The 71,554-nt window shown below is 46.0% G+C and overlaps 2 protein-coding genes across 13 annotated transcripts; one reads left to right on the top strand and one right to left on the bottom strand.

Annotated features, from left to right (window-relative positions):
* Nucleotides 1-12,316: 12,316 nt before the first annotated feature.
* On the top strand, nt 12,317-40,654 carry HVCN1 (hydrogen voltage gated channel 1; the record flags this gene model as incomplete). Of its 7 annotated transcripts, XM_081252666.1 has the most annotated exons (8): nt 12,317-12,383; nt 13,010-13,091; nt 17,314-17,353; nt 31,243-31,518; nt 36,094-36,198; nt 37,771-38,002; nt 40,050-40,162; nt 40,525-40,654. In XM_081252666.1, exons 1-8 carry the CDS (start codon nt 12,320-12,322, stop codon nt 40,588-40,590), a joined length of 978 nt encoding a protein of 325 aa, XP_081108792.1. In that variant the 5' UTR covers nt 12,317-12,319. The 7 variants fall into 7 exon arrangements, with proteins under 7 accessions (XP_081108792.1, XP_081108791.1, XP_081108794.1 ...); XM_081252665.1 differs by lacking the exon at nt 40,525-40,654 and having other exon boundaries at nt 40,050-40,264; XM_081252668.1 differs by lacking the exons at nt 12,317-12,383; nt 40,525-40,654 and adding an exon at nt 12,429-12,518 and having other exon boundaries at nt 40,050-40,264.
* Nucleotides 36,223-69,530, bottom strand: TCTN1 (tectonic family member 1; the record flags this gene model as incomplete). Of its 6 annotated transcripts, none has more annotated exons than XM_081252654.1 (15): nt 69,240-69,530; nt 65,482-65,602; nt 60,143-60,273; nt 58,886-59,037; nt 57,257-57,344; nt 55,037-55,146; nt 53,576-53,596; nt 48,703-48,846; nt 47,776-47,901; nt 47,293-47,378; nt 46,620-46,760; nt 44,625-44,787; nt 42,444-42,569; nt 41,863-42,007; nt 36,223-37,228 (listed from the first exon to the last, which is right to left on the bottom strand). In XM_081252654.1, exons 1-14 carry the CDS (start codon nt 69,457-69,459, stop codon nt 41,864-41,866), a joined length of 1,773 nt encoding a protein of 590 aa, XP_081108780.1. In that variant the 5' UTR covers nt 69,460-69,530. The 6 variants fall into 6 exon arrangements, with proteins under 6 accessions (XP_081108780.1, XP_081108781.1, XP_081108782.1 ...); XM_081252655.1 differs by lacking the exon at nt 36,223-37,228 and adding an exon at nt 38,006-38,098; XM_081252656.1 differs by lacking the exon at nt 36,223-37,228 and adding an exon at nt 40,395-40,470.
* Between the last annotated feature and the right edge of the window lie 2,024 nt (nt 69,531-71,554).

The raw sequence follows: 71,554 nt of genomic DNA, 5'->3' as shown, positions 1-71,554 counted from the left end.
TCTGAGGACAAAAACCAACCTAAGGAGAATAGAAAGGCCAAGGAACAGCAGAGAAACAGAGCCAGAGCCTTGATCAGACCATACCTGAAGCCTGTACAACCACTGGACTAGTTCAGTTATGTGACACATTTCCTGTTTGAATTGAATTTTCTGTTATTTGCAGCAAGAATGGGCTTCTGGATTTTCCATCAACTTATTTCGTGCAATGATAGGAAACAAAGCAGCTTCTCCACAGAATGGTTTTAAAATGCTACCAAATATCAACAGCTGTATCATTCAAATACTTATATATTTGGGTTTCCCAAAAGAAACCTTCATAAATTTTTGTGCTCTGACCCAGTCCATACTTTCCGGTGGCAGACTGGATGGAATTGTATGAGAAGATGGTTTTAATGTGCTTGTTTCCCCCTCTACTTCCTTCTCCAACGGCTAGACTTAACAACCAGTGGAGGAGTGAATCCCCCCACATTGATAGAAAGACAGCACCTTCCAGAGAAGTTGCTTTTGTAATCCTGCCAGATGAATAGCCAAGCCTAAAGTTGGGGAGCGCAGAGAAGAAGTAGTGTTGCCAGCACAAACTGGTGCAGCTTAGGAAACTGGACATTCTATCCATGGCCCAGGAAAAGACCCAGCAAGTGTTGGGTGATACCCATGTTTTGTTTGGTATAAAACCCAGTGCCTGTCCTGATATTGGCCCTCATAGCCCCTGCTACTGTGTGTGCCAGGCACCACATTGAGCCCTGTCCCTGAATTAGCTCATTCTGTCTTTCCATGCCCAAGGTAGGTACTCAGAGCCCCATATTATTAATGAATAAGGAAACTGAAGCACAGATTGTTATTAAGGCAAATGATGTGGGTTTTTTTTTTTAATATTTATTTTATTTATTTATTTTCCTTATTTTTTTGGCTGCGTCGGGTCTTAGTTGAGACATGCGGGATCTTTTCGTTACAGCATGTGGTCTGCTTGGGTTTCTCTCTAGTTGTGGTGTGCGGGCTTCTCTCCAGTTGTGGTGTGTGGGTTTTCTCTGTCTAGTTGTGGCACGCGAGCTCCAGGGCTCGTAGGCTCTAATTGTGGCGTGCGAGCTCAGTAGTTGTGGCGCGCGGGCTTAGTTTCCCCACAGCACATGGGATCTTAGTTCCCCGACCAGGGACCAAACCCGCATACCCTGCATTGGAAGGCGGATTCTTTACCACTGGACCACCAGGGAAGTCCCTGGGTTTTTTTTTTTAATGAAATAAAGATCAGCCAAATACATAGTAGGCCCTCAGTAAATGTTTGTCAGGTGAATACGTGTTACATATTTTACTGGGGTTACAAAAGGCTGACACTTCATTAATACCTTTCTTCATCCAGGTACTATAGCAGTTACTCTGTAATAAGCCCTGGGAAGGCAGGAGTCCTGCCCTCACGGAACTCAGTCTGGTACAAGAGACAGGCATTAAGCTGAGAACTAAATAGTATGGATCCGTGTGAGCGGGGGAATGACCAGGGACAGCCTGCTTTGGGGTGTTGGGGGTGCGTTCCTGAGGAAGTGCCATTGCAACAGACTTGAGCGTGAGAAGGCACTGCCGGCTGCACCCACATGGCAGGCCGGCGTTTCTACAGGAGGAATAACAGGCATGCCAGCCCTGAGTGAGGAGCCTGGTGCAGGAGAGGAAATCAAGACAGGGCAGCAGGAGCAGAGTAGAGGGGTGCGGACGAAGCTCAGTGGAGCAGGGCCCAGGCCAGGCAGGGAAGGCCTCCTTGGCCACAGGATTTTAATCTCAAGAGCAAGGGAGGGCTTCCCTGGTGGCGCAGTGGTTGAGAGTCCGCCTGCCAATGCAGGGGACGCGGGTTCGTGCCCCGGTCCGGGAGGATCCCGCATGCCGCGGAGCGGCTGGGCCCGTGAGCCATGGCCGCTGGGCTTGCACGTCCGGAGCCTGTGCTCCGCAACGGGAGAGGCACAGCAGTGAGAGGCCCGCGTACCGCAAAAAAAAAAAAAAAAGAGCAAGGGAAAACCAGTGAAGGTTTCTGAGCTTTGTGACTCAAGAAAAATACTTTATTCCTTAACCTGGTGGTGAGGACATGGCTGTTTTTATAGTATTCTGTATAATTTTTGAATGTATGTCATATTTTTTTAAGAGATATGATTTTGTGAAAGTCCCTCTCAGTACTGGGTGGGGAGCGCAGGTCTGAGGTAGACAAGAGTGAAAGTAGAAAGACTGCTGGAAGCAGCAGGTGGTGGTGACATGGCCCAGGATGGTTACAGTGAGGACAGAAAGAAGACAGACACCAGGGGGGCGGAAATGGGCTTCGGGGGAGTTATCAGGTTGGGGCAGCGGGGGGTGGAGCAAGGAGGAATCAAAACTCCTTTTCTAACATGAGTAAAAAGGCCACGTGCCCAGCATGTAAAAAGTTCTATTTTCATTCTAAAGATAGAGCAGGTAGCATTGGCAAGGTGCTTACTAGTGGGGATTTTGGGACAGACAGAAACTGGTTTTAAATTCACCAACAGAGTGACATTAGGCAAGTCAATAAGCCTCTCTGAACCTCCATTACTTTCCTTAAAATAAAGATTTTCAGTGGTTGTGAGGATTACATGGGGGGTGCACACGTAAAGCATTTCCACAGCACTGTGCTGGGCACCCGTGAAACAACGAGTCAAGGGAAGGACTCTGTTTGGCTGTTACTGGAAATCTAAAGAGACTTGTTGTAACCTCCAACTTGGTGGCAGGATCTTTGTTGGATCCCAGGTCACCTGTTTCAGCCATTGCTTCTCAGATTGGGTGACACGAGAACCTCCTGGAGTGCTTGACAAAATGCAGAGTCCTGGGCCTCACCTCCAGAGATTCTGATTTGGAAATTGGGACCCAGGAAAGTGCATTCATCAAGTTCAGTATCAGAGTGATGCAGATACTGGGGGTTCATGGACCACTCTTGCAGAAACTCTGCTGTAAGCCCCACTACTTTCATAAAATACACAGATACTCCCCACCTCCTCCTAGGTGGTGATAAAAAGAGGGCTGACATTTCTACCTCTGTTAGTTGGCAGTGACAGGAATACCAATCAGACTGGCTGTAGCAAAAAGGGAATTTGTTGGCTTGTACAACTGACAGGACCAGGGCTCTGAGCACAGCTGGATGCAGGGCCTCAAATGAGATCAGCAGGATGCAGCCTCCATTTTTCCATCAGATACCTCTGCTGTCCTCTGTGTTGGCCTAACTCCCAGGCACGCCTTCTCCACATGATGCCCCACAGGTCCAGGCTTACCCATCCTTGCAAATAGCAGTCCCAGCAGAGGACTTCTCAGTGAAGAGTTCCAGCCAGAGTCCTCTATGGAACCCCACTGGCCTGGTTGGGTCAGCTTCTCTCAAACCACCTGGATTGAAATTAGGGGATGGCTGACATTACCAGAAGGAGGGGGACAATGCCGAGCAGGGAAACACTAAAGATAGCCACCACGCTTTCTAAGGGAGAAGTCTGACTAGAAATACGCCCAAATACAATGAGCTGTCTCACAGGTAATGAGCTCCCCATTGCTGGACATAGTCTAGCTGTGACCAGGGTGCACTTTATAAGATGCTACCCCGAGAAATGATTTTCTTTCCTCTAGACCTCGGCTCTTAACAATGTCCTTCTTTCCCCTTTTCCCAACCGAGAAGACCCAGCTTAAACACCACTTCCCCTGAGAGGCCTCCTCCCTGCAGCTGCCCTGTGACTCTGCTTTCCTCTGTGTGACTATAACCACAGCTCCCGTGGACAGTGAGTTCACGTCCTGCCTTGCCACTTCATGGCTGGGTGACCTTCGACAAGTGACTTCACCTGTCTGAGCCTTGTTGTTTTTCCTCATCTGTAGAATTACTGGCCGTTTCCCAAAGATCTCTCTCCACTTCTTCAACAACCGTAGACTTTTTACCGGGCACAAGGTGCCCTGAATAAAGACTGCAGTTCCCATGTTCCCTTGCAGCTGGGTGTCCTGGGACCAAGGGCTCCCCATGGGGTGGGAGCAGTGCTGTGAAGCCGCTCTGAAGAGGTGGCTGGCGTACACCCATCTAGTGTCCTTTTCTTGTTTATCCTCCATCCTCCTGCCTGAAGCGCAGGTGCTGCCATCTTTGACCATGACGATGAAGGCCCTAGGAAGGTGGAGCAGTGAGCTGGAAGGTGCTTTGTGGAACGGAGGCACCTCCAGCCTTTGGCACAAGAAATAACTTCTGACTTGTTTAAGCCACTGATACTTCGGACTTTGTCTGACAGCAGGACCTAATGCTAACTCATCAGAGTTCCTGCCTCACGGGGTTGTTGCAGAGATTAAACACGGAGATGTGTTGGATGTACCCGCACAGTGCCTGACGTGCAGTAGGCATGCACTCCATGCAGGTGGCTGTTATTTTCTCCCAGTTGCCATGCTCCCTGCCCTTGTTGTTCTGCCACACATTCCAGTGGGATGTTTACAGCTCCACCTCCCACACTGAGGACGCTGTACCTTAACAGCAGGAACTTCCCCTATCTCTCTCTCCCTCCCTCAGCTCCTGGCCTGGGTTCCTTGGATGCAAATGAGAGAAACCAGCTCAGGCAGACAGAAACAAACAGGGAGTTTATTGGAAGGCAGTGAGACACCCACATGGTGGAAGGGAAGGCTGGAGACCCAGGCTTGGCACAGACAGGCACCAACAACCCCAGAGCTTCTCCACTGCAGACCCTGCCCTGATGTGAGCTGTCTGTCTCTTTCCCATTGGCTCCATTTGGGTCTCAGCTAGAAGAGGGGGACACCTTGAACAGTTCCATCAGACTGTACCCAACAGGTGAGTCAGTTCCCTGAACAGGAATGGGTGCTAAGCAGCAGCCCAAACCCAGCAAGTGTCCAAGTGTGGACAAGCGCTGGATGTTCTTGGCAATAAGTAACAGAAATCCTCACCCAAACAATAGTGAAATGTGTCATCTCTCAAAAGCAGAATTATGCAGGTGGCTGTGGGCTGAGTAGATTGGTGACTCGGCAGCGTCATCAGGGGCCTGGGTGCTTTCTGCCCCTCGCACTGCCCTCCTCAAGCAGGGAGCAGGAGTGCACTCCAGGCATTAGGTCCAGACCTGGACCAGAGGAAGGAGAAAGGCAGCAGGCTCCTGCGATGCTCCTGGAAAGAGCAAGCTTCCCCTCAGGTCTCACTGGCCAGAGCATTGGGTCATATGCCCTTTCCTGAAACAGATACTGGCAAGGAGGGATGGCATCACCCAGATTGGTCTAGACTGATCTCCTGGGTGGAGAGAAGTTGGGGAGTCAGTCTACCTGCAGACTAACATGGGACCCATCCATCTGGTTGGACCTTCTCCAGCTGGTCAGGAGGACCGAACCACATGGGCGAGAGTAGTTTCCATGAGTAACCAGCAGGTGGAACAAAGCGATGCTGCTAAATCTTTTAATTTGAGGTTCTGCTCACCACAGTGAGAGTCAGAAAGTATTTATAGTTCCTTCTGTCCTCTTCTTCCCAGTGTAAGAGTCTCACCCACTTCGACAGGAAAGGTTCCAGAGAACTGGAGAACCTGACCCCTGAACGCTGGCACCCACTGCTCCTGGCACAGGTGGAGAAGTCCACTGAGAATCCTGTGTTTGGGGCACGGTTCGTGCTCCACCTCTGCCTCTTACCAGCTGTGTGGCCTTGTAACTCACAGTCTTCTCTGTGAAGATGCTTAGCACATCTTTGCCTGACATACAGTAAGAGCTGAATAAACGCAGCTTCCTACATTCCAAGTTCCGTGCTAGGCCAGGGGGACTCCGGCGTGGGCCCTACCAGCCCTCCCACTTCTGCCCTGTTTCTCTGCTCCGTTTCATGGGCGCTCATTCTTCCTTGAGTGGTTTCTGTGCCCTCCCTCCACTTCCCTCCCTCTCTGCACTCTTCAGCCCACCCCTCTCTGCATCTGACACCATTCACTCTTCCGTCCTCCACATACTCTCCTCTTGGTCCCCAGGACCCTGCATGCTCTGGGTTTTTCCTTCCACCTCCCGGTTACTCTGTCTCCCTTGCAGCCTCTTCCTCACCTGATCCATCTCTAGCTCAGTCCTGGGCCACTTTGTCTACACTCGGGAGGGGAAATCTCAGCCTGGTCCATGGTTTTCAACACCAGCTGTGTGCCCATGACCTCCTAAAAGGAAAACTCCATGTTTTTCTCTCTGCTCAGTACTTTCATTTCAACAAATGTGTGGGGTTTGCACACCAAGCAATTCTGACACTAACTGCCTGGAGTTAGCACAGACCCCACAGGTTAAGGGCCCAGCCCCATACGCCTTCCCCTCTCTCGCCCTCCACCCTTCAGGCGACAGTTGCAAGTCCAGGTTGTCACCTGTGCTTCTTATTGAGCACCTATAAATCAGAGGTTCCTCTGGTCCCCTCCTCAATCAATTATTTGCTGGAATGGCTCATAGGACTCTAGAAAATGGTTTACTCCAAATTAGGGTTTACCATAAATGGATACAACTCAGGAACAGCCAGGTGGCAGAGATGCATAGGGCAAGGTATTGGATGATGGAACACACAGCTTCCATGCCCTCTCCAGGCACACCACCCTCCCAGCACCTCCACAGGTTCACCAACCTTGGAGCTCTTCGAACCTCTTCAGTTAGGATTTTTAACTGAGGCTTCATTAGGTAGGGTGTAATTGACTAAATCATTGGTCTCCTTGCCAGTATCTAGACCAATCTGGGTGATGCCATCCTTCCTTGCCAGTGATTAACTCAGCCTCCAGCCCCTCTCCCCTCCCCAGGAGAGGTGGGGGACTAAAAGTTCCAACCGTCTAACCCCTTAGTTGGTTCCCCTGGCAACCAGCCCCCCATCCTTGGGGGCTTTCCAAAGTCACTTCATTAATATAAACTCAGGTGTGGTTCAAAGGGGCTCATTTTGAATAGCAAGAGATGCTCCTTTTTTTTTTTTTTTTTTTTTTGCGGTACGCAGGCCTCTCATCGTTGTGGCCTCTCCCGCTGCGGAGCACAGTCTCCGGACGCGCAGGCTCAACGGCCACGGCTCATGGGCCCAGCCGTTCCGCGGCATATGGGATCTTCCCGGACCGGGGCACGAACCCGTGTCCCCTGCACCGGCAGGCGGACTCCCAACCACTGTGCCACCAGGGAAGCCCAAGAGGTGCTCCTTTAACCTTAATTACTAGAGCATCTCATGAGCTGGGGACAAAACCAAATAAAAGATGCTCCTGGGACTTCCCTGGTGATCCAGTGGTTGACTCCGCGCTTCCACTGCAGGGGGCACGGGTTGAATCCCTGGTCGGGGAAGTTCCATGTGCCACACAGTGTGGCCAAGAAGAAAAAAAAATTTTTTTTAAAGAAAAGATGCTCCTATTACTCTCATCACTTAGGAAATTACAAGAGTTTTAGGAGCTCTGGCCAGGAGCCCAGAGACAAAAATCGGAATATATAGTTTTTCTATCACAAAATCACACCCTAAATCTCTGACTCAAATCCTACTGCCCTCATGACACTGCCACTTTAACAATTCAAACCAAACATTATCAAAACCAACTAGGACGTTCCTCTACCTGTTCCCCTGCCAGCCTTCTCCATCTCAGTGATGGCACCACTGTGCACTCAGGGGCTCCAGCCTCTTCTTCACCCTCCATGTCCAATCCCTCAGTTTCTCATCTGTTCAATATATCCCAAATGGATCCCGAACCCATGCCCTTTTTCCTTCCCTCTTCTCAACATTCTAGTTCAAGCCATCATTATCTCTTACCTCTACTTCCTTTTTTTGCCTTCTCTATAATCCAGTCCCCACCCAGCAAGCAGAGTTACCTTTGTAAAATCAAACTATGTCAGTGGATGAAAGGGTAAACAAAGTGTGGTCTGTCCATACAGTGGAATAGTCAGCCATAAAAAGGAAGGAAGTAGTGACACATGCTACAACATGGATGAACCTCAAAAACATGCTGAGTGAAATAAGCCAGACACAAAAGACCACATATTATATGATTCCATTTATATGAAATGTCTGAAATAGGCAAATCCATAGAGACAGAAAGCAGATCAGTGGGTACTTTAGGGCTGGAGGTAGGCAGGAATTGGAGTAACTGCTTAATGGGTACAGGGTTTCTTTTTGAGATGATGGAAAAGTTCTTAAATTGAATAGTGGTGAAGCTTGCACAACATTATAAATATACTAAATGCCACTGACTGTACACTTTCTAATGGTTAAAATGTTACATAGGGGTCAGAGATAGTCATGACCTTTTAATGTAGCTACATTATCTTATGTAGGTACCCACACCTATCATACATAGGTATCCTTGTGTGGCTGTCACTGGTATAGATGAATCATACCTGCTGGAAAAGGGATCTCTTGACCCAGGCAGTAGATGTAACTCTGGGAAATCCACACATCTCTTGCCCCCGGCCCTGGCTGAGATCGCATCGACTTCTCTCTCCTTTCCATTTTTGTACATCCTCCTGGAGCCTGGCTTTTCCCCAAGGAAGGGAAGTGGTCAACTGCAACAGCTGAAACACTGTCTTGAAGGAACCAAAACCAGCAGAGATAGCCCTCTCTTCCTACTGGGTAAAACTAGAACTGTCACTGTCTTGGCTCTTCAGGGGCACAAGCAGCCTAGACCCAAAGCTTAGAGCTTCCCAAAATGGTCCATGAACATTAAAAGGCAGGACACCCAGAAAGCTCCTGGGACAATGACTGACACATACTTGAGCAAGCTGGGCTTACTGCTTGATAAGAAATGTGAAGGATGGGGGGTGCGGCAGGGACTCCCTTGTGAAAGAGAACTGTGTCAGCATCGCCCAAAACAGAAAACAAGGCCTTCATTTAAAGTAGGAGTTTCGGGCTTCCCTGGTGGCGCAGTGGTTGAGAGTCCGCCTGCCGATGCAGGCGACATGGGTTCGTGCCCCGGTCTGGGAAGATCCCACATGCCGCAAAGCGGCTAGGCCTGTGAGCCATGGCCGCTGAGCCTGTGCGTCTGGAGCCTGTGCTCCGCAACGAGAGAGGCCACAACAGTGAGAGGCCCGCGTACTGCCAAAAAAAAAAAGTGGGAGTTTCTAATCTCTTTTGTAACATGGGTCCTCCTCTCGGTAATGTTTTCAAATGCATAAAAGAAAACGCATCATTTTACAAAGGACCCCAGTTATCTTGAAATGCAGTTATTTTTCTAATTGTGATAAAGTAATATATGAAATTCTTTGTTAACACATTAAACTATAAGAACTAAGAACTAGTTTAATAACTACTGTAATTTTGAAGTAGTGAGTGTAAGTTATATTTTGAGATATCTATAAATACTATATTGTAACATGGAAACATCTGTGATTTTGACTGACTACAAAATCATGGGTGCTGCTAATACAACTGTGGTTTGTTACCTACATTCATAACTGAAGGAAGTACTAAATTTAAGTTAGAGGTTAATGCAAATTAAGATGTAATTTTTTTCCCATCCAAGTTTATGGACCTCTTGGATTCTTTCTGTGGACCGCAGGTGACTCTGCCGTAAGGACTGTTCACCTCACCTCCTCAACTACTAAAGTAGGAGCTCTCTGAGAACAGAGGTGCTCCTTCCTCTCATATTAAGTATCTAGTAAAGGCCTGCCCCACAGTTGGTATCCAGTGCCAGTCTGTTGAGTCCCTTGGATTTTCTAGGTAGACAATCACATTGATTGCAAATATTAGCTTTTCTCTTTTCAATCTTTGTACCTCATGTTGCTTGTCCTATTGCATTAGCTGGGATCTTCAGTACAGTGCTGAAGAGAAGCAGTGATGGTGGGCACCCTTACTGTATTATGCTCAGTACTCATTTGTTAATTTATGCTGTTGCATAATTACATAATGGAATGTAAAGCACCTGCTGTGCCAGACTCTCTGCTAAAGATGTTAACACAACTGAGATGTTTTCCTGTCCACTGAGAAGACTAAGTAGCACAGGGGATTCCAGTGAAGATAGCAGTACTGAGAACATTACCAAATTCTCCAGACTTCCTGACCAGCTCCCTCAGGATCCTGATTCCTAAAAAAGTATGGAAATAGGGCTTCCCTGGTGGTGCAGTGGTTGAGAGTCCGCCTGCCGATGCAGGAGACACGGGTTCGTGCCCCAGTCCGGGAAGATCCCACATGCCGCGGAGCGGCTGGGCCCGTGAGCCATGGCCGCTGAGCCTGCGGTCCGGAGCCTGTGCTGCACAACAGGAGAGGCCACAACAGTGAGAGGCCCGCATACCCCCCCCACCCACACACACAGTATGGAAATAGGTCCCTGCTGGTGGCCCCAGCCTCCAGGGCATAGGTAAGGTTGGCAGCTTCAGGCTTTCCTGGGAACACTGCAGTGTAGGTCAACGATGAAGCGCATGGGGAGAATAATGATTGGTGCCTCCAGCAGGGGTCAGCCAGAAGGTCAGGCCGGGGGCAGTGTTTGAGCCTTTCCTTGCTAGGGCCTGTTGAGATCACCGGCTGTCTGTACTAAGCTTAAAACTACAGGCAGGACTAGTTGTTAAAACCAACAGAAAGAGGATTGCAGCTTTGAGGTGGGAGTTAGGTGAAGGAATACCTGAACCTGTTCCCTCACTCTCTTCCCTTCCCCAGCCCTCAGGGAGTGAACGCAGGGGAGGGCTGGGAAGAACAGTCCACATTCCTCTCCTCAGTGTAGCTGGCCCTGGGGGCGGGAAGGGAGTTTCTAATAAAATGTAAAGTGGAAGTTTAGAATGGACCAGACTACTACTCCTTAGGGACCAGAATGGGACTGTTGTAATAACAAAACGTGACTGGGGAGTTGGATCAGACATGTTTTAAGAAAGCCCCCTACCCAGCAGGAGGCAGCAGGCAGGACGGGGAGGAGCAGGCTCAACAGAAGCCAATGGAGACAGTGTCTCTGGGACAGGCAGAGTGCTGGGCCCCCCGGAGATACTCAAGTCCGACTCCTCAGAACCTATGAATATGCCACCGTACATGGCAAAAGGACATTGTACATGTGATTAGGTCAAGGATCTTGAGATGGGGAGATTATCCTGGATTGTTCAGGTGGGCCCAATATAATCACAAGGGTCCTTTTAAAAGAGGGAGGGAGGGGCTTCCCTTGTGGTGCAGTGGTTAAGCATCCACCTGTCAATGCTGGGGACATGGGTTCGAGCCCTGGTCCAGGAAGTTCCCACATGCCGTGGAGCAACTAAGCCCGTGCATCACAACTACTGAGCCTGTGCTCTAGAGTCCGCGAGCTACACCTGCTGAGCCCGTGTGCCACAACTACGGAAGCCCACGCACCTACAGCCCGTGCTCCACAACAAGAGAAGCCACTGCAATGAAGAGTGACCCCCGCTCACGGCAACTAGAGAAAGCCCGTGCACAGCAACAAAGACCCAATGCAACCAAATATACATAATAAATAAAAATTTTTAAAAATCATATAAAAGAGGGAGGGAAAAGGGTCAGATCTAGAGAAGGAGACTAACGATGAAAGCAGAGGTCAGAATGGTTAGCCAGGAGCCAAGGGATGCAAACAACCTCTCGAAGCTGGAAAAGGCAAGGAATGGATTCCCCCCTCGAGTCTCCAGAAGGGACACAGCCAAGCCAACACCTTGATTTTAGCCCTTTGAGATCCGCCTGGACTTCTGACCTCCAGTGCTTTGTTGTCTTAAGTGTTATTTTTGTGCTGTGTTAGGCGACTAGGTTTGTGGTAACTTGGTACAGCAGCCACAGAAAACTAGTACAGCTCCCCCTCCGCCCCGCCTCCGCCCCCGCCCGCCAGCCTAACCAGAAGAAGCAGGGAGGTGTGTAGAAGATAGATGGCTTCTGCCCTTGGAAGTTTGGGACAAGTGTCTTTTGGAGAAGATGGAAGCTAACGGAAGAACTGAGACCAGTGCGAACAGTGCCAAAAATAAGGTATGGACAGAGCGCTGGGGAAGCCTGGGTGAGGGAGGGCCTGCAGGGAGGGACGGTAAAGCTGGGGAAGGGGAGCACTAGTCGGCCTGAGCAAGGGTGTGCTCTGCCTCGAGGCTGGAAGGCTCCTCCCTCGTGCCAATACCAGCCCAGCTGCAGGGCACCTCCTCTTCACCTCCAGCCTCACCTCCCCCGCCCCCCCCCCAGGGGCGTCCTGACAGCTTCGAGGCTGGCCACCCGCTTAGGGCATTCTGCCCACCCTCCACCCCCTGCCTGCAGATACTGTGCAGGGGACAGTCAGGGCCCCCCTTAAATAACCAGGAGTTGGCAGGGGGTAGGGGGAGCGAGCAGGAGCCAGCCCTGCTTCCCTGAGTGTGTGTGGTGGGGAGGCGGGTGGACCCGCTGCCAATACATCCCGTTGGAGGAAGGAAGTGGTTCCCTCCTCCCACCCCTTCCCTTAGGGTCGCCTGGGCCAGGATTCTCATGATTCGTGATTGGCTCCCACGGGCGGGACCTTTGTCCGTCTGCGGGATTGCAGGAGGCCCAGGTCAGGCTCGGGCCTGCGGAGCGGGAGGGGGCCGGTTGGGGGGAAGCCAGAGAGCAACAGGGAGACCGACAGACAGACAAGAACGACGGCAACGGGACAGACGCGGGCCAGAGCCCGAGACCAGCAGCTGACTGAGTTAGAGGGCGGGCGGCGGGAGGGGGCGGGAGGAAGGGGCGGGCGGCGGGAGAGGGCGGGACGGCTGGGCAGGCGCCGAGCTCGCAGTTGCTGCGGTGGCCGCCGGCGGGCCGGGCGCAGGGTAAGTGCTCCAGGGCCGGCCCGGGGCGCGCTGCCCTTCTCCGAGCTCTCCCAGCCCGAGCCTGCCAGGGACCCCCGCGGGATCCCAGGAGGCCCCGGTTTGCCCTGGGTTCTAGCGTTTCCCATCTTGGGGGAACGCGGGCAGGCAGTGATAACTCAGGGATCCCTGCCTGGCCCACGGATTCTAGAATCCAGTGGAGAGGAGGACAGGAGACAGCACGCACATCTCCCCTTGCAAACGGAAGTGTTGAAGAACTACCCTTTTGTATGGAGTGCTTACGTGGGCCAGGTGCCTTCACTTCATCACTTGCCTCGTAGCAGCAGCAGCAGCAACAGGTGAGGTAGGTACCATCCTCGTCTCCCTCTTCCAGGTGAAGACACCAAGACTCAAAGAGGCCAAGCCACTCGCCGGGGGTCACACAGCCAAAAGAGGCAGAGCCAGAGCTCACCCAGGTCGGTGTGAACCCCTAAGTCCTCTTACTCATCATGCCTGCCCCACCCTGTCCTGCACCCCTACGGAGACGGCAGGGAGAAGCCAGTGCTGGGAATAGGGGAGGAGGCCGAGATGAGCCAGCCTGCTCATCCCTGCAGGAGGAACCTCCATGGCAACAAATCCTTCGCCTGGGTAGGGGGTGCCAAGGAGCAAGAACAGTGGCTTGGGGCCAGGTTAAACTCCAGGACAGAGAGGAGAGGGCGGTGCAGCCCCTGTCCAGGAACTCCGGGGCCTGTACCAGCACTCCCGCTGGGCACAGGGGGGCTCTTGCAGGCTTAGCCATGGGACTTCAGTTCTCCGTGCCTCAATTTCCTTGTCTGTTTCCTTTGCTTATCCTAACCTCGGGGTTAAGCATGCTTCGTGCCTCAGAGGATTGCCGAGAAGATTAAATGATATGGTTGGTGTGAAGGCCTAGCCTAGTGTGTGACTCAAGCTGTGCCCCCTCCATCATCCCCACCATCTGAAAGCACTTCTCTGTCCTTCACCCTCAAGTCAGAGCTATCTGAGATCGGCAGTATTTCCTACAGCCCTGCCAGCAGCTGGAAGCTTCTTGAGTAAGGCCAAGGCTGGGGCCTGCAACTCCTCCCTCTCTGACTCCGAGGGAAAGGCTGGTAGAGGCGGGTTTTGAAAATCTTTGAGGTGAGGCTTGCACAATTCCAGGACTGCCCTGTAACCCCCAAGCCCTCCCCCACCACCAGTTTTGCAAGAAGGAGGAAGCCTAACATATTCTTGCTCCAAAACCTGCTCCTCTCTTTGTCCCCAACATCTAGGACAGCAGCAAGTGCTACTCCTCAGTATATTCTGCATCTGGTCACTCCTCTGCATCCCCACCGCGACCCCCAGATCCTCAGCACTGTCTACTGAACTCTCTGCACAGTCAGGCCCTGATTGATTCCTGGCTCTTCTCATGCCCCCATCCTCACTCCACTGCCTGCTCACTGCAGCCATACTGGCCTCCTCCTTCTTTCTTGGACATACTAAATTCTCTGCTCTCTCGGGGTCTGTGCACATGCCCTTCCTCCTCCCAGGGATTCTCTTTCTTGCCATCTTCTTGTGATGCACCTCCTTGCAATTCAGAGACGACCATAAAAGTCACCTACTCAGAAGCCTTATCTCACCACCCCAAGCCGCAGGAGCCACTCTTGCCTGCCCTTTATTGCATTACTGTTTTTCTTTCTAGAGCTTAGCCCTGGGTGATGTTACCTTGCTTATGTGTTTCCTGGCTAAAATGTCAGCCTACCAGGGCCCAGACCTTTTTCTTGTCTCTACACGTTGGATTCCCCAGAACCCAGTGCCATGCCCTTGCACAGAGTAAAAGTTCCGATAACTTTGTACAATTGCAGGCAGTGTGTACAACCATCAGAGTTCTACTTCTCATTACTTAATAGCCTTCTTTCTACATTTCTGCGTAGACCTCAGAATTGTCATTCCTCCCACTGCCTTCCTCAGCTTTTCCCTACAGTGGGGCTTATAGGCTGTTTCCAGGTTCTAACCCTAATGTCCAACTTTGCTTTAAACATCGTGGTACAAATTGCACTTTTTTTTTTTTTTTTTGCTTTCAAATGATTTTTGAGTTAACAGTTTCCAAACTGATGTGTTCAAGTCAAGGGTATGGTCATCCTGATGGCATATACCACTTATTACCAGGTGACTGTTTAGAAAAATTATCCCCAGCAATGTGTGCAAGTTTTCCTACAGCCCCGCAAGCATTGGGTTTTTTCATTTTTGTTTTGTCTAGTTTAATGGGGAGGTTATGGCAGGTTTAAATTTTCCGTTGCTTGAATTAGTGAATCTGGGTGTTTTTCTATGCACGCGCTAGTTCCGTTTCCTGTCCTGTGGAGGAAGGAAATCTCCAGGGCACCTTAATTTTTCCCTTCACCTTCACTTTTGGTGGTGGTTCCACTTGAGCCCACCTCGTGAGAGCAGGGTGAGGGCCCCCAGGGGCTGGAACAGGAACACACCCAGGTGAACTCTGCTGGTTGCAGAAGCTGCTCTGCCAGTCAACCAGAAAGAAACTGAGTCCCTTGTGCCCTAAGCATGGTACTGTGGGGAGAAAAAGGACTCTTTTTTTCTTTAGGTCTTCGTGATTTTTTTTCAAAATGGTAGTATTTTTTAAATTTCAAAAATAACACATGATATATAAGGTTATTCATTGGAACTTTGGGAAGCTAATGTTGGGAACTACACCCCCCCTCCTCAGGGGAATCCTGTGTGGTCATCCAAAGAGTGCACTTGCTCTAGAGCACATGGCGTAGAATGATCTCTGGGACACTGTGTTAGTCTCCTATGGCCGCTGTAACAAATGACCACACATCTGATGGCTTAAAACAACATAAATTTATTATCTTACAGTTCTAGGGGTCACACGCCCAAAATCAGTCTTGGTACGCCAAGATCAAGGTGTTGGCAGGGCTATATTGCTTCTGGAGTCTCTAGGGGAGACTCTGTTTCCTTGCCTTTACCAGCTTCCAGAGGCTTCCCTTATATTTTGCATCATGACCCCATCCCTCCATCTTCAAGACAGCATAACATCTTCAAATCTCACTCTGACTCCAATCCCTGCTTCTGTAGTCACATCTCCTATTCTTCTGATTCTCTTGCTGTACTTGTAAAGATGCTTCTGATTACACTGGGCCCACCTGGATAATCCCCCCATCTTGGAGTCCTTAATTTCATCACACCTGCGAAGTCCCTTTTGCCGTGTAAATTGACCTATTCACAGGTTCTGGGGATTAGGACTGATGGGGCTATCTTTCAGCCTCCCACACCCTAAAGGGAAATAAGCAAGGTTCAGAGCAGCGTGAGAGGTCACATTTGTTTAAGGGGAAAAAAAAGAATAAGTATGGCTGTGCTTGGAAAGACATAGAATACCTCCAAGGGCTATGTGGGAAACTGGTAGGAGAGGCCTTCTGGGAAGAACAGGAGTAGAACGAAGACTTATGTGTCTTAGTATCTTTTTGTATTTAAATTTTTTACTACACATGTCACCTATGTAAAAATAGGTTTTAAGAAGTAACACATAATCATTGTAAAAGTTCAGACCTTCCAGAAACCAAGAGAAAGAAAATACCCACCCCACCCTCAAATCACTCCCATTTTCTCCAGCAATAACCACTGTAAAGAGTCTGGCTGTATCCTTACAGACTTTTTAAAAAATACATATATCATTTTCTCACATAGATGGAATCATACTGTACACACTATGCTGTAATGTGATGGGGGGCACCTGTTATATTACATCTTTCCTCATCCACATATGGAAATGTAACAGCACTGGAGTCTCCCACTCCCAGATGTACTGTAACTGACTCAACCAGACCCTCCCTTGTTGGTGGACATTTAGATTCTTTGCTGCTTTCCAGAGCAATCTCAACACTAACATATGTCTGTCTGGTTCTTAATTGGAGTGAAATTCACATAACATAAAATTAAATTTTTTTAAATTAACTTTTAAAGTGAGCAATTCATTGTCATATAATACATTCCCGATGTGGTACAACTACCACCTCTATCTAGTTCCAGAACACTTTCGTCACCTCAAAAGGAAACTCTGTCCCCTATTAGGCCGTCACTCTTCATTCCCCTCTCCCCGTAGTTCCTGGCCACCACCAGTCTGCTTTCTGTCTGTACAGATTTGCATATTCTGGATATCACACATCGATGGAACCAAGTACTATGTGACATTTTGTGTCTGGCTTCTTTCACTTAGCGTAATGTTTTAGAGGTTCATTCATGTTGTAGCATGTGTCAGCACTTCATATCTTTTATTTTTTATTGAGGTATAATTGACCTACAATAGTTTCAGGTGTACAACATAGTGATTCGATATTTGTATATATTGCAAAAGTACTTCATTTCTTTTTATGGCTGGATAACATTCCACTGTATGAATATAACATCTTTTATTTATCCATTCGTATGTAATGGACATGGATTGTTTCCATCTTTGGCTATGAATATTCGTGTACATGTATTTGTTTGAGTGCCTGTTTTCAATTCTTTTGGGTACATACTCAGGATGTACATCCTTCTTCACATGCTTTGAGCTTTATTATTTCCTATTTTCAGACACTGTTAACCTAAGCAAGTTAAAAATAATTTGTAAGAAAGTGTTGGAAAACACATACTACGGCGAATGATAGTAGGATGATAGATCTGGACAAATGTTTTCTTATTTTCCAGATCTGGAGACGACAGGAAAATGGCCACCTGGGATGAAAAGGTAAATTAATTCTGGAAGACTAGCAGCGTTAAAGGACCTCCCAGCCTTGAGAAGATAATTCTGTTTGGTGTTTCTAACAAGATAGAGGAAAAACACATGTTCAGGATGCTTCCGCCATACCAAAGTGTTAAAAGTCACCGAGGTGAAAGCTAGAGAAGGAACCTCAAGATAGCCTGATAATCGGAAACAGACCATTCAAAACCCAGCTCTGCATTTTAATAGCCCTGTATCATTTGGTCACGCCCTTCACCTCCCCGAGCCTCAGTTTCCTTCTATGGAAAATGGGGAAAAGTTACTTAACCACCCCTGTTCCTGAAGGCTCACAGGGAGGAGTTGAGGAGACAATGGTCTCAGAATGCTAGGCCGGGGCCTCCCTGGTGGCGCAGTGGTTGAGAGTCCGCCTGCCGATGCAGGGGATACGGGTTCGTGCCCCGGTCTGGGAGGATCCCATATGCCGCGGAGCGGCTGGGCCCGTGAGCCATGGCCGCTGAGCCTGCGCATCCGGAGCCTGTGCTCCGCAACGGGAGAGGCCACAACAGTGAGAGGCCTGCGTACCGCAAAAAAAAAAAAGAATGCTAGGCCGATACTGAGCCCATAAGGCCTTCTCCCAACTGCTTATTTTACAGATAGAGACACTTGGGCACAGAGAAGTAAAGCGACTTGCTCCAGATCACACAGGTAGGAAGTGGCAGAGATGAGATTTCAGCCTAGCCTGACTCCAAAGCGAATGCTCTGCCCCCTGTGCTGTGTGGCCATCCTGAGTAGGACGAATAAATGCTGCCCTTGATGTCGGGGTGCAGGCTTGTTGGATCTGGGGAGACGTTAGTTGTGAAGGGTGGGGCAAGGTGAAGAGGAAGTGTTGGCTTCCATTTCAGCTGTTCACTTGGAGCTTCTGGGGGCCTAGCAGCTCAGGGTAGCAGCAGAGTGATGGGGCAGAGTTGGAGAAGCAAGTGTGAGGGTCAGAGGACCATGGGATGATGATGATGATGGTGGTGGTGATGGTGGTGATCTTGCATTTCATCAAATTGATGGCCCCTTTAACTGTAAGAGTATTTCTGATTTAAAGCTGTTTACAATGTGGGAGGAGGAAGTGACCAATGGCACTTACAACATGCCACCAATTCTGATTTCAGAAATGTGGAAATGTGGGAAAATGTTCAACTTTGCATTAATGAAATATGGGGGCATTTCCAGCAGAGGGACGACAATCACCCTCTGTAGAGTTGTGTCAATTCCTGATAAGATACGGGAAGCTTAGTGCCTGCCACCCAATAGCAGGAGCTCCGTGAGTTCCAGTTATCATTAAGACTCACAGAAAGGCAGATGGAACAGTTTCCTTCATCTAAAGCTCCCTACTAGGCAAACCAAAAAAACAAGCGGAAACGCGCGATGGTGGTTACGCTGTGGTGTAACCGGCTCACTCCTACATCTCACGAGGGGCTGGATCAACCCACACGACTGCTGGAAAAAAAACTTGACAGGTGTATCAAGAGTCATGAAAATAGTCATAATCAAACCTGGTCATCTTACTTGCGGGAAAGGAAACAACCCATAAAAAGGAAAAAGTATAATTTACAGCACAATTTAGAAACACAAATTTATGTGTTTCTTAGCATGTAAGATGCCATTGATTGTAGAGGCACCATTATTTTATGTGCTACGAAGAAGAAAAAGTGCCACCATTTACTGTGATCTCGTGACACAACACTGACACTGGTCAATTGTAAGACAGACTTCAGAAATGTTAATATGTGAGAAAATGTGGCCTTAGAATTGGTGATAGAGGTGCTAAAAATGAACAGAAAATGCAATAATGAGCACTGACTCCTTGGTAAATTTCTTGGCCATTAAAAAGGCATAAGTCTGATGCATATAGGTAGTGGGGAGAAAATAAGATACAAAGTTGTCTGCAGTCTTCGATTATAATTGTAAAAGACATAGATTAGAGTGAGATGGGTAGATAAGTAGATGATAAATTTGGTGTGTTGGGCTTATTATTTCTTTTTGCTCATGTTTTCACAATAATGATACTGAAAGAAATAGATCTGGAGTAAAGGTCTGCTCATTGGGGTGAATGACAGCAGGTAAAGCTGGGGATTCCAGGTACGTCAGGGGGTCTGGCTGCACGGACAAGTCGCAAGGGTGGGAGTGAGGACACAGAAACATCAGGGCAAGCAGAGGGTTGGAATGCAGAGCCAAGGGATGACACCTCGGGGGACTCCTGGGGGCGGGAGCCTGTCTGTCATCGAACAGAGGCCAAAAGAAGGGGTGGCCCCAGCGGCATTGCTGGGGAGCTGGGGAAATTGGACCAGGGCCATGTGTAGCAAATAAGCCTCTTACTGATTCAAAGAACAAGTTCCTTTTAATAATTTACCTTGTGAAATTAATTATGTTTTTACAAAACTGTTTTAATAGGATTGCTTTTAGGAGATTTTTAATTGTCCAGCTCCTCTAATTTTGGGGAGGAAAACAGCTCTGTCGTAGAAGAAACTGGTGGGGTTTTTAGCCATGGCTCAGACCTAATTTGCTGTAGCCAGCTCTGCCCAGAGGGGCCCCCAGCAGGGGGGCTGCCCAGAGGGGCGCCCAGCAGGGCCCTCCCTGCCCCTTCCCACCTCTCTGAGCCTCCGTTTTCCTCTTTTGTAAAATGAGAACAGTGAGGATTAAACAAGATAGTGACTGGAAGGCACTTAGCAGGGTGCCTGGCTATAACAGACGCTTGAAACACAGGAGCTACTGATGCCATCATGAGGATAAAGTAGGTTTTCAGCCCATCAGCTGACCTAGTCCTCAGCTCAGATGATTGCATGTCACCAGCCACATCTGGAGAACCTGGTTGCCAGGTGTGCTTAGAAATCCTTGTGGCCCTTTGGCGCACTTCTCACAAGGTGTTTGGAGACACCGGGTTCATTTACGATGCTGGTTCTTGACCTTGGCTGTACATTGGAGATCCCAACACCCAGGCTACCCCCAGACCAACTGAATCACAATCTTGGGGCCTGTGACCCAGGCACTGGGTTTTTTTTTTTAAGCATCCAGGTGGTTCCAATGTGCAGCCAGAGCTGAGAGCCATTGGTTAAACTGCAGCTGCACTGGCCTCCTTCCAAGGACCGAGCCACAGTGGGGCAGGAAAGAGGGGAGCCCTGAATTCTTGTTTATCCCATCTTTTCCATGGCTGAAGCATCACTAAGATGTTGGGGGGTGGGGTGGCCCAGATGACTCAGTTGTACTGGTGATAGGTCCTAATTTCTAGCTGGGTAAATATTTTTTTCTTTCTATGCTTTCATTTCTTTCTATGCTTTTGTTAACACAAATAGCAGCCTGACTTATGCTTCCCAGTTAACATGGCTGATTCACAGACTTTGGGCAAGACTGCCACCTCTCTGACAATCATCCTCTCCCTCCCCCAGGGAAACAGACAGAGTACATCCCACCATACCCGTGTTTTTCAAACTCAACCCATTAGTGATTCCTGAAATCCATTAATGGGCTGCCATCAGCCTTTTAAGAAATAGAATAAAGTGGAAAACGTAAGTCTCTCACATGTTAACTTTAGTTATAGAACATATATATGTCAATGTGTACTAAGTGGCAGGATATAAAATGTGTTTCTTATTGAGTAACACTGGGCTAAACTCCCCGCCCAACATTGACCTTCACCAGCTGTGAGCTGGGTCCAGGGCAGCATTCAGAGAGGTCATGCAGGAGGGAGAGGGCTCTGGGCCAGGCAGCCTGGGTCGGAGTCTGAGCTCTGCCTCTCACTGGCTGTGTGAGCTGGGGCAAGTTGCTTGGCCTCTCTGTTCTCAGTTTCCTCACCTGTAAATGAAGAGGATTCGGTCCCCACCTTGTCGAGTTGTTGCTGTATGTTACAAAGGGCTTTTGCACAGAGCTCAGAAAATGGCAGGCGCTCTGGGGATAGTTACAATCACTACAGTTTCCACTACCTTAAATGTTATTTCCCACATCGTCTCCACCCAGCCTCCTGATCAACTTGCCAGGTCAACAGACTCTTCCATCAAATCAGGAGGGATTCTGACCCTACAGGAAATGGAGAGAAAAGTTGGAGAATACGTCTCTGGGGCACCTGGGCCACCAGTCAGGCTTCTCAGTCTACCAGCAGCACCACCCCCTGCCCAAACTAGTCAGCCGTCACGGTGGTTATTTTCGTGAAACCTCAAACTTCCTCCCCACCCTAGAGAAGGAAAAGCTGCTACGCTTATTTAAAGACTTCCCTGATTTTAAAAATAGGCATTCCTCAGAACATAAATCCCTGGGGACAGGGTAGGGGGAGGTGGTGGTAGAGTACGTGAGCCTCTGGGGTACATGAGCCCCCCAAGAGGAGATATTTGCTCGAGGGATTCATTCCACCCTCCAGGTATGTTTAGTGGGAGGGAACCTGTGGTCTTCCAGGCATGAAGAATACGGAGGATATGGCATGAGCAAAAACCCACCTACCCAGTCCCCTAATGGGGAGTGGGGGAGGAAACAGACTCTGTTACACAAACAGGTGGATCCATCTCCACTGGGGAGGCATGTGGGCCATGCATGAATGCAACAGGGGAGGTACACGGTCAGCTTCCTGGAGCTGGGCTGCTTGAGGGAGACCTCCTGAAGGAGGAAAAGAAAAATGACAAGGTGGAAGAGGAGTGGGCGTTCTAGGCAGAGGAAATCACGTGTGCAAAGGCCTTGTGGTCGAAGGAACCTATTGAGTACAAAGGGCTGAATGGAGACCATGTGGCCAGAGCAGAGAGACTGGTGACAGGTGAGGTCAGATAGGCAGGCAGAGGCCACAGCGTGCAGAATGGCTATAGGTCTCTGGAAGGCACTTGGGTCTTTTTTTTTTCCCAGCCGCACCACACTGCTTGTGGGATCTTAGTTCCCTGACCAGGGATCCAGCCCAGGCCCTTGGCAGTGAAAGCGTGGAGTCCTAACCACTAGACCACCAGGGAGTTCCCTGGGTCTTTATTTTTAAGATCAGTGGGAAGCCAAAGAAGAGTTTCAAATAAGGGAGTGCATTAGGGTCCCCAAGATCACCCCAGGTTCAGTGATTCGCTAGGAAGGCTCATAGGACTCAGCATACAGTTCCACTCATGGCTAAGATTTTTACAAAGAAGAATCAGCAAAGGGAAAAGATACATGAAGTGGAATCCAGGGGAAACCAGACACAAGCTTCCAGATTCCTCTCCCAGTGAGGTCACATGAGACTTGCTTAATTCCTCCAACAGCAAATTGTGACAACACATGCTAGGAGAGCTTGTTAGAGACTCAGCACCCAAGGTTTTTATTTGGGGGCTGGTCACATGGGTACCTTCCAAACTCCAAAAATTCCAGACTACCCAGAGGAAAGCAGGTATTCTACAGAAACCACTTGTCTTTACAAACAGTCTGGTCACAGTGAGCTGTCCTTACCAGGTGGGAACCCTCCCCAAATCCAAGTTCCCAGATGTCAGCCAAGGGCCAAGCAGGCCTTTCTAAGGGCAGCAGCCCCAGGCCTTTTCTGCACAGGGAGTGACGTGATTATGTTTCAGGAAGTGCTCTCAGGCTGCTGACGAGAATCTAAGAGCGATGGGAGAACAGTGAGGAGCTGGTACGTCCTCCAAGTAAAAGGTGGAGGCTGGGGGGGCAGGGAGGTGGCCGAAGATGGGGGAAGTAGATGATGAATTCAAAGGTCATTTAGATGCTAAAATGCACAGGGCTTAGTGATAGGTGGGCTTTGGGGGAGGGAGATGGAAGGCAGGGGTTGGGGACAACCTCTCTGACCCTGGCTGGGTGTGTCTGAAGATCCCTGGACCCAGAAGACAAGGTGCAGGTGCAAGTCCATGGACTGTCCACTGGGTGGTGGCAATTGCCATGTTGCGAGTCTCAGTTTCCCCTGCTAAGGGAGGGAGGATTGCATCTCAGAACCTTGATTCAGCCTCTTTCAATATCATCGTTCTTGTTGCTTTAAAAATATCAACTTTTCTGGCACGTTTTCCCCCTCATTGACAGAGCGTCTCAGAAAGAACAAAGCTAGTAGACCTGAGTTCATATGCCAGCTTTACCACTTACGTTTCTTTGTTTTTAAAAACTGTACACAAACAAGTTCTCAGTGTTAAGAAATTAAAACAGCAAACAGTATATATTAGGTTGAACCACATGAAATTGTCAGTTTCTACCAAATTTGACCTACAACAATGGTCATTAAAATTTTTTTAAAAAATATTTATTTATTTACTTATTTTGGCTGCACCTGGTCTTAGTCACGGCATGCAGACTTCTCAGTTGCTTCACATGGGCTTCTTAGTTGCAGCATGCATGCGGGATCTGGTTGCTTGCCCAGGGATCGCACCCAGGCCCCTGCATTGGGAGTGTGGAGTCGTACCCACTGGACCACCAGGGAAGTCTCCCAAAATGGTCATTTTCTAAAAAGTCTTATTTCAGGAAAGTTTTTTTGAATTATATCTTGAACCATTCTGTTCCATTGTTTTGGTTTTCTTTTTCAGGGATTCCAGTTGTATACATTAGATATGTGTGTGTGTGTGTCTGTATGTGTGTGTATATATATATATTTTTTTCATCTCCCTCCCTCTCCACTCCCCCCAAATACTTCGTTCTCTGCAGGTTAGATCTTATTACATAAATGACTTATTTCTTATGGTTAAACCTAATAGGAAAAAAAAAAGAAAGTTTCTCTTCACCCTCCAACCCAATCCCAATCCCTATCCCTTCATAGAGGTAACCACTTGGTTTGGGTTGTTGATTTTGTTTTTAACAAAAATGGCATTATACATTTTGTTGCTGGTTTTTACTAGATCATAGATGAAAGACACCTTTCTATGTCAGTACGTACAGCCACGCTGGCGCACTGCATTCTTAACAGCTGTGTAGTATTCCACAGTGTGGTCTACCACAGTGTATTTAACCATAGACCTTGAGGTTGTAGCAGGTCTGCAGTGAGCATTATGCGTGAGTGTCTTTTTGCTCATGTGTGAGTCCCTTGTCAGGTCAAACAATGACATTTAAAATTTTGATAGAAACTGGTTTAAGGCTGATCCTCCTTTGCTCCCATGCCTGGCACATTGGAGAGACTCAAATATTTTTTCAAAAGATGAAACTGCCTCATTGCCCTCCTAAGAAGGATGTACCCATTTCCTTGCCCACCAGGTGGTGTAGGGGAGTGCCTTGCTCACCCCATCTCTGTCACCCTGCCACACCAGGTGACTTTGGGCAGTAGGTCTCCCCTCCCCAAACTTCAGTTTCCCCTTCTGTAGAATGGAGAGACCACACCTCCCTGTCCTACCTACTTCTCAGGATTTTTGTCAGCTTCAGGTGAGAGCAGGAGGGGATGGAGGTGGCCTATAAGCCGCAAGCAAAAAGAAACAAGTGGTTTTGTGACCTCCAAAGGAGCCTGCTTTCTCCTAGGAATGCAGGATGGATGTGCGGCCCACGAAGATGAGAGAGAGAGCGCACGTGGTCTGTAGTACCCTTGGGCTGACTTGGACACACACCCTCTGTATTAGCTTCCTGGGGTTTCAATAACAAGTGACCACAAACCAGATGGCTTAAAACAACAGAAATTTATTCTCTTAGTTCTGAAGTCCAGAGTTCTAAAATCAGAGTATTGGCTGGGTTAGAGGGAGGCTCAGAGGGAGGATCTGTTCCATCCCTTTCTCCTAGCTTCTAGTGGTTGCTGGCAATCCTTGGCATTCCTTGGCTTGTAGATGCATCACTCCAATCTCTGCCTCCATCTTCTCATGGCCTTCTCCTCTGTGTGTCCTCTCCTTTTCTTATAAGGACACCAGTCACTGGATTTAGGGTCTGCCCTAAATCCAGAATGGTTTTATTGCAAGATCTTTTTTTTGGCCTCACTGTGTGGCTTGCGGGATATTAGTTCCCTGACCAGGGATTGAACCCAGGCCCGCGGCAGTGAAAGCACAAGAGTCCTAATCTCTGGACCACCAGGGAATTCCCAGCAAGATCTTTAACTAATTACATCTGCAAAGGCCTGTATTCCAAGCAAGGTCGTATTCTGAGGTTTCAGATGGACATGAATTTTGGGGCAGCCACAATTCATCCCACTGCACCCTCCTAACAGGCAGATCTCTGGTCATGGGCCGCCTGGCTTTTTCTTGGCCATGTCTTCTAACACAGGGGCTCCAGGTCATACAGCTCAAGGGCATATCCTGGCTCTGCCATTTTCTGAGTGTATGACTTTGGACAAGGCACCTTTTTCATGGCTTCGACCTCAGAGGGGTGTTAGGAATTAAAATGAAATGGTGCATTTAAGGAATTTACCGGTGTGCTAATACAACAAATAATAAACAATCAACAATAATAGATGTTGGTGCTGTTGTGTCTTGTTTGGGGTACGAGTATTGATTAATAAGCAAATCAGGTCCCTAAAAGTAGGCTGTGGGAGGGAACGGGGAAATGGGGACTTAAGGGATATTAGGCCCTGGGAATCAAGAGTCGGCTGACTTTCTTTAAAAGTACCTTTTTCAGTGATTGTTGGATGACCATGAAATAGGGACTTCCCCCTCCTACAGATGGCGGCTTCAGAGTCTGTAAGAATAGACATTCACAAGAACGTTTTCTTCTCCATCAATCGTGGGTCTGTTTTTCTTGTTTTCTCCCTCTTTCCCAGGTAGTAATTTTTCAGATATAATACCTGTCATGTGTAAACCAGAAGTAGGCGATTACCTTTGATGGGTAGCTCCTGCGGTTTTGCTGTTAATGCATTTACTAAATACTTATTGAGCCCCTCCCTGTGACTGGAGGAGGAAGAGCATCTGCCCTCCCAGAGTTCACAGACCAGTGCCGGAGACAGAAAACCTTGAGATGTCAAAGTGTTTGTTAGTGAAGGGCTTGATGGGGAAGTAGAGGAAGGACACTCACCCAGCGGGCGGTGGTTAAGGAAGACCTCCCAGGGGAGGTAAAATCGATGTCTGTAAGACTTGAAAGAGAACTAGGGTGAGACAGGCGAGGGTATTCCAGGCAGGGGGCAGGCCGTGTGAAGTCCTGGAAGCAAGAGAGAGCATGGTTTATTCTAGAACCGCAATGTAGTTGATGTAACTGGAGTGTGGCAGAGGCTGGGGAGGAGACCAAGAGAGCTTTGACCTTGTCCTGAAGGCAGCGGTTGGCAGTGGGTGAGGGTGGAGGGACTGAAGGTAATGGGAAGAGGGGGAGGATAGGCGAGGGCAGGGACACAGCCAGACCAGCCTTGGAGAAAGGTGACCCTGGCCACCACTGGGTGGAGAAAGGGTCAGAGACAGGAGGCTGAGTGAGGAGGCTGGTGCTGGCGTCCCGGCAAGAGGCGAGAGCGGTAGGAGAGAGTTAGAGAAGAGGAGGTGCAGCATGAGTGGTGTTGAGGAGGTTAGATTGACGGAGAGAGAGGAGCCAGGAATGATCTTTAGTTCTTGGCTTGAGCAGCAGGGTGGATGTGACACCATGACCTAGGGGAACATGTAAGGAAGAGTGGATCTGGGGGCAAAGATAAGAAATTAGTTCAGTTTGGGTCATAGCAACTAATGACCTGGCAGGATATCAGACAGCAGGCTGGAGACTGGTTTGCACCTGAGCAGCATTGAAAACACAGGTGTGTAGAGACCACCGAAGGGAGAGAGTCGCCCTGTGCCAGGACAAGCTCATGGTTGGGGACTTGAGGACTTCTGGTGGCGTGGGGGCAGGGACATGGTACAGGAAGGGAGGCCAGAGATGGGAGAAAAATCAAGAGGCGAGGTTGTCAAACAGAACCAAGTCCACAGTGTGAGAGGATACAGTCCAGTCCAGCTGGAACCATAGTTGTGGGCTTTGATACGGAAAGGTGACCCCAGAGAGAGCAATGCCAGGATATATTGGGACAACAAGGGTTAATGCAGGGGAGATGGAGATGGGGGTGTCCAGTGCCAGGGCCTCCACTGATCTAGATTCTCCGGGTTGCACGTGAAAGAAACAACTCAATCTATATAGCTTCAGCCAGAAAAGGAATCTTTCAGTTCATGTAACTAAATAGTCTGGGGGTTGCAGAGCAAGCAGCGGGGCTAGTAACCAGAGAAACGAGATATCCACGGGTGATGATGAAGTTGGAGGAGTGGAGGTGAGAGCTTTTGTTGTTGAGGAATAATAATACCAGCTGGTGCTTACAGAGGGGCTGCTCCAGGCTAGGCACTGAGGCCAGTGGTCCCCGTAGCTCACTGAGTCAGTTCTTCCGTCCCACCCAGGCAAGGTGGGGGGATCCCGAGAGCTGAGAGTCCAGAGTGGGTGGTGAAGTTGCTGAGGCCCACAACGTTTTCATGATCTTTGCCCTTTTCTGGAACTTTTCTGCTTCCGGAATGACAGATTTTTGACTTAAAACCAGAGTTGTTTTGTGCTCTGCTGGGTGCCATAAATATTTTCATCCCAAATTACTGAAAGTTGCTTCTCTACTGGGTGCAAAGTTTCAAAAAAAATTTCCTTTCCTGTATGAAATATAAAATGTGGTTTTTGCAAAGCACCCTGAGGTTCCCACCATGCTGAGAACTAGTACAGGAGGTTTCCATCTGCTAGGTGAGGTGTTTTGAGGGGGGCGGATTATGGCCAGTAGCCACCCAGAGAGATTTGGGACATCTGTGGGCCTGGCCTTTGGCCAGCCCTGGGAACCCAGCAATTGGAGGGCTGGCATGGGAGACAGGGCACCAGTGCCCTCAGCCAACAGGCACTTGATGGGCTTCTGTTCTAGGTCAGGTGTCACATGATACTCTGGGGACATGGACTCTTGTATCTACGTGTTTATATTTTTCCATCAAATTTGGAAATTTTCTTCAGCCATTATTTCTCCAAATATTTTTCCTCTCATCTCCTTTTGGTACTCCAGGTACATGTATATTAGGCCACTTAATATTGTCCCTGAGGCTCTATTCTTCCCCCACCCCAGGTCTTTTTTCTCTCCATGCTTCCACTGGATATTTTCAATTTTTTATCTTTTAGTTCACTGAACTTTTCTTCTGCAGCATCTAATCAGCTATTAAGCCCATCAGTGATTTTTCATTTCATATATGTATTTTTCTGTTCTAGAGTATCCATTTGGATCTTTTTTGTATTTTCCATTTCTCTTTTGAGATTCTCCATTTGTTCCCTCATCAAGTTCATGTTTTCCTTGAAATCCTTGAACATATTTAGAATAGCTATTTTCAAGTCTCCATTGGCCAATTCCATTATCTCTGTCCCTCTTGAGCTATTAAGCTAATTTTTCTATTGGTTATGGCCACATTTTTTCTGCTTATTTATCTGCCTAGTAATTTTTTATTATATGTTGGACATGATGAATGTTATGTTGTTGAGGGTGTTTTATTATATGTTGGACATTATGAATGTTATGTTGTTGAGGGTGTTTTGCTGTCTTCCTCAAAAGAGCACTTCTGAGTTTTGTTCCAACGGGCAGTTAATTTACTTAGGGATAAGTTTGATCTTTTTTAAAAAACCTTATTTTTAAGCTTAGTTGGGAGAGGTCTAAGGTAGCCCTGACTGGAGGGCTAGATTAGGTCTACTTATAAGGCATGGCTTTTTTGGAATTTCTACTGAATGCTCAGAGTGTTCAACAAGATCTCTCTACTCTAGCTGTTTGGAACTCAGATCTCCTAACCCAGCCCTGTGTAATTGGTAGTAGTTCAGCTCACAGTTCCCCAAGAGTTGTTTTTTTTTTTCCCCTGAAAGTTATATTTTGCCTTGCCTCATGGAATCTTGCTCTGCACACGTGAATTTTAGGACTCAGCCAAAGTCCAATTTTTTGAGTTTCTTCTCTGTGCTGCTTCCTTTTCTCTGGTACCTTGACACACAAATTCCTGAGGAAGGAAAGTTCAATAGTCCTGAACTATAATCTTTGTCTCCAGAGTCCAGAAAGTACTTCCAGGCAGGTGATTATGGGGCTCATCTCATTTGTTTCTCTTCTCTCAGGGATCACAGTAAATTTCATACATTTTATCCAGTGTTATAGTTTATCTAGTCTTATGGCAGTTGCTTTAACTGGTATAGTTAATTTTATGGCAGTTGCTCTAACTGGTATAGTTGTTTATACCAGTTACTGTATCATGGTCAGAATCAGAAATCCCTTTCTTTTGTATGTTTATGCTCACATTTTACACATTCCGAAAACAATATATAGTAATATTTTGCGGCCATTGACGTAGGAAGAAAACTAGTGGAATCCCAGATGCCAATGAAGGAAGTTTTTGAAGAAAGGGAGTGATCTGCTGTGTTCAGTACTGCTGAGGGGGTACACGTGGATGTCATCAGTGATACACCGAGACATAGTTCATTCATTTTAACTGTGTATAACATTCCATCACATGAATAGAAAAAATTCACTTCTCTATCTCCTACCATTTAGGTGAACATTTGCAGTGAACATTCTTGAACATGTTACTGATTTGAGTACATGTGGGTGAGTTTCTCTTTGAAGCCTATCTAGGGGTGGGATTACTAGATCATTAACTAGTACAGCTTCATCTTGACAAAACAATGCCAGATTGCTTCCAAAAATAGTGGTGCCAGTGTCTGTTCCTGTCTTCAGGGTTCAGGAGACCCCCATTGCTTCACACGTTCACCAACATTTGCTATTGTAGACTTAAATTCTTGCCAACATGAGGAACAAAAAGCTGTGTGATTGTTACGTCAATTCACATTTTCCTGAATATTAGTGAAGTTGAGTGTCTTGGCCATCTGGGTTTCCTCTCATGTGACCTGCCTGTTAATATCCACTACCTAATTTTACATGGAGTTGTATTTTTGAGGTAAGATTTCTTTATATATTCTGGACACTAAAACTTTGTCTATTAAATACAGTGGAAATATTTACTCCCAGTCTGTGGTGTATCTGACTTTGTACAGTTTTGTGTGTGAGAAAGAGAGAGCGAGAGATAAAAGTTTTTAGCTTTGATGAGTTAGGTCTATCCATTTCTTTTGTGTTTTGTGTCTTATTTAAGCAGTCCTTCCCAGACCTGAGGTCATAAAGATACTTGTCTGTATTTTGTTCTAAGACTTTTAAAGTTTTTTAAAATACATTTATATAGGTTAACACAACTGAAATTTATTCTGTGTGTGGTGTGAGGTAGGGATTTTTTTTTTCCCCTGTTGGGAAAGCCAGATATCCTAACCTCTCCAGTGTTTTCTCACTGATCTGGACTGCCATTGCCATCACATCCAGGTTCCCACAGGGACCTGGGTCTGTTTGGGGCTCTTTTTTCCTGTTTGCTGATCATATTGCCTATTCTTATAAACATACCTGAAAGTTTTCATTATTGAACTTTATAAAAAATTTGATGTCTGGTAGGGTAAGTTGGGCAAAGGAATGGGAGGATATTTGCTTTTTTACTTTGAAGTCCATCCGTCTTTAAACAACTGTCCATAATGTATTTAAAACAGCACTGGCTGAACTTAGGGAAAATCCGCTTGCTGCTCGGACCTTTCCAGGACTGATCTGTGGCATGGAAGGCGGGGAGGGTGGCTTCACTTTTGTGTGAAACTTTGGGTACTTTTACTTTTGCCTTTGCCCTCTCCCCGCCCTGCCAACTCTCACCTCTGGGGTTTTAGGTTGTGATGTCTCTGAACCATGGGCTGCTCTTCCAGTATTTACATGAGGGCCCGTGGTGGGTGTTTTGCGACTGGGTGGCAGTACCTCTCCTGTTGGTTACTGCCAACCAGCCCACGGTGGCAGGCCTGACGGAATCTGGGGTTTCCTGTTGCCTCAGCGGCCCTGAGAGACCCTGGATTCCAAAAATAAATGCACGAGAAACCACTGTGACCTCATGGTCTGTGCTTGCACGGTGCTCTGAGCACAGGGACTGTCTTCACCCCGTGGCCCAGCCCAGTGGGGGCCCTGCTCCCCCAGAGTGACAGACGGGCCACCTGAGCGCTTCCTCTCTGTCCCCTCCCTTCAGGCAGTCACCCGCAGGGCCAGGGTGGCTCCCGCCGAGAGGATGAGCAAGTTCTTGAAGCACTTCACCGTCGTTGGGGATGACTACCACGCGTGGAACATCAACTACAAGAAGTGGGAGAATGAAGAGGAGGAGGAGGAGGAGCAGCCACCGCCCACACCGGCCTCGGGCACGGAGGGCAGAGCTGCCGATCCTGCCGAGGCCCCTGCCCCCGTGCCCAGGCCCCGCCTCGACTTCAGGACCACTTTGAGGAAGCTCTTCAGCGCCCACAGGTTTCAGGTAGGTGGGCAGAGGCCCGAGATGCCTGGGGTGGGGCAGAGCCGTCAGCAAAGAGTCACGAGGGCAGGGTGGGGGCCCATCTCTGCCTCCAGCTTCTTCACACACATCTACTGAGCACTGACCATGTGCTGGGCAGGTCCCATGTGGTCTGGGGCAAAATAAGTCCTAATCCAAAAGTCAATTAAAGTTCATCACCTGATGAATGGATAAATAAAATGTGATCTATCTGTCCTCAGCCATAGAAAGGACTGAAGCACTGACACAGGCTACAATTTGGATGAACCTTGTCAGCGTGAGCCTAAGTGGAAGAAGCCAGACACAAAAGGCCGCATGTCTTATAATTCCATTTATATGAAATGTCAGAACACGTAAATCCACAGAGACAGCAGATTGGAGGGAATGGAAGCGGGGGAGTGACTGCTTAATGGATACAGTTTCCATTTGCAGGAATGAAAACGTTCCGGAACTAGATAGTAGTGATGGTTGCACAACCTTGTGAATGTGCTTAATGCCTCTGGACTTCATGCCAACTTTAAAATAGTTAAAATGGTAAATTTTATGTTATGCAAAATTTACCACACACACACAAAGGAGACTGGGGTGGGGGGGGCAGTCTCTTCTTTTGTGAAGTGATGCCAAAAATATCTGCCTTGCTTAACCCACCGCCAGCCTCCAGGTGTGGTTATGGGGTGACCCTGAGAGGGAGACGCAGACTTCAAAGAATAGCAAAGGGAATGGGACTTCTACAGGGTTCAATGTCTGTCCCAACATCTGCCGACTTGGAAGGACAAACGCGGGTGGAGTCTGGCCAGCCCTGTCTGAACCCCACCCCACGTGGGTCCCCGATGTGGGCAGGCAGGTGTCTGGAAGCATGTTCTGAGTCCCAGGAGAAAGCAGGAGGCTCCTTGTCAGCCCAGTCCCTGAACGGAGCCATTTTGGGGTCCCTGCTGCAGGGATAACTACGATAATCCAGCCCCTCCCTAGAGCTAATGTCCCCCCTGGAAGCAGAGAGAAGCAGCCCTTGCCTCTCCCGTCACTGACTTTGTTCCATGGTAAAATAGAAAGAAGGAATTATTTTAGTCTTTTTTTTCCCACTCTCGTGTGACTTGGAGAAACACAGCAGGCAACACAGCACTCCTGACAGCTTAGTGCTTTCCTGTGTGGCTCTGACAGAAGAGAAGACGTGGTGTTAAGTTGTTGGTGTTGAACTCCCAAACCCTCGATTACAGGAGAGAAGGAAGGAGCCCGCTTCCTTCCAGCTGCAAGGGGAGCCCTTGGGAGGTCCCACCTCTCCTGACCAGGGGCACGTGGCTCGGGGGAAGCAGAGTAGAGACGTGTGTTCAGTCACTCAGCAGTGCAGTTGCTTCTTAGCTTCTGCTGTGTGCCAGGCGTACAGCAGTGAGCGCGGTGGGCATGTCCCTGCCCTCACTCTTGGAGGATTAAAGGTGCGTGAAGACGTGGGCATTCCACTAATCAGACAGATGCTGGAATCAAGTGGAGAGAAGTCCTCTGTAGGGAAACTGAAGGGGGCTCTGAGAGCTCTTGGGGGTGGGGGAGACCCGACCTAGGCTGTGAGGTGGAGGACGTGTGATAGAGGAGGTGACATTTCACTTGACACCTCAAGGTTGGGCAGGAGTGAGCTCTGTGGATGGGAGGGGAGGAGCTTCCCAGGCAGAGGGGGCCATGTTTGCAAAGGGCCGGCGGGGAGGAAAGGGTCTTCAGTATTCGAGGATTTGAGAAGGGTCCTCGTGGCTTGTATGTATCCAGTAGAGGGAGAGGAGGCACTGGAAGGCCATCCGTGGGCAGTGGACAGCCATCGAAGGTTCTGAGTATGGGGGTGGGGAGGGGTTGACATGAGCAGTTTGTAGAGGGGCCCAGAGTAGAAGCAGTGAGGCCACCTTGGAGTAGGGGTGAGGGTTTAAGGGTTTGATCTCTGCAGGTAGAGTCAGCATACAAGATTCTGGAATCCCTTTCTTGGGTGCAGTCTCCACCTATTCCCATGGTTTGAGGTGACCAGGGTGACATGTCACTTCTCCCACAGAATGGCACAGCCAACCAAGGGAGAGAATTTGGGGTGAGTCAGGCCTCTGTACGAACGGGCAGGGTAGCTGGACTAGGGGAGGATGGCCAGGAGGCCAGGAGCCTCACTTGTATTACCTGCTCACTGTGGCCGGGCCCTCTGCTGAGCTCTCCTCACACATTGTCTCACACGATGCTCCCCTTGTCACTCAGGGTAGAAAATGTGGCCAAGCCCATTATCCCCTGAAGGAAGCTGAAGCTTAGAGTTAACGTTGAGGCTCAGCAGAGTTGAGAACTGTGCCCAAGGTCCAGGCTAACGGGGGAGCCGGCCCAGGACTGGCTGCCCCACAGTCCACGCTCTGTGCTGCTGCGTGCTGAGGCTAGGCACAGCCATTTTCCAGTGACGATTTGGAATTAACCAGCTTCCCTGAATCCTCAGCATTTTTCTTTGTGATGTGGCTCCCTTCAGGACTAGTACTGCCTTGTGAACTGGCAAATTCAGGGCCTTAGGGATTAGTTCATAGAGGCTGCGGTTGGGACCTGGGCATTATAGTTTGTGACCTTGGGTCTCTCGCTCTCACTTCTTAAAATTGAGGTGAGATTCACATAAAGTTAATCACTTTAAAGTGAATAATTCAGTGGCATTTATTTAGTACATTCACAATGTTGTCCAACTGTCAACCACTATCTAGTTCCAGAACATTTCCATCACCCCAAAAAGAGATCTAGTACCCATTAAACAATAACCCCCAATCCCCGATAAACACTAATCTACTTTCTGTCTCTCTTGATTTGCCTATTCTGGACATTTCATGTAAATGGAATCATAAAATATATGTGGTCTTTTCTGTTGGGCTTCTTTCACTTAGCATAATATTTTCTAGGTTCATCCACATTGTAGCATGTGTCAGTGCTTTCATTCTTTTTTTATGGCTGAATATTCAGTCTGTTTTTAATAACTCTGTGCCTTGGTTTTAGACCAGATGAGCTCTTAGATCCCTTTAGGTCTAAAAACCAAAGAGGGAGGGAGGAAAGAAAGAAGGAAAGAAAGACCTCACCTGAGGCTTGAGTATTTTTTTGGCTGCGTTGGGTCTTCGTTGCTGCACGTGGGCTCTCTCTAGTTGTGGCGAGCAGGGGCTACTCTTCATTGCAGTGCACGGGCTTCTCATCGCAGTGGCTTCTCTTGTTGCAGAGCATGGGCTCTAGGCGCGCAGGCTTCAGTAGTTGTGGCACACGGGCTTAGTAGTTGTGGCTCGCAGGCTCAGTAGTTGTGGTGCACAGGCTTAGTTGCTCCATGGCATGTGGGATCTTCCCGGACCAGGGATCGAACCTGCATCCCCTGCATTGGCAGGCGGATTCTTAACCACTGAGCCACCAGGGAAGTCCCTTGAACCTTTACTAAGCTACTGAATTTGGATTTGTCTGAAAACTTCATTACAAAGCACTTTGCCATACAATTTTCACAATAAACCATGTCATCAAATACTTTAATTACTGAAATAATTACTACAGGTTGAAATGGTCAAAAGGTTTAATAGTCCACTCTTTATAGGCCTGAACTTGTTTAATTTCACCCTGAAACTGTAGAAACTGCCAAGATAATGGCAGGTTAATTTTCAGAGATCAAAATCTATCTACCTGAGAGTGTAAAAGGCAAGGCCCTGGGGGAAGTAAGTGATGGTCCAGTATTTCCTAGGGAAGAGAAGGGTCACACAGTGTCCTTTGGGGTTCCTCCCATTGCTGCCATTTCCACCAGCACCATGTCATCCCCAGGGTCTCCCCAAATGCCATCACCTCCACCCCTTTAATGTCCTCACCATCATCACCACCTCCGTCACCATGACTACCCCCACTGCCATCGATATGACCACCCACTCACTTCACCCTAGTCCCCACCTTCCTCCCCCCTCCAGCAGGTCACAAAACCCACCGGATTGTCTTTCCTACAGCAGCTCTTCTCTGTTCTCCAGGAGACGCAGGACTCCCTCCCCCTTCACGCCCAGCGAGCACATGGGAGTTGGGGTGGGTACCTCACGGCTCCAGCCAGAAGCTCTTTCATGGGCACAGTGGACGTCACTCTAACCCAGCTGCCTGAAGGAGGCCATATCTCTGAGGCTGGATGTTTTAAATTTTAAATTGCTTATTGAGCATCTGTTCTGGGCGTAACCCGGCAAGAGCAATCCCCAGAACTAGAAAAATAAACGCTTTTAGAAACTTTAGTATTTATTGCCATCTAGGAATTAGCAGTTTGGTTGGAGAGATGCTGAGAAGCAGTGAATTTATGAGTAAGAGGAAGACCAGTGGTGACCGAGGGTCAGTCAGTGAGCCACACGGAGGCTTTAGGACAGGCACTGCCCAGGGCTGGAAGGAGGGGCTCCTGTCCAGAGGAGCTGGCCCCCAGCAGGCTCCCTGCAGGGCGCTCGGGCTGTGGGCAGTGGCCTACCATCCTTGGCATCTTTCCCCAGTGGTTTCACTCAGATGTTTCCAGCCCTTAAAGATGAAAGGAGGGTCCCCATTTAGGTCTCATGGTTTCTTGCTTCTTCCCTTGGTCCACAGGTTATCATCATCTGCCTGGTCATTCTGGATGCCCTCCTGGTGCTCGCTGAGCTCGTTCTGGACCTGAAGATCATCCAGCCTGACAAGAATAACTATGCCGCCAGGGTAGTGTGTCCGCAGCCCTTTAATGTGGTTCACTCTGTGGGTGGGCAGGGTGGGGCAGCACCTGCCTTGGAGTAACCAGGTCTATTTGAGGGTAGTTTGATTGGGTGCTTTCAGTCAAAGAGCAGAGAAAATGTCTTCCTTTCCCAATTATATATACGAATTTACTACAAGCAGGAAACCTCCTCAAGTCACTTGATGGCTTGAACCTTGAGCTATCCTAGACCACTGAGCTGGAGTTTGTCACTGATTATCAAACCAGGAGCATGATTCCTTCCCATCCCCCAGAGGAAGATGAGCTGTTTTTCCTCCTGTCAACATTCTGATGTGGTCCCTGTGCTGGAGCCATTTGGGGGATGTACCCACCATTTATTCCCTGATTCACAGTTCCTGCCTGAGCCCACCCCAGACATTCACCCAAAGGGCAGTGGACACACTGAAAATGCACTGTGCGGCCCATCACCAGTAACTGGGGAGAAGGCCAGGGGCTTAAAAGCATCTCCCCACACCCTTTGAAAAAAATTCAGCGGACAACGCAAAAATGTCTTTTCAAATGGTAAAAGAGCAGGCAGAAAATATTAAACTTCCTTCCTACTCGTGGCCCCTTTCACCACGGCAGCCGTTAACGTTTTCTTCTGTGCCAACCCAAGTCCTCCCACAGATAGATGATTATCTTTCCTCTCCCTCTGTTGTTTAATAGAATCAGTAATATACCTCCTATACTCACTGTCTTGTGCCTTTTTCTTTACTTTTTATTATGAAAAGTGGCAAATATACATTTTGCTGTATTTGCTTTCTTTATATATATACATATCCACAAACACACCCCACACCCATCTATTTTTGTCTGACCATTCGAAAGTTAGACATCACGGCACTTCCCCCTAAATACTAAATATCCAAACTGTCCCAAATTTGGTCACTGTGAGCCTCTTCGAGCCGACTGCTCTGTCCTCTTGACATGACTCCATAGCCTTTGAGCGTTTCCTTGTTTTCTGGCCCCGGATGATGTCCCAGCTCATTCGTACTTTCCCTGCCCCGGAATGGAAAAAGGTTACTTTAGTGAAGGCTAGTATTTATAAATCAAGATCTGGGAACTCTCTCCACTTACCATCTTACCATCATTTCTAGTTGATACATACAGATCAGCCTTGGTCTTTTGAACAATTGCATAATGCTCCATGTGGAGGTACCATAATGCATTTAACAAGTGCCCTAGTCTAGTGGACATTTCTGTTGTTCTCCAAACAACGTAGAAAATCTTTTGTGCTGCAAATGATGTTGCAGTAAATATCCTTACTGTCTTTGTGCACACATGAGCTTTGCAGGGCCAAAGGGCATGGTGGATGTTTTCAACTGCCATTGCCCCACTGCCCTTCAGAGAGCAACGTGTGTGCTGTTCCCAGCCACAGTCCAGCCCAAGAACAGCGCCTGGTGCCGGCCGGAATTTGGGATTGGTCAAATGAATGGATTCTCTCGGTGACCGGGCAGGTGCATTCAAGGCCAGCTCGTCCGTGTGACCTGCCCCAGCCCATGACAGCCTGAGTCCATTCTGTATCTCCTTGTCCCCTTCAGGTGTTCCACTACATGAGCATTGCCATCTTGACCTTTTTTATGATGGAGATTTTCTTTAAAATATTTGTCTTCCGCTTGGAGTTCTTTCACCACAAGTTTGAAATCCTGGACGCCATCGTCGTGGTGGTTTCCTTCGTCCTCGACGTTGTCCTCCTTTTCCGGGAGCACGAGTTTGAGGCTCTAGGGCTGCTGATTCTGCTCCGCCTGTGGCGGGTGGCCCGGATCATCAACGGTATGTCCCCTGTGCTCCTGGGCTGGGGCGGGGGGGCGGGGGATGGGACAGTGGGTGGAGCCTGGAAGGGGCGCAGAGGCCCTGGTCCTCCTCCTCCTGGCAACCAAGAGAAACATGAAGTGGTCTGATTTGATGTCCCACTGTCACCTCTGTGGCTACAAATAGACACCAGGACATGTGCTCTGAGAGGAAGTGCCTTTCTCCTTCAAACTCTCATTTCTATGATTACTGAAAGATGTTTATGGCAAGGGTTAGACTAGTCCCTGATCAATCCCTGCCGGCTTGGTTCCCAAAGCACCTTTGTTTTTCATTTGGTGTTTCCTGGAGAGTGTTCTACCAAACCCCATCCCACCTTGGGAGGGGAACCGTCGGAAGGGGAGCAAGGAAGCTGAGAAATGCTGTACACTAGACTCTAACCCCTTTGAGAAAGTCACAACACGAGCTAGCGCGCTGAAGGCTCTGAGAACTGTAATTGTTTTCCAAGTTGACCAGTTCAACACTTTGGGAGGAAATAACACCTATGAGCGTGCTGTAGACTCTGGCTCTGGAGGACACACTTGGGGAAACACTGCTTTACCGTATTTCAGGTACAGATCCTCTTCCTCACACACTCTCTGTTGGTGCAGGGAGCCTCCATGCCAGAGAAGCCGTTTGTGCTGTGATTTTATGTGGACCTAGTGACCGGTTAGCGGTTCAGCCATCAGCGAACTAGTCAGAGTTGATCAAATGCCTGTCCTCAGACTTGCCGCATCAGAATCACCCTCAACACTTTAAGTGGAGGGTCTGGTGCGGAGCCCAGAGGGAGGGGTCCGTCTGTGAAGCACTCCCAGATGATTGGGTGTCCGGCAGGGTTGGGAATCCCTAGACTAGTCCCCAACACGACGGGCTGTGGGTCGCTGTCAGGACACTGAGTGAGCGACAGTGCAGCCTGTTGGAAGCAGGCCCGTCCCCTGCTGGGCACAGTGAGCCCCATCGTGCCTCCCGGGCTCTGTGGCCGCCTGCTGTGGTGCCACCCGGCCGGGGAAGGGGCTGTGCGAGCGGCCCTGTAGGGCATGTGGGCTTTGGGGGCGGCCAGTTCAGATCTAGTGATTAAAGTAAAGCCTATTAAGAACCTTTATCTGGGTTCTGTCAAAGGAAATAATGGAGGCTTTTCAGATAATATTTTAGATGCTTATGTCGACTTTTTCATCTAATCTAACAGAAAAATACTCTCTGCAAAGGTTATGTGAGGTAGATAGACCATGACTGATTCTAAATGACTCATGAAGCAGTTACTACCCAGCACCCTCTCATCACACTGTTGTGAGATGTGTTCATTTTCTTTGTCTAAATGGCAGCGAGGCATACGACTGGCTATTGCCCGTTATTACATTGCTATCAAATTTAGTAGCGTGACTGAAGCAACACAAGGCTAAACCGGATTCAGTGAGACAACCAGGAACACTGTGGACCAGGGACGGCTACTCCCAGGCCTTGTGGGCGCCACACGTGTGGGGGAGGGTCCGGACTCCGTCACTCACACTTGGAAAGGGGCAGAGCGGCCCCACTGCAGCCAGTCTTTGAGGCCGTGTCCACAGTGTGGTGTGGGCATTTGGGAGCCCCCCCCCCGGCCCCCAAGCCAAGATGCAGGTCATTGCCTGACAACTAACCTGGCCACAGCTCTGGAGGCAGAAAGTTGGCAAAGTGACAGTCCCAACCCCAAGCTTGAGCATTTCCAGGCTTGCACTTAGTGCCTTTTGAACAACTGCTGCTAAGTAGCAAGACTGCTGTGAACTGCCCCCTACTAGGGAGCTTAACCTTCATCTGGTCAGTGATTACTTTTAAGGATTTCTCACACCGGACAAGCCAAAGAAGTATTTCACAGCTGGGTACTGAGTAGCTCAGAAATGAAAAATCTGACCCTCCTACTTCTGATGCCTTTAAGCCATGATGACTGTTTTACTTGTCACCACTCTTCCCAGCTATACATTTGTAAGAAATACAGGTTTTTTCCCAAGGGGCTAAATTAGAGACCAGTATCATGGAGACCCTCGCAATTATTTTTCAGGGATAATTATCTCGGTTAAGACACGTTCTGAACGGCAACTACTAAGGTTAAAACAGATAAATATACAACTGGCCACCAAGATCCAACACCTTGAAATCAGCTGCTCTGAGAAGGTAAGAAGGTGTCTGGGGAAACGCCCTCTGTGTACACAGATCGTTCCCTCCCTCCAGCCTGAGCTTCTCCAGGCCAGGCCTCTGCTCACTCAGTGCCCTTAGCCCGGAGCCCACTTCCCTCGGTCAGGCCTTCCTTGTCCTTTCGGATTCAGTTTAGGCGTTGCCTCCTTCCCTGCAGCTTCGCCAGGCCTCTCTCCTCACTGCCATTGCTGCTGCGCCCCGGCTGACTGACTGCACGAGGAGTATGGCTTTCATTCAGCTCTGCGTCCCTGTGCGTGTCTGGGGCTCACTCTGTGACTGCCACATCCCTGGTGAGGCTCAGAAGGTAAATTCAGTTATTTGTCTGCTTTTTCTAATAACAGGAACAAGAAATTGAAAGACTTAACAAGCTATTGAGACAGCATGGACTTCTTGGTGAGGTGAACTAGAGGCATACCTGCTCCACCCCAAAGGGAAGACCTGCCTCACGGGCTTGTGACGAGGAAGACAGCCGCCCCTCCTGGGGCCATGTCGGGGAGAGGTTTGCTTTGATGGCTTTGCCTCACTGCCGCCAGCTCGGAGTCTGGGGGACACAGTCTTTCAGAGGCTCTATTTCTTCCTTGGTGTGACTGAGAACGTCCCATCCCATTCCCACCCCACACTGTTTAACAAATGTATCATAAACTATATTTTTCTCATGCTCAACACTTGACTCTTGCTTGAAAATGAACAACAAGCTGGACAATTACTAGCTATATATAAAACTTAATCTCATCAAATGTACAGTTTTCACATTTCACATGTATATTAAGGAACCAGTGCATCCTTTCATATAACCACTCTGAAAGACAAAAGAGAAAAAAGAGAGCTACCTTAGTTATCAGCACATTCTAGAAAAGTCTTTTCTATTTCCAAGCCGTTCTAAACAGCTAATCACAATGTCCCCCAAGGGGCTTGTTCTCAAGTACCCAGCCCCTCCTCTGCATCCTCCAGCTTTTAGCTGGCTCCACCCAGTTCTGCCCCCTGACAACATTTTTCTCAATTACTGTACAATTAATGTATAAAATAAACTCTGTCCTTCCCGTGGGCCCTCCTACTATATTCTTTCTAGGTTCAGCTGCTTGGAATCACTCTGTGGCATCCTATACTGGCCCACTAGCTGGAGAGCAAGCTAGCTCCAGTGCCTGGTACAGAAGTAGCAGTTAGACCCAAGACTCCACAGTAATTAACATGACATTTGGGGGAAGATCCCCTCATGAGGCCTTGTACTCTACTTGCATGATTTTATGCAACTTGCTATTTTTGTACTCATTTTAACGGGACCTGAAAAGAAAGCCTGAACTAAAAATAATATTTTAAAAAATAACTCACATTAAAGCAGGGGATGAATAAACTGGATAAACCCTCAACGCCTGCACTACTTCAAGGTCTGTTCTCTTTACGTTCTTCCCAAAGGTGCAACTTGGCTTCTGCATATGACCTATGTGTTGAAAGTACTGGAAATGGCCAAGCCAGACCCCTTCTAAAGTCAAAGCAAGTAGAATAAAATTCCCGAAGGGAGAAAAGAGAGGAGGGAAGTGAGTGGAGAGGGGAAGTGTGTCGGTCTGGGGGCAACCTCAAGGGTTATACGTATAATAAAGTGGGATGTCTCCGAGGAGCCCTGGGCCCCACACGTGCTTGATTAGACAGGTGTGGTGTTGTTTCCCTATTTAATGACTTACGTCAAACAAACGGGAAGAAGAAATTACAGGGCAGCCTAGCATTGATGGTTGGCCGAGCTCTGAAGCCTGCCTCTGCAGGTGCAGACACATCCACAAAAGTAACCGCAGTGGAAATAAGAATTGTCCTTTTATTTCCTGAGTTGGTCTGTAATAAAAAAAAACTCAGAGTGATGCAAGCCCTGCCATCCAGTGTGTTCACCAGGATAACAAAGATGGGACAGCTTTCATTTCCTTCCTCACCCGACCACTGTTGGTTCATAAATCTGGTAGGTACGTGGAGGGCTAATCAGCCATTAACTCAGAGGAGAGATACAATTTTCACTCAGGTTGTTCTTAAACATCGATGTCATTCACAACTCAAGACAAGAGTTTTAAAGATCAAGTCTAAACAAGAATGTTAATGTGAATAAAACCCCTGTGTTCAGGGGAGTTTTTTCTCCAAGTAAAAGATAATGACTGCTAAACTGTTTTAAGAATCCAGATTGTTTAAATTTTAATTATCTTTTTTACAAAATAAATTTCGCCTATCACAGTTTTGTCTGGACTCATGTCTTAACCTATACCTTTAAAATTAGGCCTACCTCAGGAAACGAGGTTGAAATCAGATTTGCAGTTACATTGACGATTTTAGCCTGTGGGTTCAATAAGGATCCGTATTTAGTCCACTTCACTTCTATAGCCAACGCCACTGGGAGCTGGCAAGAATCCTGCAAAACAAAATGCCATTAATCAATTTGAGTATTAAACAACCTCAAGTCAAACTTAATCTGCAGTTCAGAGTTTTAATTACAAAATGTTTCACATATTACAAAATGTTCTGAACAAGAGGATGAATAGACTCTAGAAGTTGAGATAAAAACAGCTTAGAAAAAGTACATATTTTAAAGTACTCAGTGCTCCAAAAATATTTTAACACCTGAAGCATAATTTTTCCATCCCTTCCCATCTCTAAAGAGGCCAGCATTACCTGGCAGCTGTGGTAACCCCAATACCCAACTGTGGAACCTCCAGGGCCTTAACAGCTCTAACTGCACCTGCCTGTTTACATCTACCTCAGAGATACTTCAGGAGAGAAGTTGGCACGGGGGGAGGGGGGAGAGGGAGAACGGTATTATTAACAGACAGAAATGAAACCTGACTGCATATCATGTTAAAATGCACTTAGAGGAAATTCAAGTGCTTCCTTTTCACTTATCTGATTTCATCAGTTGGCAATTAAGATGCTACATCAGGGTATACAGGCGGCATCTTAAGCTGTCAAAGACGTTAACTCTCCCTCTGCACCAAGAGCGCTGGTGCCAAAATGAAGCTGCCCGAGTTCAGGCGACACTGGGACCTGGGCCTGAGGCCTCTGCCCAGGACCCCTGTTTGCTCAGCCCCAAGGGGAAAATGGGCGAGGGGGCCTTCCAGACCTCTTTCCTGCCTTTACAGTCTCGTCAGTTGGCAAATGTAATAATGTTGAAGCTGCCCAACGGGGAGATGGAGTTCCACTGGAGTATTCTACTTTTGTGACATTTTTCCACAATAAAAAGTTTTTAAAAATACATCTCTTTAGGGCATGAAAAGCTAGCAGGCCTGCTGAATTTGGTGCCTGCCAAAAAGGCACGGGTGGAATTCCTTGGCTTAGAACTGCCATTTAAGAAATTTGCAAGCTGAAAAATCCTTGAGAATATCCTGTTATTAGGAAAAGATGCAACACACAGCTGGTATCCACTGAGCTTAGCAGATGCTCTCGTGCTGGCTATGCCTAGAAGGCTGGTACCGAACCCGTTCCAGGCCCTCTGAGCTCCCCGACCAGCACAGACCCCAGCAGTGCTAGTGTCTGCACTGCTGCCCCTCTCCCCCCAACCTATGTCTTCCCTTCTGAGGGATAAGTAATAACGGGATGTCTTAACCATCTCTGAGAAACCAGAAGCAATTCGCCTGGTTCACTGGGGCAGCGGAGCTGAGCCAAGACCCAGCCGAACAGCAGGGACTGAGGAACCACGGGTCCCTGCTGGGGACTCGGTGGGGAGGGCGGGATCGGAGCTAGTCCTCAACCCCAGTATCCTCATGCTTTAAGTGTGCTAAGCAGGTAATGAGAGGCCTGAAGAAACTGTGACAAGAAAAAGCCAGGCAATTAAAGGATAAGATGGGGAGCACGCCTGCGGTGACGGGGGCTGGTCCCCACTCTGACTGCTGAGACAAAAGAAGAAGGTGGGCAGAAGAACCACACGTGATCCAGAACCTATTTGGAGGACGTCAACTTCCATTAAACTCTTCTGGGAACTTTAGAATTGAAAGCTCTGACATGCGGACTGCTTTTATAGACCAGGGAACAATGGATGGGACAGCTTTGCAGACGGAAGTCTTGTTGAAACAGTCCTGACATTTACCTATCATCTCACGATGCCTAGAGAAGGCCTTACATAACACCAACAAGGAATAGGATGGTGACTGGTAGTGGTTTCCATTTATGGAGTGACCACTAGGCATCATGAATGTTACCTCATTTAACTCTCAACAAGCCCATGAGGTCAGTAATATAGCTATCAGATGAGGAAACAGAGGCTCAAACCTGTAAAACTACTGGCCAAAGGCGACAATGCTAACCAGGGGCAAAATCAGTGTTCAAGATCCAGGCTCATCTAACGACAAAGCCCAAGCTCCTACCCAGAGCCCCCCACCGCCAGCTCCCCCATTGCCTCTACCTCCCCACAGTGAGGGGCAGGTGCACGTTGGAGAGACCACTAGCACATGGCCTTCAACTTCTCCCCCTTTACCTTCATGTGGGACGTCTGGGTGATGAAGTGGACGGGTACCCAGTCCAGCACATCCTGGGCCTGGGAATTTCCAAAAGGGGCCACATAATCTGGGAAGCCCTGGCCCTTCAGCAGGCTCTCCACCTTCTGCGCTACCAGCCGACACGTGATAGCTTTGGTCAGTCTTTTGGGAAAGAAAACAAGGTCAACCAAATGAGGTGCTTGTTCAAACCTGCAGTTTTTTGGTTTTTGTTTTTTAAATAAGTGTCAGGGTCATATTTTATTTTGACATTTCTCTGGTACACAAAAAGTACTAAAAATGAGAGACAAGGTATTAGCCTTTATGTTACATCTGCAAAATGCATCACTTTAATACAGTGTTAGTACCCATAACATCTCTGATTATAGAATATCGTACCTGCAGTTTTTACAGCCCTCAACAACACGCATATTCTCTCTAGTTTCTTTTCTCACTCTCTAAAAGGGGATTTTTTGAAGTTAAAGTGTCTCTCACTTTGTGAAATCTTGGTTGGCCAGGGAGATGAATCCAAAACAATGTTTCCCAAACTGTATTCCATGGAGAGGCTCTGTACAAGAAGGGTTCCATGGCCCAAAATTTGGGAACTATTGCATACCCATGTTCCCCCTGAAGTACACTGGCGTACTGAAGGCTCTGAGAAGTGCTTACTTAGTAAGGAATCATGTTTTTAACTTTAATTTGGTGTTTCCCAAACATACTGGACCACAGACTTACCCCTGCTGACATGTTATGGAAATGTATCCCATGGAACCCTCTTTGAGAAATGCTAGTCTAAAGCAATCAGAATGATGTAAATGGTGAATATTGTTCTAACCAAAATAATGATGTAGATACCCTGGGGAGACATAAGGATGGGAAGTGAGTGGGTGGTGGGGTAGGGGATCAAAGGAGAAAGAGCCAAATCTTCATCTTCCACAGTGGGAACTCAATAAATAATAAAAGTCATAATAAAATAGATAAGCAACAGGGCCTATTGTATAGCAAAGGGAACTATGTTCAATTGTTGTAATAACCTACAAAGGAAAAGAATCTGAATCTGAAAAGAATATAACTGAATCACTTTGCTGTACACCTGAAATTATAAATCAACTATACTCGAATAAAAAAATTAAAATTAAAAATAAATAAGGGCCTCCCTGGTGGCGCAGTGGTTGAGAGTCCGCCTGCCGATGCAGGGGATACGGGTTCGTGCCCCGGTCTGGGAGGATCCCATATGCCGCGGAGCGGCTGGGCCTGTGAGCCGTGGCCGCTGGGCCTGCGCGTCCGGAGCCTGTGCTCCGCAACGGGAGAGGCCACAACAATGAGAGGCCCGCATACCACAAAAAGAAAAAAAATAAATAAATAAATAAGTCATAAAACCAAAAAAATCAAGAAGTAGCATTACGTGTGGGTTATTTAAATATTTCCAAAAAATATTGGAATTTCCAAAAAATCAGCTGTAAGAGTTGCAAGTGATTGTCTCTGGGATGGGGGAAATGAAGGTAAGAACTGCTGTCTTTAGAACAAGCTATGAAGAGCTGTTTGACATTTTACATTATGTTTGATAATAAAAAGATAAATTAAAAACAGATCACATTCAGGCTGCCTCTCATTGGGTTTGTTGTGCTGAGTACATTAAACTTCAGAAATAAAGGAAGGACTTTCAGAGAACATATTTTTGCTATGAACTCAAGAGCTATGCCACCTTAGAAACAAAACATACGCCTTGAGATTTTTACTCTGCCGTATTTGATAAGCGCAAGGGTTGTAACACTTTCCTTTGAATCATGACAAATGGTTTATGGGTATGAGAATTAAAATTAGAAAACCAAAACTACATCATTGTAAGTTATTGTTACTGTTGCTACTACCCACTAATAATAATGCTAATGAGCTTGTCAGCTGATGCAGAGGTCTGATTAAAATGCGAAGGGTAAGAATGCTTTGTTTTCTGACCAACACAAATGGGCTTCCACAGAAGCAAGTTACTCTCTTACCTGAGTTTACAGCCAGATTGCATGTTGTAACCAAATAATACTGGGGTCCGGATCCCCGCTATTGCTAAGCAGTCTTGCTCAGCTGTGCTACGAAGAAGAGTAAGTTGTCCATATCTGTTTGTGGTCTGCATAATCCCAGACATTCACAGAAGGTTAAGGGAGTTGCCCAGTACTAAAGCAGCTGATTCTTAGGAGATGGTGTCACATGAGTCACATGAGAGAGACCCAAATATCCCTTCCTCTAGGTCTCGGGAATTTTGACAGTTATTTCCCAGAAGAAGGCAAAAAATAGTTATAACTATTTTCCTTGATTAGGAGATCCTCAGGAGAAAACTTCTCAGAAACAGGCCCTTCAAAATTAACTCCAAATTTTCAAAATCACTCAATTTGTTTAAGAGTCTCTGTTTAAGTATAAAATTAAATACCTCTAAATGTCTGTCAAGCTTTCTGTCTTAAGATTTTCACTGTAAGACACTGACAGTCTCCTGGGCCGTACTGCTCCACACTGTCAGGCTCCACACAGCCCCACCTGCTGTGCAGGCAGAGCCACCCACAGGAAGCTCTGGCGAGACTGGTCTCTCGAGTCCAGCCCTCAGGACTCTCAGCAATAAGAAGTGCAGCCCACACACGTGGACAGGGAAATCAAGCTTCTCTATGGTGCCAAAAAGGATATCCCTTCTGAGGCTGAAATCCAGCAGCTAACGGGAGTCCCACAACATAACCAGGGTTTCCACTGAGAGCAACTGGCTTTGTATTTTGCTGGAAGACAATGCAGAAATGCCCCAAGTAATTCTCATTTTAATAAGGAAATGGCAGAGAGAAAATGAAATGGTTTTCATAATAAAATGTGGGATTACCAACCAATAAAAGAATCTCTCTCCCTACTCAGAACTATAAATATATCTGCTGAGTGTAGGAGTACATCATGCTGTAAAAGAACAAGCTCACATGGAAGAGAATCTTATTCCCAAATGGAAAAGATACAAGCACTCTGGCTTGATTTCATTACAAACTCCACAGGCTACATGCAAGCCCTTTGTTCCATACAAATGGTTAGATGTGGTAATACTTCGAATTTGAGATTTTTTTTTCCCACTAAGTCATGATTTCTTTATGCTTGGCAATTACATACTTATACAAAATTGATCAAACTTACCTGAATAAAATAAATTTCAAACTTTTGTTGGAATGGAACCATTGCACTGCTAACTGCTCCCAGAAGAACAGAGACATCAGCTTTTATTATCTCACCTGCATTTGTATACGTGAGGCTATACTTCACCTAAAAAACAAAATGATACTTCAAATACACCTGTTTCTAATAAATTTCTGTACCTGTATTAATAACTCAGATAAAAAAGCATGTATCTAGGAGGCAAATCCTTTCCTACTTCTCCCTCCACATGTTAAAGCTTTTCTCTCCTGTCCAATCGGATTATGGGAGGTGTTACCTCAGCATCAGCCCCAGCTGACAGACAGGGGCATCTAAGCCTTTCTGTGCCCAATTACGTAAGTTCCAAATCAGCTGGTCTGAGCAGAATGTAATCAGCCTATCTGTGTAGATAAATGTGCTAAAATAACAGCAGTGGGACTTCCCTGGTGGTCCAGTGATTAAGAGACTCTGCACTCCCAGTGCAAGGGGCCCAGGTTTGATCCCTGGTCAGGGAACTACATCCTGCATGCCACAACTAAAGGAGCCTGCATGCTGCAACTAAAAGATCCTGCATGCCACAACTAAAAGATCCCGCATGCCACTATGAAGATCCTGTGTGCCGCAACTAAGACCCAGCACAGCCAAATAAATAAATATTAAAAAAAAAACACAACAACAGCAGCAACAACAAATTTTGATGTATCCTTTTAAGTTACTAGCTTTGTGGAGAAAAATCACACGATTATTTCAGAGACAAAGAAGCGACCTCTGATGAGACAGGATAAAGGGAAGTAGGAGGCCAAGACAAGAAAAGTGATACCATCAGATGGCCAGAGCCCCCTTTGGAGGGTGTCCAGTTACCCCTCATCACCACGCAGCTTGAGTCGCCCACAAACAGAGCAAACTTTCAAAGCCAAATTGGGCACCTACCTCAAGAATGATGTTAGTGCAGATTTTATCATGCCCAGCCTCGACAAGAACCAGCGGCCTCAATACATCAGTGTCAGTGTCTTCCAGTCGGGTTAGCGTTTTATTTAGAGACTGAATGATGATGGACTGAACAGTGATAGGGACCTGCAAAGTAAAGTCCTGGATTACTAAAGACACACCACAACAGAGGTGAATGGGTTAAAATAACGAAAGACTTGAAAAACACCTCCGCAGATATACCGCCAAGAAGGGAAAAGCGTGCTACAGAACAATATGCATACTAGAATTCCACATTTGCAAAAACACAGATATTTATATGTAAACACATGCATACATTCACAAAGAAAATATCTGAGAAGGATATAACCAAAATGTTAAGTGACTACCTCTGGAAACATGTTCACACAAAAACGTGTACACAAATGTTCACAGCAGCATTCTTAATAGCCCCAAACTGAAAATAACCCAGTTGTCATTCATCAGTTGATGAATGGATAAATAAAATGTGGTCTATCCATACAAAAGAATATCATAAATAAAAATAATCATCTATAAAAAGGAATGAAGCACTAACACATGCTACAACATAGACGAATCCTGAAAACACTGTGCCAAATGAAAGAAGCCAGACACAAAGGACCGCGTACTACATGATCCCATCTATAGGAAATGTCCAGAATAGGCAAATCCATAGAGACAGAAAGTAGATTAGCGGTTGCCAGGGGCTGGGGGAGAAGGTTGGGGTAGAATGAAGGGTGACTGCTAGTGAGCACAGGGTTTCTTTTTGGGGTGGTGAGAATGTTCTGGAATTAGATATTGGTGATGATTGCATAACCTTGTGAATATACCGAAAACCACTGAATTGTATACACTTTAAAATGGTAAGTTTTATAGTACATGAATTATGTCCCACACACACACATACACACAAACTCCCATCACACCATCAAATGCACACATACACTCTCACCTCCAAACCACAGCTCCTACTGATAAACGCACTCACTGTACACACGCATGTGCACATTCTTCACACAATCCCAGGGTCCATCCTCCTAAAACCCCACAACCTCTCTGAATGTATGCTTGACCCAGTTTATACACAACTTCTACACACACCCTTACACATGCACACAATGGGTGGTGGGATCATGGGTAAGAAAAACAGAGACAAAACAAATTTTTAAAGCAAAATCAGGAAGCCCTGGTTAGACCAATGCTATTAAAGGACATTTTTCACTTATGGAGATTGCCAGCAGAGTGACAAAGCACCAAGCAATCCTTTAAATGGCTCAAACCTCTAGATATTTTGGCCTCTTTGTACCATGAGACAAGTCTGATGTTTGCTCTAAATGCCTGCTCTTAGAAACCACTGTTTAGGAAGGAACCTAATTTGTTTTGTTGTTTTTTTTGTGGTACGCGGGCCTCTCACTGTTGTGGCCTCTCCCGTTGCGGAGCACAGGCTCCGAGCGCGCAGGCCCAGCGGCCATGGCTCACGGGCCCATCCACTCTGCGGCATGTGGGATCTTCCCGGACCGGGGCACGAACCCGTGTCCCCTGCATCGGCAGGCAGACTCTCAACCACTGCGCCACCAGGGAAGCCCAAGGAACCTAATTTGTATCTAGTTGTTCATATTGCTCTGAACTTTGCCCTCAACCATGTACTATGTTGTTTATAATTCAAAATTATTAAGTATTTAAGCTGTAATTTTATAGATAAACAAGGAGTTCTTATGTACTGCTCCCATGACCAAGAAGACCAGCAACTATCCTTGTAAGTCAAACCTCTAACATAAGAACATGACGTGGTTCAGAAGCAAAGATGAGATGTCATGTGATGGAGTCGCAGGAGGGCAACACCAGTCACCACAACGTCCTCTGCATAACAAGTCGCACCACTGGGTTTAAGAGTTACACAGGGGGCTCCCCTGGTGGCGCAGTGGTTGAGAGTCCGCCTGCCAATGCAGGGGACACGGGTTCGTGCCCCGGTCCGGGAAGATTCCCACATGCCGCGGAGCGGCTGGGCCCGTGAGCCATGGCCGCTGTGCCTGTGCGTCCGGATCCTGTGCTCCACAACGGCAGAGGCCACAACAGTGAGAGGCCCGTATACCACAAAAAAAAAAAAAAAAAAAGAGTTACGCAGGGAGTCCCATGCTACCGGTTAATTAGCTCTTAATCAAGTCATCAAAAGATAACCCTGGATTCCTTTATCTGAACATGCCCTGATTCAGCAATGATACTGTGTTCTAAGAAAGTGCACACCGTTCCATATCAGCCTCTGATGGAGCCATTCCCATGGTGTGTGGGTGTGGCTGGCAGAAACCGAAGGGCTCAGTTGGCTTTGTAAAGACTGAGGGATGAGTGTAAGTGGCAAGAGCTGCACTAGTATATCACCATCCACTGGACCAGACACAAGAATGAAAATGGTACGGCTCTTCTGGTTTCCTGAATGTCCTATTCAATCATATCCCATTCCCAAACTACCCACTGGCAAAGAACTAAAGCATACTTAACAATGAAACTACAGGGCCATGACAATCTTTCATTGATGGCTCAACAGATATTGACAATAATTCCAAGCAATCACAATGGGCTTCTATTAATGGGGAGACTGGATCCGATTTTTATATTCCTCATCCTCTAACAGATCTTGGAAGATGCATTTTAAAAGAATTTAAACACATCCTTGATATTAGCTGATATCCTGCGGAGCACAAGCTTTGGTGTCACACAGATCTGAGTTGGAAGTCGCAGTCTGCCTCTTCCTGATTGTGTGGCCATAGGACGCAAAGAGAGAACGTGTGTGAAACTTCCAAACTCAGGGCTTGGCACCCAGTAGAGCTAGTCCAATGTCATGGTTAAGAATAAGGTCTCTGGAGCCAGACAGCTTGGTTTCTTGTCCCAGCTCTGCCTCTTCCCCGCTGTGTAGCCTTGGGCAAGCTAAGTCATCTCTTTGTGACTCACATGCCAGAGTGCCAACAACAGGACCTACCTCCTAGAATCACTGGGACAACTAAAGGACTGCAGACACACATACACTTGGAACAGTGCCTGGCACATAGCACGTGCCTTTGAGTAACGTCCTATTATCCCTCACAAGAGGTCTTCCTTTCTTGATTGAATCAATCCTTAGTCAGTCAATTAACACATAACCCACTGAGTGCCCAGTACCGACTAGGCACCACCTTAGTACCAACACTATATGGCATACAGGGCGGCTGTCCCCACAGACAGTTCAAGCTTTGAATGCTATAATAAAAGCACTTTTTAGTGGTTGGAAGTATTTGAGAGCTAGTCTATTATATGACTTTCAAACTGGGTCCCTGGGAGCTGTAGGGTTCCTCACAGGGACCAAAAAGGAGAAAGATGGGGAGGTCAGGCAGGTAAAGGGCTTCTGACCCCACCCCTGCTCCAACTAGGCACTTTGCTTTTTGGGTTTTTTAAAAAATTAATTAATTTATTTTTATTTATTTGTTTTTGGCTGCACTGGGCCTCTGTTGCTGTGCATGGGCTTTCTCTAGTTGCGGCGAGCGGGGGCTACTCTTTGTTGCGGTGTGCGGGCTTCTCATTGCAGTGGCTTCTCTTGTTGTGGAGCATGGGCTCTAGGCATGTGGGCTTCCGTAGTTGCAGCACGCAGGCTCAGTAGCTGTGGCTCACAGGCTCTAGAGTGCAGGCTCAATAGCTGTGGCGCACAGGCTTAGTTGCTCCACGGCATGTGGGATCTTCCCAGACCAGGGCTCGAACCCGTGTCCCCTGCATTGGCAGGCGAATTCTTAACCACTGCACCACCAGGGAAGCCCCAACTAGAGGCTTTGGATTCAATCCATGTTACAAACCAGGGAAGGCTCTCCCTTCTTTCACTTGAAGAAGCACTATAACTGAAATAAGTTTGAAACCACCTTCACAGATGAGGAAATCCAAGCCCACACACAGTAGTGTGAAGTCCAAAGTCACACAACCATTCCTTTCCAAATGTCTATCTCAAACATGTTTGTGTCCAGAGACGTAATGAAATCAATCACAGTGGGTACTGCTGTCCGCAGTGCTTCCTGCGTGCTAGTTGCTGCACCAAGCACCGAGTCTTACATTATGTGCATTCTCTCCCTTGAGCCTTACATCAAGCCTCTGGGGCAGAGACCTACCATCCACTTGCAACTGGGGAGACTGAGGCATATGTCACACAATAAAACAACAGCAAAGCTGACTTTTGAACCAAGGGCAACCAATTCCACAGGCTCTGGGAGACTATGACAAGGCCACTGCCTTGGCCTCCTTGGGGACTGTATTCACAGGCAGGCACAGGGTGCAGCCCCAAGAATAAGAGGTAGATCCACCATACTTCTCTCTGACGTATCTGCAAAGAGACCGTGGCCTCCTGACCACAGCTCTATAGGGTCCCTGAGTTGGGGCCATAAGGCTTTGAATAGAACCTACCTGCAACTCAACACTGGAAGCTACACTGAGAGTGTTCACCTCCTACACAGGTGTGTACATTCACTGGGCAAAAGGTTTCTTTCTATCTTCTACACTGGACAGGCAGAATCCTGGGAGCTAGCCAGCTCTCCTGACAAGAGGCCAAGAAGATATCAAGGGATGCCCTGAAAGCACAGAAGCTAATCACACTCATTGTCAGTCAAGACAGCTACGTCATTTAAACATGAACAAGTGTGGACTACAAAAACTAAGGAATTTGAAAATCTGACCCTTTTGTGATAGCAAAAGGATGGTCTACTAAGGAGTTTCCCTATTTCATTTCTGTTTGCTTTTTGGCAAATGTTTTTGTTATTGGCAGTAAGGTACCCTTCTGACCATAAGTGTATTCATTTCAAACGCTCCGAAGTAAGACAATAATTCCATTAAGAAGTACTCTTACCTTTGCTCCTGAACCAGGCACCTAGATAAAAAGAACAACAAATTTTGTTAAGTACAACAAAAAGAAGCATTTTTATTGCTTTTTCAGACCGTGGGTTAAAGGGCACATTCATCTTATTAAATACTTCTCAAAGAGGAAAACAGAATTTCCTTAATCAAGACTTGCCACCTATATATTTTTGTATCTGTGTCACAATAACTTTACATTTCCCTTCTATATTCATTTCCTTCAGATTGGGAACTCAGGAGACCAGCCCAACAGAGCTAGTCTCAGGAAGCCTCCATGTTTCAGTGTAATTATGCAGTATTTTCCATATGGTCATCAGTGACATAACACTGTAGGGAAGACATGGCTCCCATCCTCCTGGTCACTTGCGCTGCTCCTGTCCTCATCGGAAGGACACCACTGCCTGCCCAGGCAATGTCCAGTCTCCTAAGTGGCCTTCCTGCCTGTAGCCTGAGGCCCCTCAAGGCCAGGCTCCTGCCTCCCCAGCACAGCCGGAGCTCTTTTCCTGAAGGGCTCCACCTCCCTTCATTCCTGTCCCCACGCGGCCAATCCCACTTCTCTAACCCCAAGATGCCCTATTAGGCCAGTGGGAGCTTTGGGGAGGGAGATAAGTGGACCTGGTGGGGAGGGGCTAAGCTGAAAAAGAACTGTGCCTGCATGCTTGAGGGACTGCTTCCAGGACAACTGTGAGAAGTCACACGAATTGGAAGAATTCACAGGCATAGATGGCTGACTTTGAGAAGAGAGGGAGAGGGAAAGGGCAGGGAGATGAAAGATTCAACTTGATTCTGAAAACTGAAGGCCAGATGAATACAGGTGCCATGGACGCCCCCGTCACCACACTCCGGAAATCGGAAGGGGAAGGGGGCTTTCGCAATAATCATATGGTTTTTAATCACTGAAAAATGTCTTCTCCCCTTGCAACCCTTCACATCACCCAGCAAGCAGGCCAGTGGCCTCTCATCTATTCAGTTCAGGCTTCAGTCACCGTAACCAGGAAGAAGGGGCCTCTTCACACAGGGGCCTCTTCTTCTCCAGCAAACGTATTTCCTGTTCTTTCCTGGGCGCTTATTTCATCTGCCAACCAGAAAGATAACTTTGTGGTTCTAACATGATCATTTCCGTGACAGACATTAAGATGTTTTTATAATTCTAAAGGTTTTGGTTATTAATAAAGGTCTTTTTAATTCAGGAGACAGACTATCGGTTACCATCAAAATGAATGAAAGCAAAAGGAAAAAAGGAAGCAAAATATGAGCTAACTATATAAAAATAAAAATTATTTTAAGTGATTATTTCAATATCTTTGGTATCAGTAGACCAAAGAACTGGAGAAGAAAAATTTTGAGTGTCAATCATGTATTGAAATGATGCTCTACTTATCATATTTTAAAAGGGTACAAAGAACAGAAAATAAACCCAATGAATCAAGTTTCACTTCAAAATAATTCTTACCCTCAAAATTTTAGGGCTGCTGTAATAAGCCAGGCTCAGGGTTTCAATTTCTTTACACTGTTCCAGATTTATCCTTCTGGTGCACTTAACAGCTTGGTTAACCAGAAATGCTGGAAATCGTAGCATTCCCAAGGGAAAGGGAAAAAAAATTTTTAAAACAAGAAAAATTTTAACTGTCCAACAGTAACTAAAAAATTGTAATCTAAGTAAAACTGCAAACTTATGACACAGATATAATATGCTTAATATAGGGTTTAAAAATTATTTTTCAAATACATAATACATTCACATGATTCAAACTTCAAAAGGCACAAAAAGATATTGAGAGAAGTCTCCCCCCAACCCTTGTCCCCCAGCAACCACCAGTTCCCTTCCCCAGAGACAGTCAGCAAGAAGCTTCTTGTGTATCTTTCTGGAAATATCCTAAGCAAATAAAAGCATGTGTGTATGTATATATGTGTGTGTGTATGTGTGTATACACATAAATTTTTTTTTTTTAGTATTTTTTTCCCCTTTTGGAAACAAACTCACAATATACATTCTGCCCTTTGTTTTTTTCACTGAACAATGTATCTTGGAGTTCAGTCTATCTCAGTACACGAAGAACTTCCTCCTACTCTTTTTAGGGAGAATTAGTATTCTATTATAGACATGCCATAATTTATTCAACCAGTTCCCCACTAATGGAAGCTGTCTCCAGCTTTGCCATAATAATGCTGCAATCTATTGTTTTGCATGTGGGCCAGAGTTTCTGTAGGACCAACTCCTAGAAGTAGAAAAGCTAGGTCAGAGGGCATATTCATTGGCAATATTGATACATAATACCAAAGTGTTCTTCACAGAGGCCTTACCAATTTTTAGTCCCACCAGCAATATAGACAAGTGCCTACTTATCCACAGACTTAAATTTCTTTACGTTTTGCCAATCCATTAGGTGGAAACAGTATCTCAGTTTCGTTGGGTTTTTTTTTCCTCATTAATTTTTTTGGCTGCATTGGGTCTTCGTTGCTGCCCACAGGCTTTCTCTAGTTGCGGCAAGTGGGGGATACTCTTCGTGAGGTGCACGGGTTTCTCATTGTGGTGGCTTCTCTTGTTGCAGAGCACAGGCTCTAGGCACGCGGGCCTCAGTAGTTGTGGCACACGGGCTCAGTAGTTGTGGCTCATGGGCTCTAGAGCGCAGGCTCAGTAGCTGTGGTGCACGGGCTTAGTTGCTCCACAGCATGTGGGATCTTCCCGGACCAGGGCTCACACCCGTGTTCCCTGCATTGGCAGGCAGATTCTTAAATATTGCGCCACCAGGGAAAGTCCCTCAGTTTCGTTTTAATTTACACTGTTCCTTTATGTGAGCAAGGTTAAGCATCTATTCAATAGAACACATTTTCCTTCATGTAGCAAGTGTTGCTTCATTAGGCCACATACTATCATCCACTGCTTAGCAGGTTTCTGCATAGTGAGGCTGGCTAAGGACTGGAGAGCCAGGCCTATTGCCTTCCACTGCCAAGAGGGTTACTCCATGGAGTCTATGATGCTCCTGAAGGAGAAGCAGGACCCATGGGAGGCAGCTGCATGGGTTGTATCCCTGCTCCACCACCGCCTGAGTAAGAAACTGAACGTTTCTCAGTTTCCTCATCTAAAGAATGAAAACCACCCTCCCTTAGAGGATCACTGTAAGGATCACAAGGAAAAACACATACAAGCACTTAACACAATACCCAGCATACAGTTAATCAGTGTTAGCTACTGACAAACTTTAGCTCCAGTGAGGAAAGAACTTTCCAACAGGGACTTCCCTGGTGGTCTTGTGGTTAAGACTTCGTGCTCCCAATGCAGGGGGGCCCAGGTTCGATCCCCGGTCAGGGAACTAGATCCCGCATGCTGCAACTAAAAGATCCTGCATGCTGCAACTAAGACCTGCTGCAGCCAAATAAATAAATATATTTTTTAAAAAAGAACTTTCCAACAACTGGAAGAGTTAAACAACTTAATGGGCTGGTTACAGGTAGTGAGTTCCCCATCACTGCAAGTGCTCAAACAGTGACTGCATGTTGTAGAAATATTCTGGCACTGGGTGGGAAACTGAACTATACAACCTTTGAGGCCTCTTTCAACTCTAAGACTCTCTGTTTCTAGTTACGAAGTCTGTTTAATTATGACTACTATAAATATAAGCTAAGAACAAACTCTGTTTGCAGAGAGGAAAAAAATTGCCCACTCTCTTACCTGCAGGATTATCATCGGTGCACAGAGATGATGTAAGGGGAGAAGGAAATCTCAGAAATGAATGTGAAGTCTGCAGATAAACCCCATACTGAAAACAGAACAAAAAACAGCTGTCATGGTGTTACTAAGGCGTTCCTTCAACACTTACTGCGCACCTACTATGTGACAGGCAGCACTGCAGGCACCGGGAACACAGGGGTGATTAAAAAACAGATGTGGTCCTTGTCGGCAGGGAGCTTACCTCTAGCTGTCCCACCATTTTCCTTTTAAGGATGTGTGTTTCTGTGTACATGTTACTGCATTTGCAGGCTTTTTTATTCTAGGCAATTTTATTTCTATTCCACTGGAAGGGTATGTAGGAAGCTGACACAGGTGCCAGCAAGGGGGAAACAAGCCCTGTCCTTCACTAGAGCTGGGAGTATAAATTCCTGCAATCTTTCTGGAGAGCAATCTGGTATTGGTATTTTTAATTCCCATTCATTTTGACCAAGTTAACCCGTTTATAGGAGCATATCCTAAGGATTTAATCAGACAAAAATATATGCATCTAGGGACTTCCCTGGTGGCGCAGTGGTTAAGAATCCACCTGCCAATGCAGGGGACACGGGTTTGATCCATGGTCCAGGAAGATCCCACATGCCACAGAGCAACTAAGCCTGTGTGCTACAACTGCTGAACCTGCGCTCTAGAGCCCAAGAGCCACAACTACTGACCCATGTGCCCCATCTACTGAAGCCCGCACGCTCCAGGGCCGTAAGCCCCAACTACTGAGCCTGCGTGCCACAACTACTGAAGCCCACGTGCCTAGAGCCCATGCTCTGCAACAAGAAAAGCTACCGCAATGAGAAGCCCGCGCGCCGCAATGAAGAGTGGCTCCTGCTCGCTGCAACTAGAGAAAGCCCGTGCACAGCAACGGACCCAACACAGCCAAAAAAAAAATATATATATATATATATATATATATATATATATATATATATATATACACACCTATAGGAATGTTTATTGTGGATTATTTACAATAGCAAAAACTAGAAACGAATGTCTGCTAAATAGTGGAATGACTCAATAATAAATAACGACACATCCATGGAAGGAATACTTTGTACCAGTAAAATATAGCTCCAACACTAGCTCCTTCCTATACCTATGTTTTCCTCATCACTTAAATGGAGACAATGACATATCCTTCCCAGGGTTGTGTGCAATAATGTCTGAAAAGCTCTGCACAGTGCCTGGCACATGGGAAATTCTCAAGAAATGGTAACTTTTATAGTGACATGGGAAGATGCATAAAATTTGCATCTTTGCAAATTTTTGCAATTTTTTTTTTTTTTTGCAAAGAAAAAAGCACTTTGCTGCATCTTTTGAGGTGGAAAAGAAGAAAAAATTCTGAAGAGACAAATGCAAGCTTACCACAGAATAAATGCCTCAAAACCCTGTTAGAATTCAACTACTCAAGTTTAATTTTCATGATCTTTGATCTATAGGCACGCACATTAAGTTTTTTAGTTTATAATATGAATTCTATGTCTCAGGAAAGCCCGTTTACTGGGAACAAACTGAAAAGTTAACTTACAAAGACAAGATATTTGTGACGGGATGAGTGGACTTAAGTTCCTGGCTCACCTCATATTTTGCAGTATTTGGAGCATCCGGTTTGGTTGTCAAGGAAACATCTGATTCTGCATTCGATGAAAAACCATCTGATGTTTTCATCAATTTATCAAAATTGCTTTCATCAGGCACTTCTGGATTAATAAAGGATAATGCAGGTTTATCTGTTTTTAGAAAAAACATTTTAGATCAGTATAAAATATAACATGTAGAGTATATATAACATACGTAGTATTTTGGAAACAACTTTCAGTAGCATTAAGGCTGATGTGAAGACATTAAAGTGTCTCTTTTTATACTCACTTTCCCCAAGATTTCTTGAATCTTATTAAATAAATAGGATCTTTCTCTTTTGTGGAAGCAATAGTTTCTAAAGCCTACAGGTAAAGAGCACAACAGAAACCAATAATAATCAATCTCTTTCTCTGGCCCATGGACTGAGGCATCTGCTGCATAAACCTCTAAGGGGCAACTCTCTCCAGATGGCTATGGGAATGAAAGACCCAGTTTCTACCCTCACACAGCCATCTCCAAAGCCCAGGAGGATAATGTGCCCTGTACATGAGAGGTGGGAGGAGGAGGGAACAGGCTGGTAATGTTCACTGGGCCTGTTATGTCAGAGAACATGACAATGACTGACCAGTCATTACCTCAGATTACAAATCACAGAGCAATCGCCTAAATTTTCAAGTGCAAAGGAACAAAACCAAAATATAAAGACACTCTGAAAAGACGATAAAGTTTGATAAAACCATAAATGTGTCTCTGATCTTCGATATCTTGATAACATTTTACACTCACATGTACTTTGGAACTAGACACCTAACTGAGCTAAATGCTCAGATAAAAATAAAGATCCTGTTTTCATGCAAATATTCTTAGTAAAAATGAAAGAGAAAAAGGGAACGTGAAACCAAAGCTGAACCTGATTCTCAACTATTAAATCAGGAGGAAATAAAGTAAAACACACACACACACACACGCACACACACACCCCTAAATAAATCTAGATTCCTATGCATGTCTACATATTATAAACAGCTTTGAAATAAAGTATGAGATTTCAAAAGATAACTACACAAGCACAATTAAAGAAAACATGCATGGCCACAGGTTTATAAAGTTACTTGCAGTTGTCTGTGGAATGGCCTCAAGATAAACTCTAGCCAAGCCACAGAATAACTGCTTTAAATCTAACAATGGGACATTTTTCCATAAAAGAAAAAAATTTTCAGAGTTTCAGAAAGTATATCACCATCAAATACTTACAGTTTGTAATGTGAATGCAGAAAATAGATGGATTGATTTGGTCAACAAGTTTAAATACTCTCTGAGGTGGGTCTGCTGTAAAATTCAATGAATAGATGGCTGCTTTTTGACTACAAAACTGACTATCACCCCTGAAAATTAAAAAAATAATAAGACAAAGTTTTAAGGCAAATGTACACAATCTTAGCAAGATTATTTTAAAACTGTCAGATGTTTGCACTATACTATGTTAACAACTACATGGAGGATATTTATGAAAGTGCGATGCTAGAACCGAATCCACTTTTATTTAGTTTATTCAGTGTTAAATTGTTTGGCATTTTAAACTTCTTCCTCTAACAGTGAAAATATGAAGACAACTAGAATCACCTTTAAGAAAATCTTGTCAAGTATGGAATATAGATCAGAGTATAATTTTGATGTAAATGAACCTTGCAAACTCTGACAGAATCAATTACATAAAATTTTGCAGAACTTCAGATTGTTTATAAGTACCCAGAATGGATCCAAAATTCCTAGTCTTTAGAATAAAGCTGTTTTCACAAAGGATTGTGAGAATGAGAAAATGTAACATCATCTGGAAGTTTCAGGGCTTAGAAGTTACAGTATAGATAAGTCTTCAACCAATCCCAGACTTAACAAACACTAATCTATTTGATACTAATACAGATATGGCATAGAGATATAACAAAAATGAGATCATATTACATACTGCTTTAAGGCTTTTTTCACTTAATATATAGTGCCCAATATTTCCCATATCATCAAATATGTTTTTGTATTATTATACTAAATAGCTTCATTGTATACCAATTTATTAAGATACTCCCAATTTTTTTAACCAATCCTCTGATCTAGGCTGTTTCTAATTTTCCCCGATTATATATAATGCTATAATGACATCCTTGTGCATACATTTTTATTAATATCGCCATTTATTTCTTTAGGCCGTATCTCCTGAAGTGGAATTGCTGGGTCAAAAGGTAGGCACGCATAATTTAAGGCTTCTGAGACATACTGCCAGATCGCCTTCCAGAAAGGCAAGATGCATCCTCACCAATGCTGTAGTAATAAGAGCGTGTATTTCCTGTACTCTTGCCAAGATTGGATATCATCATTCAGTTTTTACCCTTTGCCAATTTCATGGACAAAAGCCTGTCATCTCATTGTTTAAATTTGAATTTTCTTTACTAGTGAGGTTAAATATTTTTCCATATAGTTACTGCTCACTGGTATTTATTCTTCAGTAAGTTGACCATTTTTTATTAGAACGTTTGTCTACTCATTGACTTATAAGAACCCATATATATATATATATATATATATATATATATATATATATATATTTTTTTTTTTTGGCTGCGTTGGGTCTTCATTGCTGCATGTGAGCTTTCTCTACTTGTGGCGAATGGGGGCTACCCTTCGTTGTGGTGCACGGGCTTCTCATCGGAGTGGCTTCTCTTGTTGCCAAGCACGGGCTCTAGGTGCATGGGCTTCAGTAGTTGCAGCACGCAGGCTCAGCAGTTGTGGCTCGCGGGCTCTAGAGTGCAGGCTCGGTAGTTGTGGCGCATGGGCTTAGCCGTTCCGTGGTATGTGGGATCTTCCTGGACCAGGGATCAAACCTGTGTCCCCTGCATTGGCAGGCGGATTCTTATCCACTGTGCCACCAGGGAAGTACCTGATTTTTTTTAAAATAATGAAGTTGTCAATCTTTTCTTTTATAGTTTGCCTTTGGGTTTATGCTTAAAAGATATTCCCTAACCCAAGATTAATAAATGTTCACCTATGTTTTTCATTTGCTCATTAATTTTTTTTAATGTTTTTATCTCTTGGTAATTTACTTCAATGTAATGCTATGAAGCAGGAACCTAATGTTTTTTGTTTTTAAATAATCATCCTACATCATTTACTGAATGATCCAACCTTTACTCCACAGAGATGAAATACCATATTTACATTAAATACATAAGTAGAAAAAAAATAATACTTTTTAAAAAAATTAGCTGGTGTAAAATCAGTACACACAACTGATTTTTGGCCTTTCTATTCTCTTCCAATGACCTACTAATCTGTCTTGAATTAATACACATTATTTTCATTATTATAGTATTACAACTGTTTTAAACCTAGTAGTTTGCTCTTCTTATTCAATAATGTCTTGGCTGTTCTGTTTATTCTTCCAGATGAATTTTAGAATCATTTTGACACATTATCCCTCTCCCATCTGACTAGAATTACATTATAATGAATTGAAATGTATAAGTAATGATTCTTCCCATCCCACTACACAGACTGTATCTCTCCAGTTATTCAAATGTTTTATGTCTCACTATATTTTGAAGTTTTTCTTCACAAAAATTCTGAATAGTTAAGTTTAATTCTAACTATGTTAAATTTCTATTGGTGTTATGAATAGAATCCATTTCCATTATATTTTTTGAATGTTTACTGCTGGGGTATTGATTTATTTTGTAGCTGGCCTCTTTTCCAAATGCTCTCCAAATGTATAGTTCTAATGGTATATCAGTTGTTATCATAGGCATAAAGAATATTTTCGAAAAACAGTGAGTAGTAATAATAAGAAAAGATTCAGCACTGAAAAATCTACGAGTCCTACTGGGCCTTAAAGGATGAGTAGGAATTAGACAGAAAGGGAATGGGACACTAATCCAAGTACAAGAATGGCATTGGCCAAGGATAGGTAATGTACTGATGGTACCTGGAAAACAGAGTACCAAACGTGGGCTGGATGGTGGATACCAGATGGGGTTAGTAGGAAATAAGATCTGAAAGAGGCTGGGATGGATATGAATCCAGGTTATGGATTCTGTAGGTAATGAGAGTTTTTGAAGGTTCTTTAGCAAGTGAGTGATAAGTTGAGGTGTGAGCTTTTGAAGAGGAAGGAAGTAGGAATGGATAAATATGAGGGCGATCGTAAAAGACAACTCAGCAGAATGGGACTCTTCACCCCTCCCCTTCGAGTCAGGCAGCTCTCCAATCCTGAGCAGTGAATCAGTATCACATCCGTACATTTCTCTTTAGTCCCACTGTCACAACCTTCAGGGGTAAAAGAGAGGGCACCTATTAATCCTCATCTGCAATAGCTTCCTGCTTGGTTCCCTGTTACCAGGCCTGGCCCGTGATCTACTGTCCATGCTGCTGCTGAATTTATTAAGTTGGGAATCTGATCACCTCACTTCCCAGCCCCCTGAAGAATTCAGGAAAAATCCAAACCCCTCAGCATACACACAAGGCCCCTCAGAATTTGACCCCTGCCATTCCCCACACTCCTCTGGCTCCACCCTTCCCTAGCCATGCTGAGTTACCTGCAGTTAAGGCAACAGACTGTACTCCTTCACCCCCATGCAGCTCCCTCGGCCTGGAATGCCCTTCCTGATTCCGTGCTGGCCAACTTCTACTTGTTCTTCAGAACCCAGCTCAGTTATTTTCTAGAAAGACCTCCCTACTCCCACTGTCTGGGTTAGATGCCACTCCTCTGAGTTCTCCTAGTGTCTGGGGCAGAAACTGCCATCCATTCATCTGTCTCCCTTACTCATGAGCTCTTTGAAGGCAGGACCATGTCTAACTCATCTTTAAATCCCTGGTACTGGCACACAGGAGGGCTCAAGAAAGGCATGGTGAGATGTGAAAGATGGCTTTAGATGTGAGAAGGCAAGGAAGAGACAGGAGTCAAGGTAGCCTCCAGGTTTCTGGCCTGGGTTTCTGCCTGGGTAGAGAAAGTCAAAAGGGGATACTTGAGGGTCAGTTAGGGGTGGAGGGGAGAAATTCATTCATCCATTTAACTCATTTTTAATGAGGGCCAACTATGTGGCAGGAGCTGTGCTAGGCACTAGTGGTAAATGGTATATAAAAGATAATTCTTACTCTCAAGAAGCTTACATCTAATGAGGAAAACAGACATAAATCCAATAATCTTAACAATAAATTTACAAGATATTGGATGATAGGACTAGCTGATGACAGTTCAGCAAATGTAAATAAACTTTTTATGAGTTGGAATCTACATAACAAGAACACACAACTAATTAGGACTATTAGTTTTGATTTCAGTATTTCTACACTTCATGTTCAGGAGAAAGTCACAAGCAAAACTAACAAAAAATTCTGAGGTCCTCTCCTGAGGGCACTAACTTCTAAACCATGAGGTCCACAAACCACACCTAATTTTGTAAATAAGTTTTACTGAAATGTAGTCGTGCCCATTCATTTACATATTGTCAATGCTGCTTTTGCTCAACAATGGCAGAGTTGAGAAGTTGCAACAGAGACCATTATGGCCTGCAAAGCTTATTTATTATGTGGCCTTTTACAGAAAAAAGCTGGCTGACCCCCATTCTAAACAGTCTATATCTAAAATTACAGTACTGGCTAATTTTTTTAAAACAATTACATTCTAAATAATGATCTCAAATCGGAGCAGATACCTCACTCTCAGGCTCCTGGTACTTACTAAGACAGGAAAACAGAATGATTTTCAACAAAGACTGAACCACAATATAGTCCAGCTAGCCAGAAAAATAATCTGACTACAACACCCCATGCTCCAAGCATTTTTACAATATCAGAAGTAGATTCAATTTCCCATTGGTCAATAAAATTTCCCATGGGAAAAACACATCACACTTCCAAAAAGCATTCAACCTACCAAGTTTCAATCGCTAAAACTTGATACAAGACTAAATGTAAATTAGCTATCTCTGAATAATAAATTGGTCCCATCCTGAATAAATTAACCTCTCCTAAGTGCTGCTATTTTATCTGAATTATGAGAAGCAGATAAATCAGAAGAGATTATTTCTTTACCTTATAATCGACTGGGAATGTCATTTTCCATTATTCTCCTAGACAATGTGAACTGTGAGAATTCCTGGTAGATTCGTCCATCAGAAATGTATAAACAAAGCTTTCCTATCTACTTAATTTTTTGTTACAAGTATTATGTCTACAACAAAAGCTGTAAAATTAAACTGTACTTTTCACCCTAGGCTATACATGAGACTAATTCACAGATACAAAAATGTGACACCTTATCTGTTTACAAATCACAGTGAAACGTAATTCAATATCTGAACACAGAGATTTCATTATACCGTTTGTAAAAAGTACACTCTCTCTTCTCTTTTGCCTGAGCTATCATCTGGCTGGATGCAAATAAGGGATAGACACTCTTCTACATATTGGTTTGGACAGCATTCCAATGATGCAAAATTCAGAAAATCAGGTTTGCGTTTTTCAGCCTGGGGGAGTTTTCGCTTTCTGTCCCCAAATTTTATAACCTTGGTCCAATTTTATCAAACCTGCATGTGTCACAAACTTACATGACAACTGGGATTGAGCAGGCAGAAAAGACACTGAAATCCACGGAGCTGCAATCAGGATCACAACAGCAGTTGACATCACACAGTGCTGGAGACAAGTCACAGACACACAGAGCAGCAACTACAGAAACAAGAGAGGTGGGGTGCAGAGCGTCACAATCAACAGGTAGCGACTGGCCCCCTGCCACTGCAAGGTACCAAAAATCCATCTCATACAGAAGGTCCATTTTATTTTTCCTATTGCACTTTGGGGGAAATTTGTGAAGTGAAAATAAGTCAGTTTGAGCACTCCTCCATCCAAGGTTTCCCCAAAGTGGCTAATCATCTGACTCACCTGGAAAGTTCTGTTTGTGTTCTACCTAGACTCTGATTTGGTAGCTAACTATGAAACCAGACACCTGTTTTTCAAAAACTTTCCAGGTGATGCTGATAATTAAAAAGTTTAAGAACCAGCACGGTAGATCACTTGCCTGACCAAAAGAACCACCAGTTTAACACTGCAGACTCCTGAGCCCCTCCTCCGGAGATTCCAATTCAGAGGAAGGGCCCACTTAAGGCTGCCGAGAATCAGCGTTCTCTATCTTGTTCCTCTCAGACGTCAACTGCAGCTTTGAAGCTGAGCCCACATTCACAGGCTATTGGCCAAGAATCAAACTGGCTCAAGTTCTTTGTACTTGGGATCCTAGAAATATCTTTCGTAATTCAGACAATAAAAGCATGGGAAGGGCTTCCCTGGTGGCACAGTGGTTGAGAGTCCGCCTGCCGATGCAGGGGATACGGGTTTGTTGTGCCCCATTCCGGGAGGATCCCACATGCCGCGGAGTGGCTGGGCCCGTGAGCCATGGCCGCCGAGCCTGCGCGTCCAGAGCCTGTGCTCCGCAACGGGAGAGGCCACAACAGTGAGAGGCCCGGGTACCCACCCACCCCCCCCAAAAAAAAAGCATGGGAAGAGGTAGGAAGCCCCACTTAGCAAATTTTAATTCTTAATAATGATAACTACCTGGATTTTTAATTCCCTATTTTAGTCTGTCAAACAGGGGGGCAAAAAACCTTTAAAGAGATAGCAGAGCATAAGAATGATAAATACTGAACTCATGGTAGTTTAATTACTGCTGGAAGGGAGGGAATAAGATCAGTGCTTCAATCTTACCTGTAATGTTTTCTTTTTTTGAAAAAGGATTTCATGCACAAACAAATTTTAAAAAGGGATCTCAAGCAAATGCTGGTAGACAATACATACAACATTCTTATTTATTTATGAATTATTTTACAATGTTTCCCTCTAGCCAAGGACTCCTTTGTGTGCTCAGAAGTGTTGAGGCACCCTGCCTTATGTGTTCAAAATTAATGTTGATTTGTTTTACAAAACTTAAAGCCTTTGTAGGTAGGTAGCTATAAGACTAGGGACAAAGCAATAGTGTTTAATAACTCTACTTAGGAAAAAAAAAAAAGGTCTCTATCCATGTGAGTATACTTAATCAGCCAACAAGTATCTGTTGAGCACTCCCAGGGTCTAAGTAGCACTCAGCTGCTCTCCCAAGCCTCTTCACGTCTACAGGGTACTAATGAACAGAGCTCACTTCAAGATGAAAGTTATCATCCTTCTCTTCCACCTGTAACCCATTCTGCAAACGGCTGCCCAGTTCTCCACTCTGACTCAGTCTCCTGCTACAACATGTACCCAGGGTGTGACCTAAAATCAGGCAAGTAATTCACTAACATGAAAAATGGGAATAACCCAACATCCTAACGTTATAAGGATTAAATGAGATACATCACAGATGAAATGCTTAGCACAGGGGCTGCTACACAGTAAGCAGTTAATAAATGCCAGCTGTCATTTATTATCATTACTTGCACAGGTCTAAACAGAGGCCCTTTAAAAAGACGAAGGAAAGGGACTTCCCTGGTGGTGCAGTGGCTAAGAATCCGCCTGCCAATGCAGGGGACACGAGTTCGAGCCCTGGTCCGGGAAGATTCCACATGCCGCAGAGCAACTAAGCTCGTGTGCCACAACTACTGAGCCTGCGCTCTAGAGCCCGCGAGCCACAACTACTGAGCCCACGTGCCACAACTACTGAAGCTCGCATGCCTAGAGCCCATGCCCCACAACAAGAAAAGCCACGGCAATGAGAAGCCCGCGCACCACAACAAAGAGTAGCCCCCGCTCGCCGCAACTAGAGAAAGCCCGTGCGCAGCAGTGAAGACCCAACACAGCCATAAATAAATAAATAAATTTATTAAAAAAAAAAAAAAAAAAAAGACGAAGGAAAGTGTAAATTCATCCTCCCATTTTGGAAAAACAGCCCTGAACACCTATTAATGATGGTTCATGAACAGCTTCATTTTGGGGAGAAAGTGCATTAACAGATGAAATATTTACATGGATAAAAGACAACTCAATCCAAAAAATCTTAGAGAATTTCAGATACTGAATACTCTGCTGTATTCTGTCCCAATTTATCACTTAACTTCCCTACTAATTCATCAAATAAATAGTTTTGATATAAAACAAAGCTTTTTTATATTGAAATAGCAAATATATCTCTCTGTACTTTTTCTTAGGACTACTCATAACTTATAAAGGAGAAATAATGGTTCGGTAACTGAAGTTAAGTCCTAGAGTTCAGAATGTCAGCCAATGATGACTTTTCCGTCTACTAATACTGAACCTTACTCAATTTAAGAAAAGATCTTTTTCTCTTAAGAAGGGATAAAAAATACTGCATACCTATTGGAGTTACAGTCAGAGGACTTAAAAGGGATTTTTTTGAGATCACAAACCCCTTTGACAAACTACTCACTGCTATGAACTCTCACCCCAGAAAAATGCATATTCACAAAAGTTTGCACTCTATCTTGGAGTCACAGCTATCCCCTGAAGTCATCCATGTCAAATCAGATTACTAAATAGTCACCAAATCTGTGACTCAAGGATTAGATCACTTTCTGAGAAATATGTTAAATATCCCTAAAGATGAATCTTAAGAAGTGGATATAACCCCTCACCCCATAACTTCCCACCTCCAACTCAACACAGGAGGAATCCTGGGTTCTTATAATTCAAGTCAACAGACGGGGTCCTTTACCTAGTCACTTTCAGTAAACTAGACTTTTTGCGTCTCTTTTTTTTTTTTTTTTTTTTTTGCTGTACGCGGGCCTCTCACTGCTGTGGCCTCTCCCGTTGCGGAGCACAGGCTCCGGACACACAGGCTCCGCGGCCATGGCTCGCGGGCCCAGCCGCTGCGCGGCATGTGGGATCTTCCGGGATAGGGGCACGAACCCGTGTCCCCTGCATCGGCAGGCGGACTCTCAACCACTGCGCCACCAGGGAAGCCCTTGCGTCTCTTTTTGATAAGTGAAAAGTTTAACGTATCCTATGCACTGAATTCCCACAACTGTCTACAAACTTTCGATTTAATTTTGTGTTCAGCTGCAAAGCTGCAAGCAAGTATTCATTCATTATCACCTTTAGCGTTAATGTTGTCCAAGACCACTGCAAGTACTTTCAAAGCTTTTTATATTGTCCCACTTGGGCTCTCTGAGCCTCGGTTTTCTCATCTGTCTGACAGTGAATAATAACATCTACCTCTAACGGTTGTTGAGAGAATTAATGCCTATGAAACACTTAGCAATGCCTGCACACAATAAGTGGTCAATAAACGTTAACTACCATTATTATTACATCCTCACCCGGGCTACCACCCCCCGCAGTCTGGATCACTGTAGATCCCCAAGAATTGGCACTTGGTACCCACCGTCCGTGACCGGGGTGGGCCTGGAGCTGGAGGAGGGCCTGGGAGCCCTGGGGGTTTCATGGGGCCTAGGAGATACAGCAGGTCGGAAAGTCGTCGGGGTTGGCTTCGTGGAGTTCAGGGCCTCCGTCGTCACCACTGGGGTGTCCCCGGCCTGAGCGCTCACGGAGGCCCAGCAGTCCAGGAGCAAGAGCAGGAGTGACGGGAGATCCCGCAGCCCCATCACCCAGCGGAAACCCGCGCAACTAGCAGCCAAGGACCGCGCGCTACCTGGCAACCGCGGCGGCTGGGTGCGGGGCATCACGGGAAGGGTCGCGAGAGGGCGCGAGAGACTGGGGGCGGAGGGCGGGGGCGGGGCCTGGGCGAGGCGGGCGGAGGGCGGGGGCGGGGCCTGGGCGGGGCAGCCGCAAGAGGCGGGGATGGGGGCGGGGAGAGGGGCGGGGATGGGGGCGGGGAGAGGGGCGGGACTGGGGGACGAGGGCCTAGGGCAGTGTGAAGCCCGTGGACACCTCGGGCTTGCGAATCTCGCATGTGGTTTCCAAGCGGACTGCGGTACTTGTTTAAAAAATGCGGATTTAGGGGCTTCCCTGGTGGCGCAGTGGTTGAGAGTCCGCCTGCCGATGCAGGGGGCACGGGTTCGTGCCGCGGTCTGGGAGGATCCCACATGCCGCGGAGCGGCTGGGCCCGTGCTGAGCCTGTGCTCCGCAACGGGAGAGGCCACAGCGGTGAGAGGCCCGCGTACCAAAAAAAAAATGCGGATTTCCAGGTTCCACCTCAGGGGACTCTGAATCAATAAGCCTAGGGCAGGGTCCAGGGATCAATATTTTTAACAAATGTCCTAACACAACCAGTGGGGGGGGGACAGAAATTTTGGGACCCACTCTCCTAAAGCTACTAAATAGGGCTTTTTGAAGGAGCAGAGATGACATCACTGTCCTTGAATTTTCTCTTACACCTGTCGACACTTTATTTGCCGTTTTTGTTTTAGCCCACTTAGGCTCTCTGAGCCTCGGCTTTCTTATCTGTATGACAGGGATAGTAACTACCTCTAGGGCTTGTATCCCAGGAAGTCTCCAGATAACTTCTGTTCACTGTGTTGTGATAAGGGGGACAGATGAAAACTTAATAACTTTTTCTACAGACAAAAAAATTGACAAAAATTAAGTAGAATGATTTATAGGTGTTAAAAGGAAAAAACAAAGCAAATCTACTGTAACTCTACAAAATGAATTGAAGACCACAAGACTCAGGGAAGCCCCTCAGTTCTATGCTGCCATATTTATAGAAGTATTCCAGCCCAGGTATGTTGGCTATATCTTTGATACTTAATCTCCTTACAACTCAGAAGTGAATGTGAAAATACTTAAACGTATCATGGTAATTATTCAAGAAACACATTTTTCCTATTCAGAAGAATGCCAAGGGAATTCCTTGTCGGTCCAGTGGTTAGAACTCGGCGCTTTCACTGCTGGGGGCCTGGGTTCCATCCCTGGTTGGGGAACTAAGATCCCACAAGCCACGGCGCAGCCAAACTAAATAAATAAATTAATTAAAATTTTAAAAAAAGAAGAATGCCAAAATAGTATATATACCTAGTTTATTAAATTTATACAGCAAAGCTACATCATCAAAATGACATCTTTAGCACCTTCCTATGGCATTCCAGAGAAAGTGTATAAAATATAATTGGATCTAATGTGTAATACAGATATTTCCAATTCTTTTCTACAAAGGATTGTTTTAACATCCACCTGAAATTCTGGACCACTTTTAATAACGCTTGTATGTAACGTTTTCCTTTAAAAAAACCAAACTATTATTTTCCAAACCTTCATCTCATAACTTCTAAATTCAGGATGACTTGTTTTTCAATCTTCTCTTTACTTCCAGCCCTCTACTTTCTTTTCTAGACCTTAATATCTGTCAATCATGTTGTCCTATTTTCTGTTTTGAAATTTTAGTCTCTTGGATTAAATTTTGATAAAGTGACCGTCAGTTCTAACATTTTCGAGTTCATGGTTTGGGAAATAATCTCACCACCCCTTTTGGTTCAATCTCAAACACTCCGTAGGTGGCCCAAAAGTAATTTTATGACATTTTACACAGTCAAGATGAGGGCTTCATCAGCTCAGATCCATTTTGCAAACCTTGGGAACATTGAAACTTTTCATTTCACAGCTGACTCCTTTCTGCCAGTTTTTTTTTCATCTTTCAACCCAAAGGATCCTTTCTCCCTTCCTTGTCCCCTGGCCTTGGCAGGTTCCCTCGTTAAGATGGAAGGACACAAAGAAGGGCCAAGATCTATTTCCATATTTTGT

The sequence above is a fragment of the Mesoplodon bidens genome, assembly GCF_964165515.1.
Source record: "Mesoplodon bidens genome assembly, chromosome: 13".
NCBI classification, from domain to species: Eukaryota; Metazoa; Chordata; class Mammalia; order Artiodactyla; family Ziphiidae; genus Mesoplodon; species Mesoplodon bidens.
Note: the sequence above shows the minus strand (reverse complement) of the source record. Positions and strands in the feature narration are given on the sequence as shown.